Raw genomic sequence first — 60,774 nt, 5'->3', positions numbered from 1 at the left:
GAAGCAAATAAAGAGACAACACAAGAGTTATAAAACTGTGAGGATGTTTAAAGTAATTGGAACAAAACCTATTTAAAGTCAAAATCAAGCACAGCATATCAGCAGTAGTCTGGAGAAATACGTCAGTTTAATGGTGGGATAAAAATGAAATATAAAAGCTAAAATACATGTCGAGGGAATTTCACCTAGTATCAATGTTGTAAGAATCCACGAATCAAACACCACACATACACTCGTACGTAGTTTTTACTTGCAAGGGAAGTCCGCACCTATGAGTAGGTCGCAGCCAACTTTGACGGTACTTCCCTTTCACAGTGTATTTATTCAAAAGCTCAGTTACAAAGTATAGGTGGGGTTACATTTGCATACTATAAGAAAAAACGTCTTGACCGTCACATCTCTTCAGGCAAGTTCCTTGCTTTGGGTACATTTCCTTATACGGCAAGAAACATACTTCAGTTAGACAATGAGACTATTTATGGTTATTGCAAAGCATGATGTGGCACTCAGAGGTGCTAGACTGCACACAAATGTCAGACTGTCACACTCTGCATAAGCAATACATTCAGCACATGATAACTTATATTCAATTCGTCTAACAATACATCACAGCTAAGTCCATTTCCTTTTTTTTTAAAGCTAACAGATGTGCGTTTTTGTACACTGTGATTTAACGTATACCTATAAACTGAGGTACTCATTTCTCTTTGATATTTATTACATATAATTTATGTTATATTCTTTTGTCTTTGTTCACTTCTGAAAAAAAAAAATATAAAACCAAACACTATCCTCCAAAGTGAATCCCATTTAAAGAAACAACAACAGGTTAGTGTGTTTAGGAATTGGATAAAGGGTGTGGTCTAAAAGTTCAAGGATTGCAGTATGTCAAAATAATGACTTCATTTATATAGCCCCTTGCATTCATAAAATAAATTGGCCTTACAAACTAAAATAAAGGGCTTCATAGAATAAAATAAAAGATCCAATTAGACAAATGATATGAATTGTGAATATGGAAGCAGAAAACAAACCATGTAAGCCATCAGCTGATTTTCAGTTAATGTTGAGAGAGCGTGCGTGTAATGTAACAGGACATGGAATTCAGGAACACCCTAAAGGTCAACATCAGAGGGCCTAAGGACTCTTGTTGCGTGAAAAACGAGTATAATGTCCAATATGTGACAAGAAATTATCATGAAAAGTTTTGTACGTGAGGGATCAGATCTTAAAATCAACTGGAAAATAAATTAGCAGTCAGTATCGAGTGAGAGAAACAGCAGTGAATAGTGTCTTTTCCTCATATTTGAACTTGTTTTGATGAAGTTAAATATTTTGGGTAGCTGGTAGCTTTCTCAGCATCAAAAATTTAAAATTACCTTTATTTGGTATAATTTTTCTACCAGGCGAAAAAATGCTCACTGAAATTTGCTTCAAAGTTCAAATGACAGTCCAAAGTCACACAAAGAGCTTTTACTTTTTTAAAAGCACCATTGTTAAATGTGGGTACTATACGCAGACACAATATTTCAAACATCATTATACAGCAATACAATTCAGTAGCACCAACCTAATACAGCAAACAGTAACGGCTGTGGTTCGTGTTACAAATAGCCCAATGAGGAACTACAATAATCGAAAATCACGTCTTCTCAAATTCGTCAACCTCACATGACAAAAGACACCACTTTTAGATGACACAGTGCAGCTTGCACGCCAGACAGCATTTCTGTGTCACTACGGGTTATCCATGCTGTGACAAAGGGAGGAAGTGGGAAAGTGGCTGAGTTCTAAACTACCGTTTTGTCCCATATAGGTTTGATCAAATATTAACATTAACTCTCTGCTGTAGGTGATCTTTCAAACTGATTATTGTGAGAGTTGAAACGATGAAGCAGTGAGGAAAGTCGGTTTGAATAAGTAGTCAAAGTTAATGTGAGGGAAGTCAACTGAATATTTGTTGTTCTATTTAATTAATTGTATGGTAGAGGGGAAAGGTAGAATCCCAATGGCAGAATTTACCTTATTTTGTGGTTAAAGACACAATAAAATACTTGACTAATATCAATTCTAAGGTGATCCCCTCCTACTGGAATCCTGTCACAGTAAGACTCAATGCGCAAGTAAAGGTTACATGTGATTACATACTGAAGTAAAACAAACCAGTGTGTCTTGTTTGTAGTGATGGATAAAGTCCAAGATTGAACGTCTTAAGTTAGAAAAATGCTAAACGTAATGAGATTAGATTACGTATAGAGCTCAAAAAAGGAATAAAAAAAGAACAACACAAAAAGAGGAAGAAGAGGAGGAGAAATGCACATGTATTGGAGCAAATGTAAAGTTATTTATTCCAATGGAATAATATGGATGTAAACTGTTTAAATGACTGAATTACACTGTAAATGATCATCACACACAGCTCAACTATAAACAAACCTAATAATGATTATGACTTAATTTATTGAATTTCCTGTACAGGCTCCGACCAAGGCTGACTGAGCTAATCCTGGGAACTCATCACTACGGTGATATTTTGAAGAGGAAGGAAGAAATTCAAGAAGACAGAGATTGGATGAGGTCATCCTCTCCATAGCCAGCGATTGATCTGACCAATGATAAACCAGCGCTGGTGAATGAGAGGGCCGTGGTATCCTTTCCTTATCACTCTGGTCAAGCCGCCCTCGAGCTGAGCTGGCTACTCATTCCACAAGCCTGGTATTGACTTTATTACCTCAATAACAAAAATGAATATTTAACTGACTTTTCATTTGCACTTTTAGCCACAACTCCAAAGTTAACCGAACACTGGTGATGGCACTCAACGTAAAAAAATAGCATTATTAGTTAATTTGAGTGTGGTCACAAACTTCACAATTATACTGTGATTAGGAAACTATTTTGGTGATAAAAAGTCCACGTGGAAACCTCTTGGTTTTTCATTCTTTAAAATGGACTCTGGAAACACCTGGCAGCGCAGCGGACCCTTTCTGTGGTTTTTTTCGACTCAAGTCAATGTCAAAGTCTTCATCATCCTCATCGTCAAGGTCTCCAAGGTCATCATCATCATCGCTGTCCATGTCCTTCTTCCCTCGTTCACTTCCTTTCTCTGTCTGTTCACCACCTTCTTCTGGCTCTTCCTTGTCCAGATCGGAGTTTATGCTACACAGGAAGAGAAAATCTAAATGAGGCAGTGTCCAATGTTATTCTGTTACTTGTGCTCTTACAAGAGAGAGAGGAATATATAAAATAATGATGTAAAGGCTGAACCAAGTTGTCAATAAGCAGTTGTAATGCATCTCTTGGTCCACCAGGCTGCAGTCTTGCACTAGAATTTACTTTACTATGTGCTTGATGAAGAATAAAAAGATTTAATATATGAACATAAAATGTAATTTAATCTCGCCTCCACATGTAAGGCAAACCAAGCAGCCTTTCTTACAATTGTTTAGTTCATATATAAAGGGAGAGCATTTCATATGAATGGTTTCCTATGAGTCACTGAAGGCAATGCTGGTATAAAAATAGAAGCAAGCAGATGTTTTCAATGACAACAATTAATGTATGGCCAGAAAACAAAATAAAATCATAGACATTAATCATTTGTAGTAGAGATGTTCAAAAACCTATACCAGCCACAGAAATGCCTCATATGCAACTGAAAAAGCTGGGTACACAAATCTAGGCACTGATCCAATACCACCTCTTTAAAGAAGATTTTTTTTTTTTTCCAGTCATGTTCATACCTTTATCTTTGCAAACAACTACTGCTATTTTGCACGCAGTCTCGTATTTATTCTCTTGTTCTTCGCTCAATGTGCAATGCCCTTTACATGCTGCTGTGACATTAATTTCCCAATTTGGTGCTTTTAATCAATAAAGGACATCTACCTATCTATTCTTTTCTGCTCCACAACAGCAATGGTGCTGCACTGCTACCGGCAAGAACCATTTTTAGAACGGCAAAGTGGAAGGGATTTGTGCTGTGTATTGTTGGCCAGTGTAGCAGCAACTTTTGAAAACTGCATTCAAACAACACAATTAATTTGAATTGTCAAGAAAGACAGCCCCAAAGAAAGAAAGAAAACTGCAAAAACGTGTCAAGATCATTGTTCTGGTCTGGACGACCAACCCCTGGCTGCTTTTGATTTGGTGGGATGTCTCAGTTTAATGGAAGATTTGAAACCACGGCACAGTTTGCCAAGTCTTAAAGTTGATGTTGCACTGGTGTTTAACATTATTACTGTGAAAGATACAGACAATGTGTATTTTTCTAAATTGCAGCTGCATTTTAACAGTTTGTATTTAGTTGGATGATTTATTTATCTTTGAAGTTGTTATTGCACTGTTTTAAAATGTTACTTTACTGTTGCAGCTTGCAAGATCTATTATTCTATAAACTGTATTCATGCGTGTCCTTTTTCAGATATGACAAAACTAGATAATAAAAAGAAGTTCTATATAGTTCGTTCTCTGTATGCATTTCTTTTTCTATGGGTTTAACCTGAACTAGGCCACACAACAATGATAGTAATCGCCACTTCCATACCAAGCTAGTAACATACAACTGTTGATTTTTTGTGAAGCAGTTTGTAACTTGTTTAGATAAGTGCTTTACAAATAAAGCTATGATCATTATAATATCCGGAAGGGGAAATGGCATCAGATCATACGTATTTGTACGGGAATACTTACGGAACAACAATGTCCTCCTTCTTCCCACACTTGCAGCAGATCTCAAGCTCAACAGAACAGGGCTTACAGAGGATGTGGTACGCATCCTTCACAGTCTTCTGAAAGCATTTGACACTGAGAGAAGACCACATGAAGAGGGGGTGTCAGTTCAGGATTTGACTTAAGTGATACGGATACTTTTTGATATCATGTGTGCAATGATCCGGTACTCTCACCATTTCCGGGGCTGTGTCAATGACTTGTATTTGTTGTACTTGACTTTCCACTCGAGAACCCCTTTGCAGTGTAGACACAGGCCATCGTGGATCTTTGAGTTTGCCACCTACAACGAAGACATACATACAAACACAATACGGTAACGGTTATGAAGATAAAGCTATAAAAATGACGATCTGAAAAATCTAATTTGACACAAGTCGTGAAAACTCATCGCTTCATCAACAAAGATCTTGATCGCTCACCCACCTTCACTTGAACAGTCGCTCCGTACTTGTTGTTTTTGTAGGCAATTGCGTTCTGATGCTTCTGGGCTCGCGAACGAGACACGTTACCTTTCTGAGAACTCATTTTATTTCCCACTTTTCAGTAGCACATGTTATTTTCAACAAATCCCACAACCTCAACACCATGCCGGAACACACACTGACCCGGAAGTAGTCCGAGTAGGTTCCTCCCCTCTTAAAACGTCGAGGGAGTCGGTCCATGGCCGAAACACGGATCCAGTTTTTCAAAAAAACTAAATAAGTCAAGAAAATTCTGTTTGTTTCGTTGAATTACGTTTAAAGAATCAGACATTCTTTTAATTTGATTTACAAACACTTTGTGAAATGTCAATGACGTCACCTACCAGGACGTTCGGGAGCTCCTCAATCGATGTTGATTGGACGGTGCTTCACAATAGTAACCTTTTATTGGTTCTTCTGTACGTCAATCAACATATGAGTCAACTATAAACTACCACACCTATTTATCATTGGTCAGTTTGTTTCTTGGACCTCTTTCCTATTGGTTCTTGTAGCCGTCGAGTACCGCCCCCTTATCTCCTCAAGCCAGGACAACAAGCAGCAGGGTGATTTCCACAGCCGACCCGGGGATGCTCCTGAGCGGATGTTAACACCTTGACTCTGTGTGGTTCATGTCGTTGCAGACTTGTACGGACTCCAACGTTTTCCCCGAGTCGGCCTCGCTTTCACCCAGGACCGTCTATTGAGGGAGCCGAGCGGAGAACCGACACTTCAGCCCCGGACCGGAGGAGGAGCCGCTACCAGCTAACAGAGACTCCCAGCTGTGGTGGAGTCGAACCTTCAGAGCTCCTGATCAGTAAACACCGGGCGGAGGAACGAGCGATCATCTGGCCGAGGACAGCCGCGTCCAGAGGAGATAAGTCCAGTTGTCCCGGTTCCAGGAGAGCGTCTGTTACCACGGCGGCCGACACTGTCACGTCCGAACCGAAAGGAAAAAAAAAAGCGGCGTCCAGCCTCCATCCAGGTAATGTGGTCATCCGCTCGCTGTTCAGGAGAAACACACACACACACACACACACACACACACACACACACACACACACACACACACACACACACACACACACACCCTTCCTCGATTAGTGTCGCGGGTTAATTGGCCTGTCATTGAAAACCTCGTAGCCTCTGGAAATGAAACATCCACACACCAACCGCAGCCTTGAGTCAGTGTAATCTCCTTATTACTTCACCACCATTTTACAATAAATCGCTGCGGGGCTCAAGCCTCCATGGCCGCAGGATTATGGGCTATTTTGGGGGAATATGGGAAGCAAATGGGGTCCGATGTGTGTTTGGATGTTACACGCTCCTTATCGGTTGTCACAGCACATTGTGCAACATGGTCTCTTAGAAATGCATTCACCCAGAATCATATCAGGTCCAACCAGTTTTTTGATACGAATTGGCACATGGAGTCACGTGTGTGTAAGTTAGGTGAGATGTAGGTTTAGTGTATCTGCAGAGCCTCACTGCTGCTAGTCCAGTGGTCTTGTTCAACTGCACCATGAAGACATGCGTCCATTCAAAACCAAACCCATCACAGGTTGTTGGGGAGGAAATAATGTAAATTAGGAGAGTGATACACAAATATTTTCATACACCATGAATGTGCAGCTATCGGCTCAGGGGGAGTGAGTGAATTTCAGCATGCGAGATGAATCCTGAGGATGAAGGTCACCACACATTCTATGTTAAATCTGAAGCTCCAAGTGGCCAGAGGTCAATGAATGAAAGAGGGAGAAAGGCAGCAGCTGTCTGGGTCCTTCATCGATCATCCACATGACAACAGAAAGAATCAAATAAATATATGGACAAGGCTTCATAGTCTGAGATCTAACTTGAGTTTTTGGTACAAGCCAAACATTGCACACCAGTATTATAAGTAAATTCTGGGAGTCCGATACTGAGTCCGCCATGCTTGACGTAGGTCGTAAATATCACAATGGTCTTTAAAAGTCTTCATTTTAATGAGTTAATCTGCAGAAGCCCTGCAGTAGAAACACTTCCATCTCCTCGTTAAAGAAGCTTTAGGAGGCTAAAATGAAAGAAACCATGAAGGTATATCCTTGAGAAATTGGTGGCTACTAGGGAGAGGGTTTACCTTCCTGTTAGATACCTGCTCCTAACATTAATAATAATAATAAATTGGAATTATATAATCTGAAGGGTTTCAAATGAGCATTTCAATTACGTGCAAACCAATATTCTGGTATTAACCTGATTAAGTCAATCGTCTGAATGGCGCACTGGTATTTTGTGATTACCTAAACCCGAATAAGGTCATACACGGAATAAGCAAAAATGTCAATTAATACATGCAGAGTACTTTGAGCTAAGTCGCATTATGTACACAAGACAAGTATATGTCTGAATAGCATTATAACGTCCTATTGGAGTTTTCATAGCATTTTGCAACGTCATCATCTACCCACTGCTTGATGACAATAACCCTGGATTTGAGTGTAAACTACTGTAGGACATATGTGGACTTGAGTCCTAGTCGGGCATGCTCTGTAATATTTAAACAGGAATTTGAATGGTATATTTTATTAGCAACACCATAATCGAAATAATATCTTATTCAGAATAAGGTCAATGGACTGAATATTGCTCTTCATCATGTAAATGTAGTCACTGATGGTGTCATATCGGTCAAGTCTAGACCCCAGGCTAATCAAGTGTCTATGGCAGGAATTGAAATGAAGTGGACTCAATTAAACTTGACAGGGTGGAGGAAAAAGTGCGTTGTATTGCGGGGATACAGTCGTGTTCACATAGACTACTTGATGTATTTGTAGGGTTGAAATAGCAGGGTGTAATGTCTGTCTTCTAGGACCTTCATCCTCCACACATTATCCTGACCAACCAGTGTCACCAAAACAAGCTCTGCTGATATCTCCAGTGCTGGCTACTGCATTTCAAAAAGCACCTGGGATATCTCAGCGGTAGCCTTAGGTCCAGGTGCTCGATGGAACAACAAGGTCTTTTAAGTCTATACGGTCTGAGTGGTTTTGGAGCCTCGCGGCAGAATGAGTACAAACACTCAATTGGGGTCAAGACTATATTGTCTTATTAGGGCTAACCCTATTTTTTTAAAGACAACAGCAGCCTGGCCTTAGCCCTAAATTCTGTAAACCACTGGGGGTGTTTGTATTCTGAGAAGGAACATAATTCACAAGCTGTATGGCACGAATTTGCTCTTGTGGTGTTTTCCTTGTGATCAGTCTGCAGCGGATCGAGTGACAAATTACAGTTGTCTGAGACAACCCAGATATAGTTGATGAGATTAGATCTGTTTTTCCCATTCTCTGGTCTGGAAGTTAATTTTTTGATTTAATTCAGTTATGAAGTTTGTCTGTTTCTGTTTTAACTGTCCTCTCCCTCTCTTGCCACAGTTTGTTGAGGATGAATCACTTATCCCTCAGTGAGCTATGCTGCCTGTTCTGCTGTCCACCATGCCCCAGTAAGATCGCCTCCAAGCTGGCCTTCCTGCCCCCGGAGCCCACCTACAGCCTCATGTGCGACGAGAGCGGCAGCAAATGGACGCTGCACCTCTCTGAGCGCGCCGACTGGCAGTACTCGGCCCGTGAGAAGGACGCCATCGAGTGTTTCATGACGCGCACCTCGAGAGGGAACCGCATTGCCTGCATGTTTGTCCGCTGCTCTCCCAGCGCCCAGTACACTCTATTATTCTCCCACGGAAACGCAGTGGATTTGGGCCAGATGAGCAGCTTCTACATCGGTCTTGGCTCGCGGATCAACTGCAACGTCTTCTCGTACGACTACTCGGGTTACGGGGCCAGTTCTGGGAAGCCCTCAGAGAAGAACCTGTATGCTGATGTAGACGCCGCCTGGCAGGCCCTCCGGTCAAGGTAAGGAGAGATGATGATGAATTAAGAGGGGATGAGGGTAACCGTGCACGAGGGGAAGAAAAGAGTTATCGATTAGTTGTGGTGAATGCTGATATTAGAGTAACTTAATAGCATACAGAGGCTGTAATTGATTTATAATGGACTGGAGACTTAAGCCTCACAAATGTGGCTACTCTATACCAAACAGCATCTATACTTGAGTAAAATAAATCTTAATGGTGACAAACATAAGGCATCGCATGACTTAAACTTGGTAACTTGTTCCTGAAACACTTTTTGTCTTATTTGTTGAAATCCCAATATTTGTTGAGGTCCTAATAGCCATCATTAAATTGTAGTCAAAAAAATGAATAAAAGAAGCAGGAGGAGGCCCTCAAAGGACAATGATAAACAACCAATCACTAAATTCAGGGCAATTGAAATGATTGGCTGGCGTATCTGTCCGGCACTAACCGAACTTTCTTTCTGTGCGCGCCCCCGCCTGTACTCTCACTGAGCATGCGCATTCTAGCAGTTGACGAGAGGGCCGATTGGAAGGGGTGTATCAGTTGCTTTTCCAGGATTACCAACCCCAGCTCTAATGGGAAAGGGAAGTAGCATATCCCCAAAAAGCAGGCAGAAACATTATAACCTTTAATCCTATAGTTTGGAGGATCATAGTTGTTGTTGTGATTTTTCCTTTGCATTGTGTGAACAGCCAAGAAAGAATCATATCAACAATGAACTTTACAACCTTATCCTGTGATTGTCGACAGCCATGCAGGAGTTTGACGTTTAAATGGGAGCCACTGAAATCAAAACAGATTGAAAGAAAGATCCATGCAAACCAGCCTGAAAAATCCCAGGCACACAAAGACATAATAAGAGGATTTGAAGACTACAGAGTGAGCCAAGTGGAGGGATGATCAGAATTCATAATATCATCGTTGGTGATGTGGAGGAAAGAAAGTTCAGTAGCAGTGACTTGAGGTTTTTGTAGGCGATTTATAAGGCGCTGAATCTGTAGGTGTGAGTGGGTGCTCTCCTGAATGTTTGTGTTCTGCAGTCTATGAACAGACTATCAGTGTACTGATTGTCAGCAGCCGACATTCGACTCCTAATGGCAGTATCTGTATATTCCTTGATCAGTATCTGTGAATTTCTTTAGCTAATGAAACTATTATTCAACACCATATCTTTGTAATATAATGAAATAAAGTACAGGGGGCCTAGAGGAATTAGCTTTTTACATTTACACTACAATTATACATCTTTATTGCATTATTTCTTTATTTTTGAAAAAAAGATTCACAAGAAAAAACAATACGTAAACAAGTGTAATTATTTTCACGATCCTGTTTCCATTTTAAATACATTTTCTCAGCTTCAATCCCTAATGTGAAGGCCTCACAGAAGAGATAAGGTGTTCCTGAATGTAAACAATGTCCATCAGTCCATCCATCTTACCTCACTTCCCACACTTCCTTCCGTCTACACTTAAGACCTGCGACGTCTCTCGTCATCTCCTCCTTTTGTCCTTTTGTAACACCACAGACATAACACTCTGTGTCTTTGGTGCTGGATTGCCAAGAGAGCGTCTGTATTTGGGTTCAGTAGCAGTGTCTGTAATGTCTCACAAACATTCAGTACATAAACGTGTAAAGAGCTGAAACTGTGTAATTGTGTAAACATTTGCTCCAACCAACTTCTCAAATTTTGAATGACAGTAAATGAAAGAAACTTACGTTGTATATTAGCTATCATTGTTAGTTGCAGCCTTACACACACATGCGTTCAAGGCGGATGGTAGTGCCATACAACTGTTTGGATCAGGAACAGGATGTGGAGGAGGAGTGTACAGTGTTAATCAGTGTAAATAAGTGATAATAATGTTGACATCATATTTGCCCGTTTTTGTTTGTCGATGAGGGACAAATAAAAGTTCATCCAGTAGGCCGCTTCTGTATACTTCCTGCTGCAAGACAAACAAATGACTAAGAGACGAGAGGGAGATTGTTTGCTTAGGAAAAATAAAAAGGCCGGAAGAAAACACCCGGAGCAGTGTAAATCCGTCACAAAGAAGAGTAAACCAGGCTTCTAGTGGGGCATGCTCTCCTGTGTCAATGCTGATGTGTGTGTGTGTGTGTGTGTGTGTTCTTTCTCTGCTAAATTAAGTGGTTGGTTCTGTAGGAATTTAAGTGCCGATGAATAATCTTGGGACACCCACCAGCAACTTAAAGTTACTGTTTCTTAGCTACTGACTTGTGCGGTAGATCCCTGTCAGCACTTCTCTTCCACTTGACACTATCAATCCCTCACTGAGTGGCCTTCTGTAAATAAGAACCTTTAAATGAGGAAGCAGGCAAGTTAAACAGGAAACCCTCGATCATAAAGATTCTGCGTGCAGGAAAGTGGCCAGACTCTGACTGTGTATGGGGTATAATCAAATGCAGTAATTTACTGAGACCTTTCTGTCACTGGTACTGCTTCCTTTGAAGAAAAGCTTCACATAGTTTTACCAATGTTTGCTGTTTACTATAATGTGCACCGGACGGCTTGAACAGATTTTTCTATTTTATTCCTCTTGTTATCATGACCAGCACAGAAATTAACTTTGAAATATCATTTAATTTAATTATTGCTGATATGTGTGTGGAGCAGGATGTGGTTAACAATAATTCCCGGCATGAATTAAAACTGTAAGTGACAACTTGCTATGTGAGCTGATATAGATTTGATGACCATTTGCATGGTGTGGCCCCTTGTCCCCGTCTATCCTCAGGAAGACTGCAGGGAAGTAGTAGCTGTAAAAGGCTGTTTCTGTAAATCAGCTGACTTATAAAAAAAAAGAAACCTGCTGAGAAGGTATTAACAGTAAATCAGACACTGTATCATGTGGCTGTTGGTTAATCAGGAAAGAAACCTCTTCAAAGTCGGATAAGAGGCTTACAGGAATGAGGAAATAACTAGATATTCAAGAAGCTGGTCCCATGGTTGGCAGTCACACAGCACTGCAGGACCCGGTTGCCTCTAGCTCTTCCAGTCCAAGACGAGTTGACATCAGTTTCATGTCTGGGTGCTTGCTGTTCTTTCACAGCTATGCTTTGGCGTGCGTTCTCCATGTTGTATTAAGCTGTCTATGAGCACAGATTCCGAGTCATTAATAAATCGTTAGATAGCTCTCTTATGGGCCAGAGTTCAGGAGCAACTCATGAGAAAATGATGTGATTCAAAGCTATTGAGCCTTTGTTTCTTCTTCTTACCAAAGTCAGTTTCTCTGTGACAGTGGATGAAGTTTGTCGAGTTTCCTTTCTGGATACTGTATGCCACAGAGAGAAATTATGCAGGACATTGCTTTGTTTACCACCAACCTAAACATAAAGTATCTGAAAAGACCCAGATTATCATATTTGTGATGTCATCTGTGCAGGACGTTCTACTCTTTTCACTTAAATTGAAACATGGAATATTACAATGAGACCATATGTTAGTCCCTAAACCTATTCTGCTTGTCTTCAATCACCACCAACAACAACAACTTAATGACAGTGTCTCACTGTCTGTGTGTTTTCCTGTTTAGTGACGCTGTGCTTTGGGCTTCAAACCCTCCACATTCTATCACCTCAACAAGCACTTCAGGTTCACAATAATCCGATGCTTCAACTTGTTTTATCTTGCGCAAAGACTGATGAAAGTTTGAAAGGATGTTTCACAAGACCTCAGGGCTACTTAAGAGTTAATATCTACAATCAAAATGGGGTCGGGGAACGGGCATGGTATATTTTTGGACTGGCATAGGCTACTTCTCCACTTTTACCTGTACATGAATTGTAAACTTAAAAAGCCCTAAAACAAACAAGTACATTATTGTATATTATCATACATTTTGTGACTTTTTGACTCGGCTGTCAGTGTCTGTTTTGAGAGCTGTGCCATTCTCATAATTGACTGCCTGTCTGATAAAGAGGGTACAAACCAGCCTTTTGACCCAACCAAACGTAATTCAAATAGAATTGTGTTTATCACATCAAAAGGCATCTCTGCCTCGCATTAGTCTGCTGCCCACAGCCCTCGTACATCCCTCGTGTTAGACCAGCCTGAAGAAGAGGGCGGCTCTCGCTCTCTGCTTGTCGATCTGTGTCTGGGTCTTTTCTTTCTCGGATCATTTGGCACTTTTAACACAACCGATCCTGACTTCCTCTGCTTCTCTTTTTGTGTCACTCAATCTTTTTCCCTGTTTTTGACTTCAGCTGTCGGCCAGTTCAGCTTCTCCTGAGTGTTGACACATTTATGTAGGCTTCTTTCTCTGCACTCCAGTCATATGACATAACAACCACGGCCCACCCGTCACTATAACAATCTTACCACACAATTGCTCACACCAACACACACACACACTCTCCTCCTGCGTTCTTTTCTTAAGCCAAGGATGAGGCACTCCCTTCACCTGAGCATGAGGGAACGGGTCAGGTGATTCAGCTCTATGAGTCAGCGGGTTTACACATACATACACACATACACACACACACACACACACACACACACACACAGCCTCTGTTATCATGCAAAGTATTAATATTAGAAAGGAATGAAAAAGGAACACTTAATGGACTTTAGAGTGATCAAGCTGGTGAAAGCAGTTAGCCCACTTCCTTTGTTTTGTGTTTGGGTGTGTGTGTGTGTTCTCCACTACAAAAAGGCACCGTTTCATCTTCATTGCCCTCGGAGGTGTTGGCGAGCCAGCAGTCAATCCTGCTCCCCTAATATTGAGCTGTAGCCTAGCAACCAATTTTCAAATGAGCTTTCAGACTGAGGTCTTCTGTGGCCGACAAACGGGAAAAACCGGTCCCTTCCTGGGGGGGAATCTGATTGATTCAAACAAATCGCCATATGTCAAACTCTCATAGCAACACACAATGTAGTTAGGTGTTTACTTCTGCTTGAAACGCGGAGACTATTGGCCTGACGAAGGGTGTCGACAAAGGCCAATGTGCCTGTTATGTCAGATGGTTGGAGTCCTGTCACCCTCCTGTCTTGTACATATTGTCCTCATCTGAATATTTATTTCAGTTTTATCTCAAATCTGTGTGATCATTGAGCCATAAATGGAGATTAAATATTGTGTAAGTGTTTTGTTATCTGAAAGGGCGAGTATTCAATGAATTTGAAGATGCACTATAGCGTTGGTGGAGGATCCCCCCGCTGTAGTACAGATGGTACTCTGATCTGTGAAGCATGCTTGTACATATGTTCAGGATGTCCTAAAATATCTATTAGTCATAGTGAGGGCTATGGAATGAGAATAATTTTGTCTTCAGGGAGCAAGAGGTGGGCAGCCAAGAGGGAGCGGGAGACGGAACATGGGGACGAGGGAGGATGTGATGCATAATAGATTGGATTTGTGTCAGGAGTTTAAATTGATGAAGGTCTGGGGGAGGGGTGTAACCATGGTGCATGGCTGGCTATGGCTAGTAGAGATCCATTCAGGCTGAAAGGCAATGGAGCAAATTGTAGACCAGTGATAGCCGTTTCAGGCGGTGGGGGTGTGTGTGTCTTGTGTGGAGCTGGGTCGCTCAGAGCCCGTCATAGTGTCTTTATAAGAGCGGTGATTGTCCTCCTCTGTGCACAGCCTTTCCTGAATGTGTGAGAAAAAGCCACAGAATTCATCCAACAGTACAGAGTAAGCAGGGTGGGATAGTGTCGAGGAAGCTTGTTGCAAGTGGAAGATCACAGGTTCAAGCCTTTTTCATTGTTATTTGTGGCCTCTAGTAAAACGCTCCTCCATGCATTTCCATAGACCAGATTTAAATGGTGGCCTCGGAACTCAAATGCTGATGAACAGAATACTGTCTCCTTCCCAGCAAAGAAGTTAACCAAAAAGTTGAGGCTAGCTTGAGCTAGTTTGAGATATAAAATATGTTGTTTAACTCTACTATCCACTGAGGGATCTCTGAAATTAAAAGTTGGTCAGACTCCATGTTTATATGACTTCTGAACCTGGATCACAGCAGTACATCATATTGTTCAAATTAACATTTGAGCTGTGACTTCAGAGGAAAGGGCTCTGCCTGAATATGGTGGCCTTGCCAAGTTAGGTTCTCTGACGTTCTTGCTGCGTTTCCCATCTAATATCAATAGACCCGATGACTAAGCTGTCAAATAGCTTTCAGTTTACCCTCTCTTCATTGACATTGGTGATATAACTTAACAGTGTTGTGACATCCTTGTTTCTGCGTCCTAAGATTGGCCAGCCCTTTGTGGTCTGATATGTTGACGAACATTGAGCAGATAAGCATAAAAAAGGAGATAGACGCTAACAACACGTGGTTATAAAGGGTAAGAGCAGATAAAGGTCTAGGTGATACATCTGGAAGATTACAGTAAACAACCAACGCAGTGGTTGTGATGACAACATTGAATCGACGGTCAAATGCTGCCCTTTATAAGTGATGAGTAAGTGAATAAGGAAAATGGCCCTCGTGTACCTAGCAGGTTAATATCCAGGAGTCATCTCAGTTTGCTCGACATCCTCAGTTATTTACAAAACCAGTTATCTTTTCTGTTGGCTTCCGGCGAACCTCTTCCAAATTCTACTTTCAGTGATTACGCTTTCTGTTTCAGGTGATTGTGGCTCATACTCCGAAACCCTTGAGGCCTTTTTAGGGTCCTGAGAAAAAAGCTTTCACACAAACCAGACTAGACAAAGGTGGAGTCTACGGTAGAAAAGCATACTGCCATTGACATGCAAAGCGGGGAAGTTGTTTGAGACAGATTTGGTTCCCGGACAGGCCGGCTCAGAAAAGGGCTGTGTTTTTTTTTTTTTGTATGGGTTCAAACTGAAGAAGACTGCTACTGCCCTTCATCTCCTTTAGACTATGTTGCACCATTAAGGTGGGCAATACATTTTGAACATGATTCATACAACAGCCATCCTAGAGATTTAAAGTTGCTGTTAACAGCCTGCAGTCACTTTCCCATGCCGTGCCAGTGTTAACACCCTTATTTATACTCGGTTAAGGCCAGCTGACCCACCAACGGTAGACAGATCCTATATTCCTGCTGTCTACAATCAAGACTGTGTGTGTGTGTGTTCATTTTCATGTTGTGTCTGAAGTGGATGTGGCTGCACTCAAGTTACGTATACTGACCTTTTATAGCAATAGCACTTCAATACGGCAGATTCTTCCAGATCCTTGCGAAGGTTGTGTTGTGCACGTGCCCTCCTAAAGTTAATAATCTATTTCAGCGGTGTAGAGTGATGTCAGACTCTGGGGCTCATGCATTGCTCATCACTGTGTATCATAGGTGTGTAATGTCAGTGTCCTATTTTTTAATAATAGACTTGAGCAGCAATTTTGTCAGACTGGTTGTAGCTGTTTACTACGCGGTGGCACAGACAGTGATGCAGTGTGCTCAGACCCGGGCTTCTGGTCGTCAGCTGACTTGCTCACTTGCTAGACTGCGTCACATTCTCCATAATCGGTTGTGGAATGTCGTCTCCTCCATTTTTCTCCCCCCTCTCTCTCTGGGTTTTTGGTTCTCGCTCAGCCTCAGTTCAGTATCAGTATCAGCCTCTTTTTTTTTTTGCTCCCTCTCAGCTCGTTTTTCTCTAATTCTCCCTCCGCCCTCCTGAATCACAAGACCTCAGCAGCGGTTGTCTGTGCTGGGAAAAGCAGCAGAAAGCCTGGACTCTATCACTGATCTCTGTGTGTGTGTTCTTGTTTTGGGAGGCCCTATAATCGCTGAGTAATCGCTACGGCATGACATTTCAGCCGATAATAAGTATGAGTAACTGCACACAGGTGCATGTTTGCTTATGGAGCATCACGTGGCACAATTCCAAGACTGATAGAGAGTGTGACTGAATATAGTTCCTGTGTGATGGGTTTAAATCAGACTTTACTTGGAGAACGAGTTTCCATTTCCTAGGATAAGTCTTTAAAAAAAAAACAAACAAAAAACAAATGATTGTAATATGAAATACAGAATATGCCTCTCGATTTTGCCCGCCGTGTTTTTTTTAAATGAGCAAAAGACAGCATTAGACACCTGCCAGCCTGGCACTACACTAAATTTACCTCTGGTTACTGGTTGTGTACACATGGTGGCGGATTTTCTGATATTCTTTGTCCTCCTCGCAGGTATGGCATCCGTCCAGAGAGTGTCATCGTGTACGGCCAGAGCATTGGCACCGTGCCCTCAGTGGACCTGGCATCTCGCTATGAGAGCGCCGCAGTCGTCCTCCACTCCCCACTCACTTCAGGCATGAGAGTGGCCTTCCCCGACACCAAGAAGACCTACTGCTTCGACGCCTTCCCAAAGTGAGTGCAAACCACACATCGACTGAAAGTCACACAACGCACAGATAATTTAAATGGTGTAGGCATGCATTTCAAATGACAACTCTGCATTATGAAATCAGGGAAAACACAAATATATTTAGATGTGTTCATATTCTGTGTTCATAAGTCTGTGTAAAGCTTAAATGTTTCTGCACAACAGTGCCAAGCCAGATTTGAATGATTAGAGAAATTGAAAGGTAATGTTTTAAAATTATCAAAACAATAAGATTTATTCTCTATTGTGAAATACCGGGGGTCATGCCCACTAAAACCAAGGACAAGTTGGTCCTGGTGAGTTTGTTTGGTCCACAAACTGGTTCATGTTACAGCTCTGACACAAGCCCAAAAGCACACGCATATGTTAGTATTCATTTTAATCCCCCTAAGAAGGAGACTTTCTCAGTCGTTTTCCTTCACATACAAATCTAAATTTGTAAACACACAAGACAGCCATTTGTTGGCGGATGTGAACTGCACTTACCGTATTGACCCTGGAATAACATGATTAAGACGGAGGAGGGAGATTTAGTTTGGCCCCTTTCAACAGCAATACTACATAAACCATAAATCCCATTTGTCTCCACTCTATAAACAAATATATTATAGTATCAGGGCAGGGGTTCCGCTAAGAATGTCTCCAAGTCATGAAGTCTGATCCGTGTGATGTCAAACTGTACAATTTCATTCTAAAAACTTCCCATGTCTTTAGAAATAGCTTTCTAGCATATGTAGTGTGTTAAGACAGAAATCTCTTTACACTGACTCAAAGGACTCACAGCCCTTCAACTTATTTTCAATCGCTCCCTCTAGTGGACAGTCAGCAAACCAGCTCTGCTCTATTTCTATGTAAAATGTTCAACATCTAAACAGTGTTTATCTTAAGAACAGCTCAAATGAGTCCCCGTCTTTTTTGTTTCTCACCATGTCTGTATTTTTATGAATCTCGACCTAACTCCCTGTTCCCTTTCTATTCTCAATTCAAAGCATCGACAAGATTTCCAAGGTAACGTCACCGGTGCTGGTGATCCATGGCACAGAGGACGAGGTCATCGACTTCTCCCACGGCCTGGCGCTGTATGAACGCTGCCAGCGCCCCGTGGAGCCGCTCTGGGTAGAGGGGGCCGGACACAACGACGTGGAGCTCTACGGACAGTACCTGGAGAGACTCAAACAGTTTGTCGCCCACGAGCTTGTCAACTTGTAGAGGACCTGAAGATGAGGGCGGAGAGGGAAGAAGAGAAAAGCGAAGAAAGCTGGTAGCTTCTAGGAAAGGTCGGATGATGGACAAGGAGTAGAAGCAGTAGAACTTTTTATCCCCGTGAAGTAACGCAGGTAGAAGTGTTGATCGGCTTTGTAGTTCTGACCTCCTGATGGTTGACTTCTCTTGTCATGCCCCTCTCCCCCTCGGAGCTCCAGGGGTCCCGGGCTCAGGACCTGTCCGTATCGTCCATTCCACATGCTGCAGCTGTGAACTTACAACTACACATAATTTAGCTATTTTCTTCGTTGTTGTTTTTGCTTCTTTTTTTTTTGTATCATGTTTAAAGTTGCACATCATTATAATGCGTGAATGAAAGAGGAAGCAGTCATGTGCACAGACAACATACCATGTGTATATGCAATATTGTAGTGTGTGTGTGTTGGGGGGGGGGGTTGTGTGTGAGAGTATGTTTGTGTCTCTCACATTCTTGCTGCCTTTTCGAGGAGGACGTGATCCACAGTTGTTGCTGGAGACTTCTGGTCGGCTTCTGAGGCTGTTGACGCTCAGAGAAATGGCCTTGATTCAAACTGGACTGGACCAGAACCATACATGTCACCTGTCCGACTTTGAGGTCGGGTCCTAAACAGTGCAGTCACCATGTTTTGTTTTTTTTTAATTACTATTTGTTATATATTTTTTTATATTATACAAGATATTTGCACGTCACAGCTGTCACTGAAGAACTGTACCCGACAAACTGACGTATCGCCCCGCTGTGCCAGTCTTGCCAAAGGTTAAGTGTGATATATTCCAGAGGCTTAGCTTAGGTTCTGAAAATCCGGTTTAGAAACATCTCCAAAGCTCCGCTAGCTGTCATTCAGCTAGCCGTCTTCAGTCTGTGCCTCTGTCTTCAGTCCCAGAATGGTACAATGTCGCAAAGCTCAGTGAGCAGGTCTGTCGCCAGTTAAGAGGCTGTAAGTCATTGACCAATAAAGAGTGGGATATTTCCTCACGTTGTGTTTTGAAACATTTCCACAGTTCCCTACTTCTGAGTTTACCTTGATGTTTTGTTGCAGTAAGATCAGTGTCATTACGATAGAGTGGTAAACTCCCATGCCTCCAGCAAAATGAAATCACAGACCTTGATACAGTATCTATTAAGAATCCCAGTGTTGACAGTGTTATTTCTATCAAGTTAAATAATGTATGTAGTTGTTATTCTAGATCTTGTTTATGTACCTGAATCAGATCTTGTGTCTTTATATTATTAAAACATTTAACCACTCTGACAGCAGCTACCGGCCTGTGCCCTGCTCCAGAACTTCCACCACTAATGCCAATCAGGACTGAACGTGGTCAACGAAGCCGGTGTTGGTTTATTTTCAGTTCAGGAACTTGTTTAAAGATGAAAGTGTTGTATTTTAAGTTATTGAGAAGCTTTTACAGCACTACATTTGAGGTGAAAATTAAAGGACGCTCAACCCGGGTGCTGTGAGAGTAAGCGGCTCAAAATGTAAGGCCGTCATCATGGAGAGTGTTTTTTTTTTTTTCTGTCTCCATGGTATTTCTGGAACCATTGTCTGTTGATTTGCTGTTGGATTCTGTGAGGCAAAACAAAGCGTCCGCCAGCTGACGCCTCCATTAGGCCACTGAACAGGTAAATGTCACGCTGCATGCCACAAAAGGCTCCTTTGACACACTCACTTAAAAACTGTATGGATCATTTTTCTCATGAATATTTTTCATACTTTGTGGAATAAAACATTGTCAAATGCTGTTTAATGACAATTAAACAACAAGCCAATTGGTGCTACTGTAAACCTTCAGGTCTATTCACTTGCAGAATGAGAGGAAACCATGACAGCTTGTCAGATTGACGAAAGATCAGTATCGGTAACTCATGTGTCACACAATGATGAAATATGAAAACCACTGTTTCACAGCTCATTAGTCTTATAAACAGGGTTGTGCTTTCTTTTCACTTTGTAAATGATTTGTTTTTGTACTGGACATGCCATTAACATTTTTTTCCATCATCTCTCAACTGTATTTCTTATTTCTCTAACGACTATTAAAGACATGGGTAGGCCATCATTTCTGGCTTTTCTGGTGACCTATGAACTGGTCGCCCCGACCAATCTCAACCTTGATTTGATTAGATTAATTTTGTACAGCGTATTTCAATACAGAAGGAACTTATATGTAATAACAATATTAATATAGTAATTCTAACATGGATAGAGAAAATAAAATATTTGAGAAGCAACCCAGTTTGTGAGTGAACTTTTGATGTCGGGGGGAAATATTTGCGCCTCTTCGTTTTACATGTGTTTATAGATGGAGAGGGATCTTTTTGTGTAAAAGCTTGATCTTGCATGTTATTAAGATAATACAAATCCAGTTTAGTAGTGGAGTCTTCCTCCAGATGTGATGGGAACCTGCTCTTATTGTGATGGGGCAGAGCTCACAGGACAACAGAGAGCTGCTGTTATGACTGAGGTGTGACTTGGCTCCATCCCAACAAAGCAGGTTGATATTTATGTTCATCCCAGCCTAAACTCCCTCCTTCGGAATGATAGTCATAAAGCAACTCTTTCACATCTGGTCTTCTGATAAAACCAGATTTTAATGTCAAGTTTATGAATAGAGCCGGTGAGTGTAGTTTCACCATTTTCCCTCGCGTGATTTTGACTTAAAATGTGAGAAGGCACATGTCACACATCAGCACAAACAAATATTGTGGTTTTACTGTAGAACACATCTTCACTTTGATAATAGATCAATGTTCTACACAATGCATTTATGTGGCCCTGGAGAACAGAGTGGCACTTTGAATTAAAAGGTTATTATTTATTTTTATAAGCAGACTTGACAAAAACGCCTAAAGTGTTAACCTGACACAAGAGGTCATCACAGCGGACGTTGTTTGGATAATTCTTAAGTAAAGAAATTTAAACTTTATCTGAGATTTGAGATCAATGTTCAGATTTCCCCTGACCTGATATCTGGTCTAGTTTGCTCTGTCTGAGGTCATTTCTCCATCATACCAGCAGGCGGCGTTGTGTTGCAGGTTTAAGCCCCTCCCCTCAGTCCACGCTGCTCCAGTGCTCCTGGTGAGCCATTCATGACTCCTCGGAAATATATCTTTCGTCAGAATTTTAAGAGAAGGACCTGTCCCAAAGATGAGAAATGAAAAGGCCACATGATAACTCACATGAATTGGTTGATTTATCTAGTTTTTCATTCAGCTGCAGAATCACAGACAACGTGTTCTGACATCAGCAGGACCAGTATCTGCTCCTTTGTGCGAGGAGGGACATGAGCGGCGCTGTCAGAGCCCAACAAAATGACCTCCAGAAAGCTACTGGTGTGCATGTTTCTGACCAACCTGTCAGGAACAGACTCCATGAGCGTGACATGAGGCCCTGACATCCTCTAGTGGGACCTCTGCTCACAGCCCAGCAACGAGCAGCTCGATTGGCATTCATGACAGAACATTATAGTGAACACCAGAAGTAGCAGGTTCGCCACTGGTGTCTCCGTCTCTTCACAGATGAAATCAGGTGCACACTGAGCAGATGTGACAGAAAGAGTCTGGAGAATCTGTGGTGAAAGTTGTGTTGCTGTAACATCATCCAGCATGACCCGTTTGCTGGTGGGTCAGTGATGGTCTGGGGAGACATATCCTTGGAGGGTCACACCGACCTCCATGTCACAGCCAATGGTTCCATGACTGCTGATAGATACCGGAATGAAATCCTCAGACCGATTGTCAGACCTTAGGCTGGTGCACTGAGCCCTGGGTTCCTCCTGGTGCAGGAAAATGTGGCCTCATGTAGCCAGAGTGTGTAGAAAGTTCCTGGATGACAAAGGCATTGATGCCATTGACTGGCTCACACGTTCTCCTGACCTAATTCCAATTGAGCACCTATAGGAAGTTATCAGTGCATCCGACACCACAAAGTACCACTGCAGACTGTCCAGGAGCTCACTGAAGCCCTGATGCCGGTCTGGGAGCAGATCCCCCAGGACACCATCCACTGACTCATCAGGAACATGCCCAGATGTTGTCAGAAGTGCACAGCAACACACAGGGGCCATACACACTACTAAACAGCCTTAAGAGTTGTGATGAAAATCACACAAGTAGGATCAGACTGTAATTACAAATTTTCACTTTGGTTTTTTGTGATTTTGAATCCAGCCCACAATGGGTTAATGGTTTTTTTTGTTTCCCTTTACCTTTCTTGCTATTTCATTCTCAATTCATTTCACACTGTTACTTCAGTAAATATTTCCTTTAGGTGTTCCCTTAAATTCTTTGAGCCATGTATATATTAACAGTATTATATATGATATCATATATATCATGATGATTATTGTGAGGTTGTCTACTTCAATTGATAATTAGAAAAAACATCAAGAAGAAAACGGCCAATTGCACTAAACTATTAATCTATAATTAGATCAGTTAACAATACATATTAAAAAAAAATGTACTATTAAAATGCTTACTGAAAAATTGACAGGATAAATAATAAATAATAATAATACATTTTATTTGTAAGGCACTCAGGATATGTATCTGAACAGTTAATGTGTAATGCAATATTACTTATTTTCTACAAAACAATAATTTATATACTTGTGGTCTGTGGTGAAATCTTATGACGAAAATGAATTTGATTATAATAACTAATAATTATAAACTATAACTGATACCATGTTATAAAGATATAATTATGATTTTTACAGGTCGATATCATCTCTACACGCTGTCACGGGAGGTTGTGTCTTTGTTTTCATCGCCGCTTCTCCGACAGCCTGTGAACGCAGCGTCACTTCCTCCCCGACAAGCCGCGCCTGCTGCTGAGTGAGGGACGGAGCCACGGACCGGGGGTCGAGCGACGGCAGCCCATCAGCGACGAGCAGGAAAAACACCATGTGGAGAAAAGGTGGAGAGAAGGTGGAGATATAAAGGGACACGGAGGGAGAGAGGGAGGGAGAGAGAGCGGTAGAGAGAGAGAGAGAGAGAGAGAGAGAGAAGCTTTCATCCGTCTCACCGACACCGGCTTCTGGTTTCGAACAGTTCGGCGCAGAGCGAATGGACAGAGCCCGAGAGAAGCAGGAGCAGGACAGTGTCACCAACCACGGTACTGAGTGACTGAGTGTGTGTGTGTGTGTCTGTCTCTGTGTGTGTGTGTGTCTGTTTGTATGTGTTTGTCTGTCTATCTGTGTGTGTGTGTGTCTGTCTGTCTCTGTGTGAGTGAGGTGTTAGCTTCTTTTTGGGTGCTGCCAGTACGCGGGTTTAAAAAGTGACAGTTAGCACCTTTTGCTGTTTGCTAGCTAATGTGCAGAGCTTGTATGTTTATATTCACAACAAATAACTTAACTGACAAAGTGGAGAAAAACAAAACTAACACTTAACACGTTGAAAGTGTGTTTAAATGTTAATAACTTAGAGTGATGCCTAAATGATGCTGTAGGTTATCTTCTAACTTCCTCTACTAATGGGAAAATACTATAAAGCTGCTCTGGAATGAGTCAAAACAATAATAATAATAATGAAATCCTCCCATTTAACAACGTGGATGCACCCATTTGAGTCAGCTGGGGCTGTGGAAGAAGTGGTAATATCATATTAATAAACGTTATTTATAACTTTTATATACAGTGACGAGGTGCTTTGCTAGAGGAAACAGTTTAAAAAGCACAGCTGTAGAGCACAGATACAGATTTTCTGTATAAAATAAAGATAAAATAAAACACTATAACATGATAAAAATGAAAGAACACCTATAAAGATGTGTTCGATTTAAAAGAGGATGAGGCGGTTGTCAGATGGATCTCCTCTGGGAGACTGTTCCATAGAGAGGGAGACAGAAACGGCTCCTCTCTCGTCCTCCTTGTAGTAGTAGTAGTAGCATTACTGGTGTTTATGATTGTAGATTTAATGTAGGAAACGCATGGCTTACTGTCTGTTACTCTGCCACTGTAAATGTCCAAAGTAAATGATGAGTTTACCACGGAGGAATGTCTAATGGTCTGTCCCGCGTTGACTCCTGCGTTTCCCCCACACATCTGTTTGATATTCAGTAGCTTTCAAATCAGGAAAATATGAGAGGGAGCGAGAGAGGGAGGGAGGGAGTGAATGAGTCTGTGGTCCGTGAGGAGCAGCGCAGCCCTGTGATCAGTGGCACTTCCCCGACGCCTGAATAGCCCCAAGGTGAGTAAGCTCACAACTCTCAGGGCTCTGACAGGTCGCTAACAGAGGGGGGAACCGGGGGCAGCTCGGCCCTTTCTTTTTCATGGTGAGGAATGTGAATAAAAGCGTAGCCTGAGATAGGGCTGTAAAAAGCTGATGCCTGAGGGGGACATCCCATCACTGGGCTGCCACAGAGTCCAGTGTCCAATGCAGGGCACCGACTGGGAGAACATGGACATCCAGGACACCAGCGTGCCTCGTTATTGGGGGGAGTTTAGGTTTAGATTAAGATTTAATAGCCACTAAGACTTTGTCCAGAAGAGACGGTGTAATGGTATAATTGAGGTTGAAGTGGGTGGAACAGCTGCTGTTAGGCCGAGCTCATACATAAGTGACAGAGCCCTTCTCCTGAGGTCATCGCTTGTATATTGCTTTGTTTATGAGCTGAAGAGGTTTGTTGTACTCCGGGCTGAAAGGATGACTAATTGGCTTTGCAAGACAATGGTTGTGTGTGCATGTTTGCATTTGTGTTTGTGTGTGTGTGGACTCTTTTTTATTGTTGTCTCTTTACGATCTTTTCCAGTATAAAGACTAGAGGCCGGTCCTAATTAGGCTAAATGTCATTTTTGAGGCCCTGGTTAAAGTTAGGGATAAGATGTCAATTGTGGTTAAGTTATGGTTAGGGTTAGGCATGGATTGTCCAGTGTCCACAATGAATGGAAGTGAATGCTTTTTCATTAAAAGGATGCCTGTGCAAACTTGCCTGTGTGTGCATGTGTTGTCCAGGGGACCTAACTCTGTTCACACAGTCACATAGTCGGGACTTGTCGTCTGTATGGGGACAAAAACCAACTCTCCACAATGTATGTTAGTTTGTGTGTGTGAATGAGAGAGAAAGAGGAGCACCCCTGGATATGTCCCCTGTGTCTTTGGTTTGACCGAGCCAGGCTTGTAAAGATGTTGCTGTCTTGCCCTTCTAACCACCTCTTTAAAAGCAGACTCGGCCATTCTTGGACTTATGTGGCCCTGCTGTGAAATTTTGAACTTGCTGGCGTTTTGTTTATGAAGTCCTATAGGAGCATGTGGTGAAGAGTTTGTGTTGAGGAAAAGTGCCATTGTAGACCTTCTTTCTGCCGTGTCATTTCCTCTACCCCTGTGTGTTTGTGTGTGTAGGTTGGTTTCCGACTGACCTTTCCGTATGTGTCTGTGTGTGTGTGTGTGTGTGTGTGTGTGTGTATTCAGTTCATTTTGTTGCAAACCTCTGGAGTTAGTGTGAAATAAAGACTCAAGTCGGGGCGCTCTCCTCCTTCCCTATAGTGTAATTGGTGCCATCTGTTTTGGCTGTGTTAACATAGTGTGAGGAATGTTATGATTCTTTATTCACAGCCTCCTTCATTTGAGTGGACAAGCGCAGCCAGTGTCACTATATTTAAGCCAAATCGGCCGGGGGGGGATAGGCTGACTGGTTCGGAGAAATAGATTTACTGTCTTTTAAAGACCCCCCTCACAGGATCATCACCTGGAGGTCCATATGAATGAGATGATTGGTGGCTTATTGACTGTTACCCCAGAATCGGCTGTCTTCTTTCCTCACCTCCCACTGGTTTTTACTCTCGTTTGTGTTTTTATAGTGTCTATTTCCTCCTCTTTGACCTGTTTCTATCAAAACTCTTTTTCCATTCACTCCTTTCTTTCATCCCTAATCCCTTTGCTAGTTAATCAACATATTCCTCGTGGTACAGTCTTTACAAAAAACCACAAACATGTGTGCAAGTCAAATAATGTTTTGGCCACAAACTTAGCAGACAAACATAAGTCCAATGACTCCCATCAGAAAGTTAGCCCAGATTCCAGAATTGGATGTGATAGACAGAGGGAGATGCATCTAAGAGAATTAGAAAGTCAGATGCATTTTGACTGTGGTTCCTAACATCCTTAATGACCCCATTGTTATGGTCCTTGTTGCGAATGTTTAGTTTGCCTTCTGAAAGTGTGCCATTTTCTCATCTCAGGTAGCAGACACGTGTACAATGCCGACGAGTGATGGCCCCAGTCACTTCCCTGTCTTCGTGGCTCCGCCCCACGGCCACCACCCGAGGTCCCCAGGCTATGTCCCCGGGCGAGTGGCCCCGGTCCGCTCGCCTCCACCTGCCAAGGCTCCGCCACCTCCTCCGCTAAAACTTCACGGCCCGCCGCCGCAGCGACCAGCCCCTTTTAACCTGTCAGAGGAGAGCCAGAGCAGAGAGCGCGCTCAGAACCTACAGCAAAGAAAGAACACGCTGATCTGCTTCGGAGTGTCGATGGGTGCATTGCTCCTCACGATTATCCTTGTCCTTAGTCTCACCAGTGGAGATGTGTTAGATGGTCAGTATTGATTCAAATGTGTCTGATTTATATGTTTACATACTTCCCAAATTGTTCCCTGCTGGATGAACCATTGCTGTATAGTTTTTGATCCCTGTGTCTAATTGCTTATGTTTCCAGAGAACTGTCCAGACCACAATCCATCCCTTAGTAGCTGGAACCCAGGTCATCAACCAGATAAGGCTGTAGTTGTCTTAAGGGGACATTTGTTTCGATTGGATTCTTCCGCTACCTTCTTTTCACTAACTATTCAGTCAGGAGGTAAGCACACCAAGGTCAATGATTCATTTAGTAATAATGTTGATGGCTTTACATGTATTATTTATTATAAGTGACATTGTTCTGTAGAATAAGTTCAGTTCGTAGACTTTTGGGTGTAACACTGTCCTCCTCTGACCTCCCACAGGTCAGGTAGTTTTTGCAGACAATCCCGATGGCTCCAAAAACATAACCTTGAGAACACACCACATCCTCATAGAAGAAGGTGGAGCCCTTCACATCGGCGCACCCAAATGTCGCTACCGTTCTCATGCAGCCATCGCCCTTGTGGGTCGTTCCGACAACAAGGCTGTTCCCGAGGTCACTGGCCTGGGGCGGAAGTTCATAGGCGTCCAGAGAGGTGGCACTCTGGAGCTGCACGGCGCCGAAACGGTTTCCTGGTCTCTGCTGACGAGAAGCATCCCAGCTACTGGGCTGGCCACAGGTGGTCATGTCTTCCAAAAGAACTTCTACCGAGGCATCAACCTGCGTGTGGTGGATCAGGACACAGCCGACGTGTTGGTGGCTGAACGCTACGACACGCATGACTCCCGTAACGATAGTCGCCAACTGACGCAGCTGCTTCGGTCCTTACCCACGGGCCGTATTGTCTCACTGGCTGTAGGCGACTCAGCCGCTAAAAGTCTTCTAGATGAAACCAAGAAGGTCATTGAAGAGAAGCTTGGCAGCAGCTTTGTTTATGATCTCAAATACAGGTAAATATTACCAATTCAGTGTTTTAAAGAATCATTGATATTTTGGTTTCAATTCAACTACAAATTAAAACACAAGGGATTGTTTTTTGTTGTGTTGTGAAAATGTCTGTTGAATAGGTGCTTGTGAGTTATTGGCTCAGCTGTATGGCAGTGTGCCAGCTCTTGGAGAGTTTGTAGTGTGTTGTCTCTTAAACTCTTTCTGAGTGTTTTGTTTCTTCTTGGTCTCCTGGGACAGATAAAGAAGGTTAATGTGTTTATGTTCAACACCTAAAGTAAGGCGTCTCCCCCTTGAAGCCTCAATACTGGGACTGAGGATACCATCAATTTGTTCCATGTCCATCCTCTCTGGAAAATAGTCCTACTTTCATGTATCTTTATCTCATTTGGGATCTCTCCTTGAATCACCCCTTGTTTTTCCTCTTTCCTTTTCCTGTGTTTTTGCTCAATTGCACTCTGCCAGGAAACGAAGCACGTAGCGGATGCTGGGGTTATGGTCAGGATTTGCGCAAAAGGTAGTGATACAGGGTTTTTTTTGTCAAGCTGGCTTATTCCCTCCAAAGAACAGATTCTGGAAGGTTTGTGTTCCTGTTCTCATGAGCTAATGCTCTCTTTGAGCTCATGATGTAAGAGAACTGGATTTTAGCTTTACATATCATTAGATCTTCTCTCATTGTCACTCAAATGTATGCATGAGTACATTTCTTTGAATGGAAAGTTTAAGTGCAACATTTCACTCTGAGTTATTTGTAACTTGGTGTGGTTTAGTCATTGGTTGGCTGAAAAGCCAACTGCTACGCCAGATTCTCCAGTGTCACATTTCGCCTCTGGGGGTGGGTGCCAATGCAACACAGAGGTCTTCATGCAAATCCCCACTAACCTAAATGGATCGGACAATAAAACCTGTGCTTGTGAGTGTGTGCTCTAGTGAGTTACTGTCTGCTAATCCTTTCACCATTTATTGGTGTGGAGATCTTTTATCTCAGCTTTCTGTGGTTTTTCCTATGATAGGAGGAAACACATAAAACACATTTATGAGACAGCATGCCGCTCAGTGTCTTAATAAAGTCACACTTTGTTAGTATGAGTGATGTTAGACTGGAAAAGGTGGGTAATACAAGCATATAATCTACAGGATTAAGTATAATGATCAGTTCATTATATGTAATGGAGTGTTTTGGAAAAATAGCTGGAAATGTTGCTGGAACCTACTTGGGAACTCATTTAAGTTACTTGTATTATTTGATGTGCTGTAATTTCAGAGTGCACTATAAACCCCTCGTGATTTCAAACTTAAAATGTAATACAAAATAATCAGCTACAACTCTGCCAAGTGCCAACAATCCCTTCATGAAACCACATTTAAATTAAATTTGGGTCTGCACCAAATTGTAGACACTTGTAATATCAGTCCCTTAAACATGTATGATTTGTTTTCATCAAGTACCATGAATTATTCTCGGAGAAATCTACGATAGTGTCTAAATTACCATATGACCCTGCAGAAGGGCACTGAGAAAGCACATCCACCAAGTCTGATTGGCCAGTTATCACCACATGGCATTAACATATATTGAGATCATATCATCCGAATCATTATTCAATCAACACCAAATCTCGTCTTTTCATAGAAATGATCACTCTAAATTTTTGTTTCATTAAGATCTCTACATTATTTCATCTCTCCATTATTTTTCACTATCTCTCAATGTTAAAGAATCCCCACCCTTCCACTTAGTTTAAGAAAACCGAACTCACAGACAAACTACAATAAACACGTAACCTCCTTGGTGGAGGTAAAACAAACTCGGTTTACTATAGGTTGGTCTTAGTGGCGTCAACTGTCCTTCCTGGCACAGATCCAGTAATGTGTTGCCTCGTGCCTGTTGACCCCTCTGTCGCCTCTCAGAAGAGCGCTCAGACGCACATGAACACCCGCTCATGTGCGTCTGTAGTGAATTCACCTCTGGCCTCCGCACATTCCCTATATCCGGTCAAACAATGAGATTGTTAAAACAAATTGAAAAGTGAAACACCCACCCTCTCTTATTTTCTCTAACTGTTGGATTCATCTTCTGATTCACACATAAGGTGCGCAGACTGTTTAATAGCAGCCTACAGGCAGAAAAGGGGCCTTCCTTGATATTTTTCCCCAACAGGAAAAGCCACACACTGGGGCTGAAATGAAAGAGCAGAGTGGATCTCCAGATGGATCTTGATTGTGAATCAGTGGGGTGCACAGTGACACGGCACAGGGGCTCTTTCATCTACAAAGACATGTGTTTTGGTTGTGGTTATGCCAGTGGGAGCAATTATTACGCACTGAGACAGATATTAGCACAGAGGCATGTTGGACCTAAGAGAATCACTGACTGATGCTAAAACCCAGGGAGATTTAGTGTGTAAACACTGGGAATATGAAGTCCCTAAGTCCCTCTGGAACACATATTTAATTATTTGTGATTATTCCAAAGATCATTCTCCAAGGAATAGATGGAGCATTTACTACTTTTACTAAAGTGTTCAAATGTGCCAGGAGCTGTGGGCTCCACTGTGGAAAGTATAGTACCTGAGCTAGAAATGTAAATGTAAAGGTGAGTTTAGGAAATTGCCCCTGATACTGTTTACTGTATTTAGAGTGGTTCAAGCTGTGTCTATTGCAGACCAGACCTCTTCTACTGAATACTCTCCTGTAGTCCTTCAAAATGTACAGCTGAATATCCAGGATTCCATAAGTGTAAAAATAGGCTTTTGTGTGGTGAAATTGTGGTAGAAGGTCATGTTGGTCAGGGTCAACATGTTTGTGCTGACATAGAGTGAAAAGGTCAGGTCACAGTTTAGAACAATGGTGTTAAAATATTATTGAAACCATGAATAGCAAGGACATTTTATGCTTGTTTGGACTCAACCAGCTGATGCTGGACAACAACAAAAAAGAAAGAAGTCATTCTTAAGAAGCTAAGGGCATGACATTTGAAACAATTGAAGGCTGCACACCGTCTGGTTTTAAGTCAAACGCCCTTAAACACACCCAGTCCCACTCGCCCTCCACACCCTCGATTTCCTCCGCTCGACTGTTGTTCATGCTTATTCAATCATTGTAATCTCATTTAGAATGATTCTTTTTACATTCCTGCTTTATAAGATAGTGGCAAGTGGAGTGAGAAGGGAGGACCTGGGGAGGATTAGATTGAATCTTTGGACTTGGTAGTAGGTACAACCAGTATCCCTCCCGGCCACACGCACACCCTTCCTGTAATCATTTCTTCTCATATTAATAATCCTCCTGCTTCTCAGATATGCTTTAGTTTTATCCCTCTCACTGTCTTTTTATATTACAGGACATTCGCACTAATATTCAGCTTCCTGCTCCTCTTTCCCCTACTGTGCTACTTCAGGCTCATTACAGGCATTAGCTTTCCTACAGGGTAGCACACAGTAGCTTCTTTAATCCGGTTTTTCAGATATCTTGTTGAAATGTCTGCTTGTAATGATCTGTTGTCTCATTGTAAGACATTTGTGTCTGTGTGTGTGTGTGTGTGCGTGTGCGTGTGCGCGTGCGTGCGTGCGTGCGTGCGTGTGTGAGAGGGATGAACACAGACAATCTAACACAAAGAAGCGTTATAACTCAGCTCAGGTCACACCCTTTATCCTACTAACTGTTGCATCTGTAAGATATTATGTAAACCCTGAAACTCTAAAATCCTGCTACACTGATTTGGGTGCTAGCTCACAGCATGCATTGCATCTCAGGGTTTCACATGTTTGTTAAGGTTTCCTGTTGCAAGTAAAGTACCCGTAGATTGCAAAATTAATTTCTCATCGATAGCATTGACAATTGGGCTGCGTAATATAATGAACTACTCTGTGAGCCTGCAAAAGGATTAAAACACTGGTACTTGTGTTTGTGTGCTACAAATGTGAAGATGACAATAGATGACAAAGTGAGTAATGAAGAGCGACTGACCAATATGGATTTTTTGGTGGTGATGCCGATTACAATATTAAGGACTGAAAAAAAATTCTCAAACAGATACTATGTATTGGCTGATATATATATATATATATAATTGTAAAATATTTAATAACAAATATATAGAACTTGAATTCAGAACAAGACCTTGAATATTAATTTCCTCATCCAAAGAAAGTGTGTGGAAAACTACAGCCCAGATCTTGGTTATTTGATGCAATGGATGTGTGAAACATCCATATCAAATACTTTATGTCTGACAATGACTTGATCTCTTCTCTCTCCCACTTCTCTCCTCATCCCTCCGGTCTCTTCAGACAGGCGTGGGCCCTGGTCTCTGTGGTCGATGGCGGCAACACGTCATGTTCAGAGGACGTTAGGGAACATGAAAACCATGACACGGGAGGCAGAGCTCTTGCAACACGCAACTTCACCACGGTGGACGGAGTGGGCTTCTCGGTAACCGCCTACAGCGAATGGAAGAATGGTGAGCAACAGCTTAAGATTTTCTACATAAGTCTATTTTTTTTTTTTGTGTATACAGCTATTACAAATGAGGAAATTACATTACTTTGAGTTCGATCTCCAGTCTTCCCCATTTGCATGTCGAAGTGTCCTTGGGCAAGATACTGAACCCCGAATTGCCTATCATAGCACAAAAAAGAAGCACTCTGTGAATATGTGTCTGTGAATGGGTGAATGGCAAACTGTACTGTAAAGTACTTTATAAATACAAACCATTTAATATCCGTTCTTCATTTTGCCATGGACCTTTGTGTGAAGCACATTGTAACCTTGTTTAGAAGAGTGCTATACAAATGAAGTTATAATTATTATTTATATTAGTGTTTGTGCTCTCTATCATTTTGTGCAGCTGGTCTGTGTTTGACTTAATTTGTCCAAATAACCGGAGTCGGTATTGTGTAAGCTGTCCAGCTGAACATGTCAGGATTCTCTTTCTTTGAAAGTGTAAAGGGTTTAGAGACAGGCTCAAAAGCAAGGTTTACTCTAGGCCAAGTGGTTTACAGATCAATCCTCGCAACATGAAAGACATTCTTGTGTTTGTGTGACTGTCAGTATTTTTATGACCGTACTGTTATGACAAATACAAGGTCTTAAGGCAGAGGAGAAGCACACCCTTAGGTGTTATTTATTAATTGCATGCCCACACCTTGTTAAGGACATTTTGAAAGTGACACATTATTATTGTGAAAGGTAGTAAAATGTGATATTATACAAATATTGAATTGAGTCTCTTTTTCAAGTGGTTTTGAGCTATTCAGAAACCAGATACTAATTTACACTTCAGTGGAAATAAATTCTTCATTGAGATATGATAGATATAGATGGAGAAATGGTATTTTCCAACACTTTTTATGATGTTCAGTTATTTTCTGTATTTTTTTGAAGTCCTCTGTAGGATCTTTTGTGGCTACTAGTGAAAAGAACAACGCCAAAAATCTAAACTGTACATGTTGATAATCATGGCTCACCTCAATTTCATATCAAGGGCATTAAAAACATTAATTAAAAAACGATCAAAGCATCAGATTCTGTTCTGTGTCGTGCTTCTCTGTGGGCGTCATGCTTTTTTTAAATCAAGTGCTCTGCTGTGTCCCTGCAGGTTTTGCCATTTCGGGCTTTCAGGTGGATGCTGTGGACCAGGTGGTGCTCAACCTGCAGGATGAAGTTAAGCCGACCTGGAAACCTGGGAATCAAATTGTTGTTGCCAGTACAGATTACTCCATGCACCAAGCTGAAGAGTTTACCCTGCTGCCCTGTCCTCACTGCACCAAGAGACAGGTCAGGATACAAGGTGAGAGAGATCAGCATCGCTTTCTGGACTGCAAACAGAAATTGACTGGTTGTTTGTCCTGTGTTGGTCCACTCTGCTATCTTGTGTGTGTGTTTGTGGGGTGTGGATGTGTGGATGTGTGGGTGGCTTGAAATCTGAGTCGGCTATACTGCAAGGGTCCATTTTGAGCTACACAGTTCCTGGTAAAATGAGAGAAGTACAGAAGAGAAAAGGAAGGTAGAGCTTTGAAAAGTGCATTGCAAACTTATTATAAAGTTAGTGAACACGTTCATGACTAATACTTTGTCAAGAGTAGAATTGAGCAAATACAAGGCTTGCAATTGTAGTTTTTCTAATTCTGGAGAGATGCCCTGTCCTGTTCTTCTGTTTGGTTATGGTTTGAAAACATGTCCAGCTAAAATTACTGATAGAACGGATTTGGTTTCATCGCCTCTGCTCTACATCCCAGAGTTTAGCAATAATTATCTAGAAAGTGGTTACACATTATAGTTTAGTTTGTCTCGACAAACTTCTGAATCGAAAAGACTTCAACACTCGGAACTTTTTAGACACCGTGTCCATGCATTGATTTATTTATTGCAGCTCGCCACATATTGGTTTTTTTGTTCATGTAAAATTGGTAAAATATCATTCTAGAGTTTTGTGCTGCACAACTCAAGCACATGAACACACAATGGACCTGACTGTCAGACTGGCCCCAGGAGCTCCAGGAGAAATCCTGCCACATCGGAGGGAACCATCAATAAACCAATAGCAGTTTTACTGTCTCTTTACTCTCTGTGTGCCTGCCATTCGAGCTGAGCATGAGATGATGCTGCTTTCATGTCCGTTACCGTTCTGGTTGGAATAATATGAAATTTGAAATGAAACACTGACTGAACCAGGTCAGGATGGTGAGGGTAAAATCTTTTTTCATGTGATTTGTTCTGAAACAATGGAGCTGTACACTGTTCAGTTGAGTTGTTTATTTTTCATAGAGCACTTGGCAACAAAATTATTTGCAGTGATTTAAGAAAGCACCCCCCCTCGTCAGCTACCGCCACTAATAGAATCTATTTCTGTGGGGGAAAACAGAATCCTCCTCCTTATGCTGCTGCTCTCATTTTATTCTCAATATGTGACTTGTTTGACCATCTCTTTATCACACACGTTTCCTGATCTCATTCCGTTGTCAACAATTGCCTACTCCCTTCCTGAAGAGAAGGGTGTATTGGTTTTGTGTGTGCTTGCGCGCCTCGTTTTGAGTTCGCTGTTGTGAGGAAGGGCTGACCAGCTGGAGAACAGCTGAAAGTTAACATTGGCATCTGCACTCCTCTGGGCACGGGTTCTTTCCACATTTTCGAAAAGTTGATTATTCTCTGTTTCACATGTATTAGACTACTATTGTTTTTAGGCATCTGGAGGGCGTGGGTAGATGGCTGTTTGGATGTGTGCTGCATGGGAAACTTCCTGTGGTTGGCAGTTGGTGGTTTTTAATGGTGACCTTTTTTATTACATGAGATGCGACTACCTGTTTGTTTTAACATAACATTTTTGGATTTGGTGTTCATGGAAAGGTTAATGTTTCATTTAGATGTGAAGCTTTGCCATTTTATTTAGTAAAAAGTTTCCTTCAGTTTTTTTGGGGGCGTGGGGGGGGGGGGTTGGAATGAAGTGATTGACATTTGTATAATTACTTTTTCCAGGTTTTGTCAAATTGTGTGCAAGACTTTTCCTTTAGCATGTGACTGAGAACCAACCTGTCTACTCTGTGCTGCTCAGGGAAGCCGCAGTATAACCACGTGGGAGAGATCATCGATGGAGTGGACATGCGCGCCGAAGTTGCTCTGCTCTCCAGAAACATTCTCATTTATGGAGAAATGGAAAACTCCTGCTATGGAGACAACCTGTGTCAGTTCTACAACCACGACACCTACGGAGGCCACATCAAGGTGAGTTTTATTTGTGTTTGTGTTTTTTAATTTAAAAACACCGGCTGTTGTTTAAACTGTGTATTTGCTGATGTTAGTGTCTGCATGACTTTCATTAAGGGTCACTGTGGCATATAACGATGCCACCGGGGTCTCACAACAACAGCCAGAGACAAACAATTCAGGCTTTAAAGTTTTATTCTGCGACCAGGGGAGAACACTTAACTACAGACATAAATTCAGCCATTTCTGCTGGCGTGTCAGCTTTGGTTTCTTGGTCTCTCTCATGTGCATCTCCTCTATTAGCTTCACTCATGTGTGTCTCCCCCAGTCCCCTCTCCCTGGCTCACCTGGAGGGGCTCACTGAGCCTCCTCCACGGTCAACATGTCTGCAGTAACATGCTTGACGGTTTCCATACTGCAGAGCCCCAGTGTGCATACATTCTATATTTATATGCTGTCCTAAATGAGAGGGGTTGTTCATGTTCCCAGTTCATTTCGTTCTGTAAGGTCCAACAATTTCTCCGACTGCCATTCCCTCTGTTTTTCTCATTTCTCCTGCGACATGTGAAGCTGTTATTTTTCTGGCCGCTGCTCCTTCTGTAAAAGATGTGCAGCCTATAAATCGGAACATAACCTGATGAAAAGAGGACGGATCACGGTTGAGCAAAGCAATAACTGGAGCATCTTATCCTCCTGGACTTCTGTTGCTCTCTATGTAGGCAAATGAGTTCATTTCAATTTACTTAATGATGGTATGACTCCTTTAACATTTGTGGCAAATAGACAATAACATTCCTTTGGCTTGATGTAACTTGTCCCCCTCGGGCAAAACAAAATAAACACTTTTTTTTTATTCATTCCACCACAACTGTCTCCAACGAAAACACTTAAACTCATATTACACAATCTGCCTCTGAAACATTGACTTTACCAACCCCCCCCCCCGAACAGACCTCAATAAGAGCACCATCTCTCTCACACACACACACACACACACACACACACACACACACACACAGAACTCACAGCAAATTGTCCTCAATCTATTGGTCACAATGCTCCCACCTGGACACAGATATAAAGCCTTTCGTAGTCTTGTCTTATGTTGTGTAATGTATTGTAAGTATATTTCTTAGAACTCTCTTTGCATGGGTGTCTCATAGCAGCAATCATTTAAGAGGAACAGAGGGGGAGCTTGGCATTGTGTTTTCTGGGTAACTGAGTATTTTTGTGTGTGTGTGGTTGAGTTACAGTTAGCTGGAGGGATTGGCCAATACCTCCTTAACAGGAACCAGACAGTGTGGATTTTGCCATACCGACAGAAAGGCCTCCTAGAGAGCATTGTATAGCATATTCACAGAATATTTGATTATTTGTTGATGTTAGTGTTTGACCAAATTTGCTCGTCAGTGCATTTGTGTTATGCATGTGTCCACCTCGACGTAGATGTTAATTTATGCTTCTCCCTTGCATCTTGTATTTGTAAAGAGGAGCATCTGTGGTTCTGGACAAGTTTGACTCACTTGAGCAGGGTGCCAGCAAAGCTATAGCTCATATCCCAGTGGGATCATTGACTGAAGATCTAAACTTTTAACTGGACCAGTGTGACCAGACCCTTTGCTTACCTTTGTAGCAGAATGTTACCTTTTGTTACCTTCCACAATATCAGTTTAAGTGACTTTCTCTCTGTGGAATAACTCATTGTTCTTGCACCATCCGTTTTCAAGTTTTTAAATCCTCCACTCTATCCTTTATTTGCTCTCTCTGTCCAATGCCATCAGATCTTTGGTAACTTCTCGTCAGTGCATCTGTCCTATGTGGAGTTGAAGAATATGGGTCAACAGGCAGAGAGGGACCACTACCCCCTCCACTTCCACATGTGCGGGGACGTTGACCAGAGGGGAGGTTACTGGGAGCCCACCTATGTTGAAGGACTCTCCATACACCACTCATTCTCCCGCTGTCTCACCATCCATGCCACCAATGGGTTGCTGGTAAGTCAAGTGTGCGTCTGTGATGAGTTAAGTGTATGATGTATGAGATACTAGGGAAACAACACAAATTTAGACCCACAGCTCTTACTAATGAGTACCATGTGATGCTGACTGTTGAGTTCTCATCAATTACATCTTCCATTACTGGATCACTGTAATCACTTGTTTCCTCCATCTCTTCTCTTTAAGCTCTGTCTTAAAACCCTCCTGTCCCATAATTTTCTCCATTATAGAACCTGTCGTTCATTCTCTTTATATATATGTTTTTGTTCTTGTTTCATAAGTAAAATCAAATGTGTTATATTATTGTGTTTTTTGTGTGTTTATGTGTGTGATGTTTGGGGTAATACTGTGAGGAAAAAACAAATCTAAACTTTCAAACAACATTCAATAATATTTTACAAGAAAATAAACTATGAATTCTCCAAGATAAATCTGTTTGAGTTTTGAAGAATCTGAACAGAATATGTGCTCTTCACTTCACAACCAAAAAGATTTTAGTACGGGCTAATATAAGGATTGAGATTAATAAGGGCTTGTTGCAAAAAAAAGACCCAAACTGGAAATGCGTAAGAGGCTATTGTTTTTCAATTTTCGCCACAGTTTTATGAGGTCTTCTCATATAATCAGGCATGATGGGAAATCTGTTCCCTTGTTGTACGTCAAAAGTCCAAGGTTTTGGATGGCATCGTTGGACTCAGTTTTTTCCTGGTTCCTCTCTGGCACAATGTCCATGTGGATTTTCTTTTGTTGTGTGTCTTCTTCAGCACCTCTCTTGATACCATCATTCTCTTCATAGCTTCAGGTGGATTTAAGAAAAAAAAGGTCTCAGTAGGAAATTCTTTCAGGAATTTTGGTATTTAAGGAGGCTGGCATCAAGCGACCGGAATGTACTTTATTTTCCTGTGGGTTGCTTGGGAATCCAGGATGGACTAATAAATGTTGTCCTTGCCGTCTTGTTTACCAGGATTTTCTGGATATTTCCATAAGGTGCAAACTTGCCACTACTTGAAAAAGGAAAGAGAGCTCTGAATTGGATTTAAAACCAACTTTCATTCTCTCCAGCTGAGAACTCTCCTCTGAAAATCCTCCTCTGCTCTAAATTGTTTCTCTTGTGTCTTGTTTCCTTCTCTCTTTAACCCAGGTGAAGGACACTGTAGGTTATGACACGTTGGGTCACTGTTTTTTCCTCGAAGATGGGATCGAGCAGCGCAACACTTTCTTCCACAACCTTGGCCTGCTGACTCGACCTGGGACTCAGCTGCCCACTGACCGCAATGACACCCTGTGCACCAGCATCAAGGACAAAGTCTACAAGGGCTACACTCCCTCGCCCAGCACAGAGTGCAAGTAAGATATCAATATAATGACATACTATAGCTCTAGGAGTTCAGCTCAGACAGAGTTTCTGCACAATTATCAAGGCTGTTGCAGTCTAATGATTTGCTCAGCAAGCACTGCAAGTCAAGAACCAAGGATACAAACGCATGACTCCTCAATTTATAAACACCAGTGCAGTGCCCATTCTAAACCTGCCTCTTTGGAATGGTCTGTTTTCTTGGCCTTTGTTGATGCTCCATAGCCACTTCAAACTTATTCCTTGTCATTGGTGAGTCCTCCTGAAACAATTCTACAACATACTCTCACTTTTATTGATTGCATGCTAGATGTTGTGAACAGAGCTTTTTATAAACAGTCTGTGGTTCAAAGTGAAGTTAAAAGACCTTGCGTTCATCCTACCTGATTTATCTGCATTGGAGCCGTTGTGCATCCATTAACAACTGGAATTTGTTTTGTCACACCGAGTCAACGTTTGTCCTAAAACGAAAACTGATTAATCTTTATAACTTTTCATATGTGTGGTTTACATATAAGAATGACTACATTTTGTCATACTTTGCATGTCAGTCATTTCAGAGGTCGGTTAAGCGAGCGACACAACCTGCAAGGCGCTGGCTGCTTGTTTATTCAAAGTTTATTGATATTGAATGTGACGCACCACATCTGACACAGCTCATCCTTGGACCTTTAACAAAACACATGCCAAGTTTGATGTTGATAAGATGAACAGTTCTCAAGTTGTACCTTCCACACAATGACAGAGAAACAATTCTGGAATTAGTAAATAGATATATTTTATAGCTATTATTGGTGTTTACCTTTTACCTTATGAATACATAAGGTAAATGTCTTTAAAAACTAAACAACAGGAGCAAAATAGCACAAACGATTCGTGCAACTTGTGAATGTGTCCTTGTCATTTTTGACGTTGGTGTCAGTGTGGGAAACTTGGTGAGATGTAGCAGACATACTTTGAGGGAATGCAGCAGGTCGGTGTCCTTGAAAGAGATACTGTCATTAGCAAAAATGTGTGAGAGAGACATTGGCAGGATGTTTTTTTTATCCTTGCACTAACAACTTTCCCTCTCAACGGGATGTTTTTATGTCGCTGGAAGAACAGGAAAGTTCCTCAGTGAGGGAAACGGCAAAGTCTGTTTCCAGAGGTTTAATTGTGAGTCTTGGCAGGACTCGCCCCATCCAGGCTTTAGGTTGGAGAGGTGGATTGTCAGGGGAATTGTTTTAAGATCCCTCTGATCTATCTTCTTCTCATAAGTCAGTCCCAGACATGTCATGGTACTGCTCTTTTCATCTCCCTTCTACTTCTGTTTCCTTGTCCTCATCTGTGTGTGGCGGGGGTGTTTTCCAGGGCAGTCTCCACATTCTGGATCACCAACCCAAACAACAACCTCATCAGCAATGCAGCTGCTGGCTCTCAGGTAATAAGATCAGGGTTATGTAGGCAAACTGCTTCAAAGCAAGATTTTAGAAATTATTAAGAAAAATATGAATGACCAACACAGAGTCATTTAGTGAAATACAGCAGGACCTGTTGTGCTGTGGCTTTGCTGTTGCTGAACTCCGCATAATAATAATTAAAGATTTATATTTCATAAAGAAGTGATCCATCAATAAAACAGGAATTAACATGCTTTAGTGTTTTATGAAGGGTGCAATAAACTAGTGAGACTCCTAATATATGAAGATAGAAGATGAAGATCCCTCACTCATCTCTTTTTCATTTGGGCACAAGCAATGTGGAAGTTCCCATGGGAGGGGTATGCAGTACACTGCTTTCTGGTAGGGGGTATTCATGTGATATTTAGATTGACTGTCTATGTCTGATGAACCATAAACTTTAATGAGCCATTGGGCTCATACGAACTCCACCTGGCAGGGTTCCTACGGTCATGAAAAACCTGGAAAAGCCATGGAATTGTCAAATGTTTATATCCAGGCCTGGAAAAGTGCTTGAAAAAATGTAAATCCCAAAAGTTTTGGAGAAGTCATGGATATTTTTTATATTCATATTTTCATTTTGTTCAGTTAAGCTGAGTTTTAAATAATCCATAAGCTTTTAAAAGAAATATGCTCTAAATATAAGCAGGCATACAATCTCATACCAATTGAAAAGTTGGTTGGGGGAGCGGGCGGGAGAATGCACTATGACAGGGAAGTTTAGATTTAACCATATTAAAACGAAAAGTACATGCCATGGGTCAGACAGAGGCCTCAAACAAGCTATTGTCTCATGCTTTGGAATTCTCATTGTTAGCTTAAATACTAAATTTTGTCACTTTTTCATGTATACAGCGAGATTTCACAAAATGTTTGGTCATTGAAATTTGGTGCAAAGTCATGGAAAAGTCATGGAAATCCATTGGTCAAAATGTGTATGAACTCTGACCTGGTTTATTGTTGCTGTGGGACCTGACGAATATGAGAACAAAATGATATCCAGCCCTGTTCTACTTATTACCCCATAGCCCAGTATTGTTTTCACCTATGCGTGTGTGTCTCTCTGTTTTTGTGTGTACCCACAAAAATACCTCTATAACTCACGTGCAGATTTTAATGAAACTTGGTGGGGATATTTGAAGGGTATGCTCATAATATTAGCCTTTGGAGTTGATTGGTCAAGCGTCAAAGTTCAAGAGTGTAATGGCCTGAAACACATATTTTTCTAAGATATCTTTGCTAATAAAAGGAATAGAGAGAGAATCTAAAACTAACATTGATCAGAAAACAACATTATGCCTACTTTATGCTTAATGCGTTTCACTGTTTTTGTATTTCACTCACATCCTCCTATGGAAGAAGTGTTTCTAAGCCCAGATAATGAAATTCCTGTTGTCATCCCGCAAATGTGATTTGTCCTGTCTATCACCTCATTCCTCTTCTCTTCCTTCCCGTTTCAGGATGCTGGCATATGGTTCGTGTTCCACAGCTCTTCCACTGGAGACTCTCATGGGCTGGTACGAGAGACCAAGGCGGAGCTCACGCCCCTTGGGATATTTTACAACAACCGTGTTCACTCCAACTTCAAGGTATCATCTGTCTTGCATATTTTCAAGCCATATTCTTGTATTCATCCATTTACGTTCAAATCAGTGTTTTATATATACAGTGTTTATAACTGGTGAAAGAAGGATTGCACATAATTCTCTGCTTAATTACTCAGTTCAAGCTAAAAATTACACACAAACACACACACACACACACACACACACACACACACACACACACACACACACACACACACACACACACACACAAGCACTCACATGCACACACAAGCACATGCTCTATAATAGTGCTCTGTTGTGTAAGGAGTGAAGTCAGGCAGGTGAACTGTAACTTCTTTGTCCAGGCAGTGACCACAGCAGCCTCTCTTATAGTTGAAGGGGCCCTGAGGTTTAAGACTATACCTGACTTATACCACAAGGCCAACTCAGAGCACGGCTTTCCATATACATAGCAAATAAACACACATTACATTTGTTACTCCATTTATTTTATAGTAATTTTTTTTAAACACACAAAACTTATGTAATCATACATGTAAGTTGATGTTTATACATTATTCAAAGGAATTATATTTCCCCATTTTACTGCTTTCTACACTGACCTGTACAGCATTTTAATTAAAATACATTTATTGCAGCCCCAGGTCCCACACTATCAAATATACTATATTATATATTTCATAGTATTTAAATCCAGCAGAAACAGGTGGTCAATCTTAGATGTGCAACCAATGTCGAAAATGTTATTTACTGTCATCAAACCTTCTCCTTGTAGGCTGGTCTGTTCATTGATAAAGGAGTGAAGACCTCCAAAGCTAGTGCTGCTGACCCCCGGGAATACCTATGCCTGGATAACAGTGCCAGGTATGTGTGTAACAGCATTTTACAGGGAAGTGTACAATATGTCATTTACAGAAGTAGTATATACTGCATATGTTTTTGCACTAAGCCTATAACTGTGCACCGTTATATGGTCTCTGCTTGGTGATGATCCTCATAGTTTTACAGTTCCTATATGTTAATGTTAAGGTTTTTGTGGTTAACTAACGTATTTGTTTAAGGCCACAGTTTACGATTGTTTATAAATGAAGTAATTTATAGCTTTTTTCTGTATATCTAGTAGATTATGGTCATTGACTGGGATAGATACAGTAGATGGCCTTTTACTCTGTTTCTGCATTTTGGTAGGAGCTCTACCAAAATGTGTTGACAGAGAAAATAAGGCTTCACAGATAGAGTTTCCACTCTGCAGACCTCAACTAGATGGAAAAATCTTACGTGTCCACAGAGACTGCTGGCCACGCTCTGCATGTGCGTGTGTGTGTGTGTGTGTGTGTGCGTGCGCGTGTGTGTGTGTGTGTGCAGAGGTATGAGGAGGAGGATTTTAAATGTTAAAATGTGAACTCAGGATAATCTTGCGTAAGTGAGAGACAGAGAGTAACCTTTGTGTTTGGTCATTGTAAGAACTTGTAGGATGAGGGTATAGATATTATTATTTTCCAGGGAATAGTTCCTTCTGATTTAAAATGATATCATGTTATAATTTGAATCACTTATAGTAAGACAATATATCCCATTAGATTCATTTATTTTAGTATGTGCTGTACTTTCAGCCATTTCTGCATTTCCAAGCAAAGCAGCATGGGCTCTCATGTTTTCGAGACGATCGGCTGGTGCTGTCTGATGACGAACAATCCTGCACCAGCTTTCCCACTGATTTAGAGTTTACTTGTGCATGTGTGCATAGGTGTCTGGTGCACATGCAGAGACTCATGCAGTTTAGATGAGGAGAGTGAAACCCCAGTTGATTTTCTGTACCTATAATTTACACTCAGACGTCAATACGCCTCACACACAGTTTTTTTGCTCGATGCTACAATTTACCAATGGTCAAATTGAGTCCATGACAAAGAACCAACGGCCATATCTCCCTAATATTTGTGCTTGTTCATGGTGTCCCGAGCATAAATACTGGTGTTTAAGCTGAGCAATATTTTCTACATAGTGGCACCATTAGGCTGGAAGTAGAGGATGATCACTATTTTGGTTATTCTCCATAATTCCTTGTACACAAGATGTTTCCTTCTCTAATGGGAAGTTGACCATAGAACCTTTCTAAGCACTTTCATGCTGCCAAAGGGAAACCCTCTTTTGTATTTAATGATGCAGTTAACTCCTCTACAGTGTAGTTCACATTTTGGGATGCAATGAAGCTTGTAGTCGCTACATTACAACACTGAGATTTTATACTTAATTTATGTGGTGTATTTATATATTATGTCTGTGCAGATTCATAATATGATTATGTTATGACTATCTGCTCCATTAGTCCCGATGTGTGAGTTGTGCATTGACCTACATGAGGATCACACATCCAGAATATTTAGAGGGAACAAATAGGTTTGACATTGTGGTAATGGTGAAAACCTCACTCTGAGCAAATGAGTGTAGTCATAGGAACGTGATAAGGTTAATGGATAAAATACCCTGTGTGTTTACCTGTGTGTAATACTTTCAGATTCAGACCACACCAGAATGCTGATCCGAGCCGTCCTCGGGTGGCGGCCGTCATCGACACTCTGATCTCCTTCAAGAATAACGACTTGGGAGCGTGGATACGTGGTGGGGACATCCTCATCCAGAACTCTGGGTGAGACGAGTCAGAGGCAATGATGTGACTAATGGGTTGTCTTTAAGAAATCTGAGGATGTTTCTGTTGATAAACAGCGGATGGTGTCTAAAGCATAAAGACAATAAAACGTAGATACTTAGAATTTGCGTTGAAAGCTTAATAGTTGATTTATTCCAACCACAAACTCCCCTGTGAAGACCCTTTCCTTACTTTTACCTTTTCGTCCCACATTTATGTTCAACTGTACCGTCGATTTAAATGTGTTTTTCAAAGTGGTAACAAAGAACTTCAATTTGTAATGAAGAAGCAGATTGGTTATCAGTTGGTTTTCTTCTATTTGAAAGGTTCCTCGATTACTTGTTGTGTTATTTATATTCATGCTCTGAATGTTGGATCAATATCAAACTATTCTTAACACAACTTTCCTTTTTTCTGCTTCTAGTTTTGCAGACAATGGTGTGGGGTTATCCTTTGCCAGGTCTGTACTTAACTAAATCACTCTTGTAATGGTTTTATTCAGCTCTATCTGCTTTTCTCCGTACTGTGAGAGAAACTTGGCACAAAAAAGCAAACATTTGTGATTGATAGATACTGACGAGGAGCAGATGCTTTGAATATCTTTCTTGCGTAACACAAAGACATGTATTTTATTTCTTCTACTTTTATTCCTGAAAAGCTGACAGCATTACATATACATATATTTATGTTTTAATTACCATATACTGTACTGTACATTCATCTCCTGTCCAGTGATGGCAGCTACCCTAAGGACGAAGGCTCAAGCCAAGAGGTGATGCAGTCCCTGTTTGTGGGTGAAAGCCAAAACAGAGGGACCAATGGAGGACAAAATAAATACTGGGGACCTGGAGGGGCTGATGCACAGATGAGGACGCTGCCTAGAAACAGGTGAGGGGGGGGGGGGCAAGGATGGATACGTTAATGAAGGAAGGAAAGATATACTGTGGGTGAGGAGTTGAGGGGAAAGTCCAACACAAACTGGGCTTCCGCGGAAATTGCAGGGGACGGTGTCGGAGTAGTAACCTAAGAAAAATATGCTGAGAAAAACAAACAAGGAGGAGAGAGCCAGCGGGGAAATCGGATAGTTGGACAGATGGAGGGATGGGGCTGCTGCAGCTTTTCGCAGGAGGAGGACTCGTGAAAGGAAGTTCTGTTTGGACTAACTTCCCTCCAGCGATATTTTAGGCAGCTTATGAAAACTGTGGTGGCAACACTTAGGAGATTCTGTAGATAGGGATTACTCACTGTGGCACCTGATGTCTTTACGGCAAGGGGAGTCGTTTCATGGTCTTCTGACACATATAAACGGCTGTCACAATTTAACTCCTGTTTTTGGTAATATTTCTATCATTTTTAATTGTTGATCATGTTTGGGAAGATACATGAGGATCTCACTCCGTACTCTCCCACTAGCAAGTAATCCAGACAAATGTTGTGTAAGATGCAAAGTGTCAGTCTCACCTTACACTGACAACTGGATTTCCCTTAAGAGGAAGTTTAATTAGTCTCTCTGCTGTTATGCCATGAAAGGCCATGTCAGCCCCAGTGGACAGTCTTGAAGAGAGCAGAGTTTTAAGCTTCACATTCCCTCAGGGTCTCTGTTTTTATGTCTATCTTTGTCTCTTTTTACAGAGGTCGTTCTATATAAAAATAGAGAAACATATACTAGAGTTTGCCACATAGCTTCTGCTTTTAGTTTCTAGAACTACTGCTTATATCTATATGTGACCACTGTCACGACCAAGTACAACTTTACAACCAGTTTACAGGCTTCCTCACCGCACTGTGACATCTGGCTCAGCCGCGTTGGTCTATCGTCATCGTAGTCACTGCCTGAGCTGCTGACATACTTTATTTATCTTTGCCAGAAACTAGATAGTTCAGGTGAAATTGACGGTTTCCTTCTTTTAAGGAGTTTCATAAAAAAATATCTTAAGACTGCTAAGTCTTATAAATTAGTTTTTGAGTGACATAAATTCTCTTTACAGCCACCCCATTATTGAAATACATCAAATTTAGCAGTTGAGCCCTAGTGCTTAAGTTGTGGTTTAACATGAAGCTAAAAATACTCATGTTAACATCAACAGGAAAAACAAAGTCACGCAGGAAACAGTTTAAAAAAAATAAATGATAATTACATATACAGCCCAGGCTGAAGAGTGCTTATGTGATTATCATTTCAGAGCATAATGTGTATTGATTTACGTAACTTCCATTTAAAAAAATTATGTTTGTGCAACACAATGTTCACTTTGGTAAAAGGTATAATTTCTAGCTTTTATTGTCTTGTTACTGCATTCTTTATTGTACTGGTGCAGCTTGGTGATGCAAGGGTTTTTAGTGTACATGTTCTCCCTGTGCATGCTGGGGTTTTCTGCAGGTACATCTGGTTTCCTCCCTCAGTCCACAGACATGCAGCCGATCTAGGTGGGAATGTGAATGTGGGTGTGTCCAGGTGTACCCTGCCTCACGCCAAATGTCCAGTGGGATTGGCTCCATATCCCCCATATACAGAATATATGAATGGATTGTGCATACATCTGTATTTTTTATAATATATGTTGAAACACTATTTACATACTTTGATGGTAATGTCTACATTAATGTTAACGTGGTTGTAATTTGGGAGGAAATCCATGCAAATGTAAAATTGACTAAATGCCCCCATTAACCAAGAATTAGGGAGCATATCATGTCTGAGGAAGTTTGATTCCTCATCAGCTCCAGGCTGAATCATGTTACAGAGTTTTTTTTGACTGGTACCTGTGCAAAGTCCATGACATTGTTTTTCAACCACTTGTACATTGATTTAAACTGTCTTGCCTCATCGTGGAATGTTAACTCTCCTTCTTAACCGCAGGACGTTTCCGATCCGAGGTTTCCAGATCTACGATGGTCCGGTGCGACTCACTCAGAGCACGTTCCGTGGATTCATCCCCACACCAGAGCGTTACACCAGCGCAGTGGGATTCAACCTGAAGAACACGTGGCAGCTCAACCCACGAAACAACTTGTCCCAGCTCCGCTTCCACTCCACTGTGAGTGAACATGCAGTTTTGATAAGATCAGAAGCACCTCATACCGTGTCCAGTGTGTAGCACATATGGATAGTGTATGTGTCCTGGGGTTTTATACTTATATACTGTGTCATATTTATTGTTCTCATTGTAATCTGCTTATAATATCGATTGGTTATAATGAGTAAGTATAATAAGCACCTCACGTTTTTAACCATATGATGGTTTTCCTTCCTACCTTCTCTCTGTAGTAGAGCTACAAACAGCCTCTCTCTCTCTCTCCTTTCTCTCTCTCTCTCTCTCTCTCTCTCTCTCTCTCTCTCTCTCTCTCTCTCTCTCTCTCTCTCTCCCCCCATGTGTTGCTTCTTACTTTCCCGTGTTTTTCTGTTGTTCTCTGCAGTTGCGATCATTCTTTAAATTGACAGATTTTCTATTTATCTTAGTCTCCTCTCAATGTGTCCATCTTCCTTTTGCTCGTATTTGTTCTTCACCGTTATACCCATCCCCTCATGTTGATTTGTTAAGGTCACAGCCATGTACGCGGTAGTTATTTGAAAAATAATTGCGAAAGAAGATAGTGACCGTGAAGAAGACCATTGCAAATCACTGATGCCCTCTTGTGGTGATATTAGTCAATGCGCTGCCTTTACTAAATAGCCCTTAAAATCTTTATAGATCTGTAGCTCATCAAATCTAATCTCTTTATCCTTGATGTCATGCGGTATTCATCCTAACCACACATCAAACACAGATGTGTGAGGGGTTTAGTCTTTTCTAATTAGGATCCACTAAAAAAAGAGTCATCAGAGTGCAATTTCCTGTCCTTTTGCAGTGCAAAGTTCACTCTGTGTGGCAACTTTAAATGAATAATTTTAGCAGGTATTCACAACATTCTTTGCCACTGATGTCCTCAGGTGGGTCTGCAGACGTTCTTTGGTCGCCCCGGACAGTGGTTTGAAGAAAACGATCTGGACGGAGACAAAAACTCCATCTTTCACGACGTGGACGGCTCGGTCACAGGCTACAGGGACACATATGTCGGCAGAGCTGACAACTACCTGATCCAACATCCTGACTGTGTGCACATGTCCCAGTGGAGTGGAGTGATCTGCAGCGGCCGTTACTCTCAGGTAGAACACGTCCAAATCTAAACCTCAATTCTCCTCCAATGTAAAATGTATGCTCCTCCCCCTGACCTTGCACTCTACAACTCCAATGTCTTCTTCAGGTGTACATCCAGACACAGGGAGCCCCAAGTCTTAGTTTATCCATCAGCAGAGATGAATATCCTGATGCTCCTCTGGTACTAAGGGGGACTAACAGCCAGGGGGCGCCATCTCAACAGTACCAGCCTATCCTGATGATGAGCAAGAGCTACACAATGCATTGGAGTGGACCTGCGCCTAAGGAGGTCGTCCTCTCTCTCATCAACTTCAATAAGTAAGTAGTAGATAAGTGTGTGTATGTGTGTGTGTGTGTGTTTGTGTAAAGAGATTTTTCTGAGGTGAAAAATCTCTTTAACAAACCAAAGAATGACATTTTTCTGATTCTAAATGGTCTTGGTGGAAACCTGTTAATGTCGCCATCTTTCTCTTTCTGTCACTTAGAGATGACTGGGTGCTGGTGGGACTCTGTTACCCGTCAGAAACCATGTTTCAGATCATGGCCGACACCAACGATAGGCAAAGCAACACCTTTGATGACCTCACAGACTACGGCACAGTGTCATCCCTTGTAGAGCTGGAGAAGAAACTGAATGAAAGGAAGTACTTCTTTGACCAACCAGCTGGGTAAGACCACTCCTGTCACTTTCCTTCTTTTGTTTTTCCTCTGTTAGCCAGTCAGATTTATCTTGAGTTATTTATTTTTTGAAGCACTTTGTAGCCTTGATTAGATAAGTGCTATACAAATGAAGTTATCATCTTTATTATTATTATTAAACTCTTTCTGTTTGTTTTAGCTTGTTGTGGCTCTACCTTCGGGCTCGCCATGGGCGTGACGGTCACAGCTACTGTTCAGTGAAAGGCTGTGAACGAGTGAAGGTCATGGCCACCACATCCTCCAAACAGACCTGTAACTGTACAGCTAAGGCCTACCCTAAGTACTCCAGGAGTCCCTCAGCTGTGGTGCCTATGCCGGCTCTGAACACGCAGCGCTGCAAAGGCTGTGGGGCCAAACAGGTTTGTAATGATATTGTGAAGATAACCCCGCTGCTTTAAACACAAACCACCAGTGCTGACCAACGTGTTTCTGTCTCAGCTTGTGTTTTCCAGCGAGCCATGGACTTCCTACCTCCAGACACAGATCAAGTCTCTCAGCAGCAAAGAGCAGCAGCAGAGAGGAGATAACAGCTCCTTTATCACTGTGAGCATTCTCACATTATCTCGATCTGTGTATTTCCTCATCTATATGACGAGAGCCCCTTCAACTGGTTGTTTCCTGTCACCTGGCAGGTAAATGAGGAGACCATGTCCTTCTCTCAGACGGGGTATTTCCTGGTCACAGTGGACGCCTGCTCTGGAAAAGTCACCAAGAAAACCTCATTTTCCAAAATGGACGCTAAGATGGAACAGTACCTTAAAAGTGGAATAGCAAAGAGGTATATAAAAAATATAATAATGATCATAACAACAACAATAATCTGTCTATAGAGCACTTAGTACAAGGTGCTGCACCACAAGAAGCTATGGTTAAAATACAGGGGGAAGTACATAAATAAAAATAGTATAAATAATAATAATAAATTAATTTTCTACAGACAAATAGATAGAGAGAAATGGCCGCCTGTTCTCATTGCATATGTGCTTAGAAACTAGTTTTTTATCTGCATTTCGTTTGATTTCTTTTGCACACCAGGTCGATAGTGCTCATGGCAACACGAGGTCAGCCAGGGGACTTGGTGGCTGTTGCTCCGTACCTGGTTTCCTTTGGTTTGGCCAAAGCTGCCAGTCTGCACAGTAAAGGTGAGTGACGTACTGACCTACTAGTTTCCCTTTCTTTGTCTCTCTTGACACTGGATTTAGGGGAAAAGTCTCTTTCTCTAACACTCACACTCTTAATGCTGCCTCTCACCACAGAGAGCCTGGCACTGTGGGGGTTCCAGGGTGGTGCTCCGCCCCCTCCATGGGTTTCCCTACGAACCGGGCAGGGGGACGACTTCCTGGGGCTGCAGGAGCGTTACTTACCGCTGGGCTCGGAGGCGTACGGCTGCACGCCGCCCGCAGCTCGATCCCGCAAAGACTTGGAGCTACTCAAGAAAGCCACGGGACAGCAATGACAAATGTGAACTGTACAACGTACCTACCCGATACACTCTTGCACACAGACACACAAACACACACAACCAGCTGATGAATGTGAACTGCTGAACCTTTAATTTATTAACAATAACAAAGATGTGACCGACTTCAAGGGGGAGAAGGTTATTTTATTATGAACAGGCGGAGTGTTTTTGTAATTTAGTTTGTGTGTGTATGTGTGTGTGTAAGTGTGCCTTTGGGGCCGCTGAGTCAATGCACTTTCCCTTTTAAAGACACAACTTGCCTTATCAGTCAAAGTGATCTGATGGAGCTCAGCAGTGCTGAAACTCAGCTGTTTAACTCGGACGATAGAAAAAAGCCCTAATCCCGTAACCTCTTACACCTCCCTACCAACCTTTTTGTTTACCACAAAGTAAATTAAAACATAATGAATCGTATTGAGTCTGAAAAATGCATTAGATACACACAGGCCTGTAGGAAATTATGAAAATATACAACATCGTCCCTGTGACGAGTGTGTTCGATTGGACCTGAAAAGATGGATTAGATGTGCTCTGGTCAAAACGAAATTATAAAAATAATTGAACAGCACCATAAAGCCAAACATTAACATATAGTGTCATAAAACAGCCATTGGTTTATGTGTATTTTGGAATATTTGATGCAACACACATTTTTAATAAGGGATCATAAATTAAAGCCATATTAATACTGTATTCAAATAGTCCCTAGTAGTTTTCAGTGACATTTATTTTGCCATCTTGCCTTCCTAGCATGTGATAACAGTGAAGGTCATTAATCTCTTTCCACCAATCCTCACACACATCGTTAAGCTTCTGAGTTGATGTAACAACTGAATCTTTTAACTGGAAAACCTCCTCTGATCATCGGGCAGCTCGACAACTGAACACTTTAAGCACCTTTTCATGGATCCTTACTGGACTTATTTTGTTTTAAATCTCATATCTTTGTATGTATCTCTTCGCAGTCAGTCCGTGGTGATGAGCACATGCGCAGCACAAACAGACATATTATCTTGTTACTTTTCCTTCTTTTTTTGTTTTCTTAACCAGAATTGAATGTTTTTTCAACTGCCTCATGTGCATTATCGCCAAAACTGTGTTTGATACATTGAAGGGGGCTTTTTTTGAAGATATAGCACCCTGGCTGTGCAGTAGTGAGCAGCAAAATACAAACACATTCTATCTGTGAGGTTTCAGGCTTTCTTTTGAGATTTACAGTTTAATATAATCTGTTATAGGGGGTTTGGATGTGAGCAGGGCTCCCCCACTGAGCAGTGATAAGTACCAATCTGTGACTGTATGCATCTGTGTGCGTGTCCATGTGTGTTTGTGTCTATGACTGTATGTGTACATGACTTACCATGTGCCAGAGAGCAATTGCCTTGTTGCCTTTTAACCACTCTACTGTCAAAAAGAGCGAGAGAATGAGAGAAAGATGTTTCCATCCTTTGTTTTTGTTCAATTGATGCTTTAAGGATGCACAACCAGAGCGTTATTAATGGGGGGTTAAGTTAGAAATGAGCTTTGTAAATACAGCGTTTAATGTCTTGTTAATGTGTAACTGTACAAACTGTACATGTAATGGAAAACTGGTTGTCAATAATGTATAATGTGTTTACTTTTGTTTTTGTATTTTGTTGATAGATAAGTCATCTGGAGGGATTTTAGTGAAGTCATTCAACATGGAAACTCTGCCTTTTTTTTATGAAGTTGCCAATTAAATAAACATTTATGCCTTTGTGATAAAATAACATGGTATGACTTGAGAGTAACAGCCTCTCGTAGGATCCACATGCATCAATATTCATTGTTGTCCTTCAGATATACACAGCCTCACCACTTGGGGGCAGCATAGTATTCTTAGCGAGCCGTTAGCCATCATTCTGGAATTCTTATCTTGGCACAAATCTTTTTCTTCTAATTCAAATTATCATCATCGATAAGACAAGGTCTTAGTATAGGAACAAAACCGCCCTCAACCTGTAGCAACAAACATCTGTTGTTGATTTCAACAGAGGGGAGGGGCCAGAGGGTTCTCGTCGAGTCATAATGAGCCTCCCGAGATCCCAGTTTACTTCCATCAAACATGTTAAACTGGTAGATGTTGAAGAACACTATAGCAAGATGGAGTGCAGAAAGAAAATGATGAAAATCTTTTAACCCCCGTTAACCTTTTAGTTTTGTATTCTTTCTTCTCTTGCTGAGGGTTAGAACAGAGGATGTTTAAGCCCTATGAGACAAATTATGATTTGTGAATATGAGCTATACAAATATAATTTGATTGATTATCCACCAGATACAACTTGATCCAAGATTCTAGAGTATTGATTGTCATTTTGCAGAAAGCAAAAGACGATGAAACAATTAAGCGATGGCACTACCTGAGCTAAACTAGGAAAAATATAGAGAACACAACAAATATGCAAATGTGATATATATAAAAAGGATAGAATTATAAAGGAATGAAAAGAAAGACATGCATACATAAAGATGAGGTATTATTCACTGTGACATTCAGTGTGCTAAGTCAGCAGCAAACAGATGGATACAGATATGGGTTGAGATATATTCAAGGACTTGCCTCATTAAATCAGACAAATATCTACTGTCATGCCCCTGCTCTCCATCACCAAGTGAGACTGATCATTCCTGTGTGTGTTCATGTGTGTGCGATGCCCCATGACAAGGAGAGGACATATAAACCGTCACCTGCCTAAGGAAATATGGTGCAATCCTAACACACCAGAGCGAGGCGTATGGCTCAGAGAGTGAATTAATTGTCCATAAAATGGTCTCTGACCATGAAGCCCGGGCGCTCTCCTCACGTCGTCCTGGAAATGAGCGAGGACAGATTGGTCCGACACACTCGCAGGCGAGATGATGCACATGAGGACGGCGGCCCACCTCAGGCATCCTCAATAAAGAAAGACAAATGTAAGAAATGAATAAATAAGGCCCAGTGGTGAGATAACACTGCATGGTTTGTTTGTTTCTCACTGGTGGTCCATGCAGGTCTGAGGTTGGAAGGGACACATGAAAGATTTCACATTTACAGGCAGTGGGAACATTTCTACCAGATTTCCCATTAAGGTGTCGATTGGGTGGTTTTTTTTTTTTTTTTGTGTTATATTTTTTGAATCCTTTGATGATTGTGTTTCTATGGTGCATGGATGGATTCAGCGCTCCTTACAGCTGAGTTTCAATTATGTAATACTCAGGCTTTTGAACTGTGCAAATACAATTAGAGAAATGCCAAAGCTAAAAATATGACACAGTGGAGACTCGGGTTAGTGTGTGTGTATGTGTGTGTGTGTGTGTGTGTGTGTAGAAGTGTGTGGAAGCGTGTGGTTGTGTGTGTGTGTGTGTGTGTGCTTGCATGCTGGAGTGTGGGCAGTAGCCTTTAGCGTTGTACTGTATATTGTTTTCGTGATAAAGGTAAAGCTATGGCAACATGAATCCACATTATGACACATCACGGTATCTTCTTACCTTCTTCTAAAGGTTAAATGAGAAAGAGGAGAGAAAAAAGAAAAAGGTGAACAGGAGAAAGAAAATCTGTGAGGACAGAAAAAAGGGTTTAAACATCATTATAACAGAGAACTCAGTCAATGGCAAATGACCTGGACCTATAAACTCTGCTCTGCCTTTGAAAACAAATGTGTGAGAATATATATGAGAAACATGCAGTGTTTGTTCTTAATCATTTCATACATTATCAATATGTGACTTAAAATAATACATACATCCACATTCTGAACTTATACCTATTGTTGTACCACCTTGGACCCCAGTCTTTATGGGAATAACTGTTTTTACTTTGCATTTGTCTAACCCACTTGGTAAACACAAACATTTCTTAGCAGACCTCTGAAGTTATACAATAGTGAATAATTCAGACATAAATTTGAATTATTCAGACGTCCGGCACACAAGCAGTGCAAAGTGACAGTATATTGTAGAGCTGTTCGAGGAGGACTCACTAATGACAATGAACAATTCTGAAGTGGCTCCGGATCATTAACACAGGACAGGAGAACAGAACCAGGCAGATTCCGAACGGACACATCTGATTTGATTTTGTATATTTTCAGAGCAACGTCCACCTGTAGCAACATGACCGCCGACATGAGAAGAATGGCTGCTTGAAGATGAAGTGGTGTGAGTATGTTTGCATTGAAATGCAATAAAGTGTGTGCAGAGTAGGGAATTCTCCCCCCCTCCCCCCCCCCAGCAGTTTTATAGCCCTTTACTTTACACTTTGCTATATTCCATTTTTTTTTATCTCACCATTCAATCGGCTGAGCGGCTCCAGCTGATTCCCCGCTGGTGCTCAGTGATGGTGGTCCTGAATAATTAACCAATCCTGACAGCCGGGTAGGGGTCCGTTTCCATGGCAACCCCCTCTCCCTGTGTCCTCGCTGCCCTGAGGAGCAATATAAATCTCCTGTCTACTTAATGTCACGGTGACAGCGGCGAAGACACACAGGTGGAGGTCGGCGATGGGAGCTTTTGATTGCGCGGCCCGGGCCCCGGTTTCCTCTCTGCTCGGTGGCATCGAGCGGGGGAAAGGTGTGATGGACGACCTGTGGCCGCATGAGGAGGAAGGTTCATTCACCGCCCTGCGACCATTAGGGTGGGAGCGGAGGAGCTACGTGAGCTGCTGTGGGGCACAATCATACAGTACACAGCTGCTGGAGGAAGACAACACACACTTTGGAACGCTTCATCGTGTGTGGCAATGCAGGCCGCGTGGAGAGTGACCACGGCAGCTTGAACAGCCACCGATGAGTCAGTGCGGGGGTGGGTGGGATCGCTTCAGGGTCACAGGGGGAATAGGGCAATGCTGTCCGTATCTTAGCTAACGGTATGTCCACACATCTGCGGTTCTGAGTGGCGATACACACACACACACACACACACACACACACACAGGCAAACACACAGCATCCCCCGATCTCCCCTTTTGCACTCAACACTACTCAGACATAGTCAATTACCCTTCAGCATCAAATGGGCCATCAGTTCCCGAGCCCATTAGACCAGAGAGTTAACCTTCTCTACCTGCAGATGAAGACTTATGGCTGCGACATTAGAAGCCTTGTCCCAGTCTGAGTTATTTTCGAGACAATATGCTGTGTACTTTCCACGCAGCGTGACGTCCGCTAATCGGGGCCCAGAAATGCAATAAAGAACGGATTATGATGCAGTTTTTTTCTCTTTATTGTCAAAAGTGCTTGTTCTGTATTTTATTCTTTCAATCAATTTAATATGTTGCTACGTGTTGTGTTCGGGGACCTGGAGCTGCTGCGGGATGTTTAAATGCTCAAACTCAGCGTGAGATGTTCTCAAAGCCAAACTTCCATGGAGTGCACTGGGTTTTTAACATGACCTAGATTATAGCTCCTGTTGAGGCTCAAATGTGTTCATTTAACCAGGACCTACAGATTTGTGTCGTGGCTGAGGACTTTTTCGAGCTCACATTCATAGGTTCTTAACAAGATCCGCTCCCATGAGGCCACTGAAATGTTCGTTTATAAATGAGGTCGTTAACTGAGTTAATGGTAATCACAATGATGATGAATTACTGATGACTTCAATTTGCCAACTTCAATCTCCGGCTAAACTGATTTTCACTGCGAAACCAATTGCCTGTTGAGAGAATTCAAGTTGAGACATGAAGTGTGGTTAGGAGTCGGAGGTAATCGCAGCTCCCTGGAGACACGGCACCGGATTTCTCTCTGATGCGTCTGACCCAACATCGTGGGCCCGCTGCTCTGCTGAGAGCTCCACTGCTCCAGGCTGTCGAGGATTCATCTGATCCTGTAACCGAGCTAAAACCAACTTTGGTGAAAACCCCCCGAGAGGCCCCGGCTCAAACAGAGAGATCACTGGGTAAATCCTCTGCGATGCTCGCTCAGTAATAAGCCCTGTTAGGCACAAGGCAACCTGAGTACACAGAGTTACTCACCAGAAACCTGTAGCATGTACCGTTTCAGCTGGCCGGCTCACTGTGACACAACCACGTGCGCTCTTGTGATTTCTACGTCGTGAAGAAAGAGCTGTGCCATCAGCTGGACCTAAAAGACACACTACATTTTCTGATTATGTATAGATTTTGTGTGTCCTTACATGAAATGAGGAGAAAATGATCATATGTTTGAGTTGATAGATCATCATCTTTTATGGTTTCATCACATATGAAGCCATAAACCATAGAAACACCTATTGAAACCACATTGAGATAGAAAGACTGTGTGATTTTTGTGTGTTGAGTTTTTATCACTGCCCTCTACTTCTCTGTACTTTGAGTTCATGCTTTACTTTTTGTTTCAATGAGGCAGTCAAACATGAGTGTGAAAATGGCCTTATGTCCAATTGTCGACTAAAATAAAACACTCAATCCTTTTGTTTCACAACTTCAGCTCACGATGGTGAACACGCTTTTACTCTCCTCTCTATTCACTCAGTTTGTGAGTCCTCATCATCATCCGCCTCCCTTTTCTCCAATTCTTGTCTCTTTGTTTGTGCCCTTACATCATTAGTAAAGACGCATCTGCTGAGGAGAACCACCCACTCACAGTCAGGTAATTGATTACTAATTGCTACACTATTAACGCAAACGCACTGTCTGAGATGCTACGCCTCTTTTAATCACTTTATCTTGTTCACACATTCCTTCCTTAGACTTTCTTTCCCCCGATGTGTAGCTTTATATAGGAGCGTCGATGTGACCTTTCATTTATAAGTTTAAAAGAGAGAAGGCAATTACAGCAACGTGCACAGTATGTACCGGCTGCTTGGAGGTAGTTCCAAGCTTCTATTATTTATTCTATGATATGGTTAAGGATGCAGTGTGTCAAATGGTCTGGTACGGAGTGGTCGCAACTTTTGAAATACCAATGTGTGTGTGTTTTTGTGTGTGTGTGTGTGTGTGTGTGCAACAGGTGTGCAAGGCTGCCTGATGGAGTGGTGTGGAAATGAATGAGGCTTTGATAGGTACCGGTTTGTACCTGATTTGACAGGCTGCGGCCGCACGAGCCATGTTAGGATCTCCCTGATAACACGGTGCAGACGGGCCGTGACTTGAGAAGGGACAGAAAGAAGGACGGCGGAGGATGGAGAAGCAAATCACTGCCAAGAGGAAAATTTAAACAAAGTGGGGTAGAAGAAGGGGAAAGCTTTTGAGTGGGGAAATAACTGATTTGTGTGGATCGATACCAGCCCCATGTTATATCATGCTCATGTTTCCAGACAACAGAGCGGCAGATCGGGGCCCTAAAATGTCCAGCGGCTTGACGGGGGCCCCTCACTGAACTCCCACAAGACGACTCCTCCCCTCTGTTGCTGTGGCATCTGAGTGATCTCTTCATTAATTCATAGCCTGGTGCTGAGCTAAATTAGCACTCGTTAGCCCCCCGCTGTTTACTTTTCATTATTTGCTATCATTAACCCTACTCCCTTCAAACTGTGCATGTGTGTGTGCGTGTGTTTGTGTGGAGGGGGGGGGGGGGTGAAGATTTGGGGTGGGCATCATGACTGCCTCACCTAGCAACCTGGCCTGGAGAGCTGCTCAAAGGGTCAGGATCAGTGGTGGTGAGACGCACACTGAGTCTCCCGCCCTGCAGCCCCTCAGAGTCACTGTGACTCAGGTGCTCTGGTGGATGACGCTCCACCTGCCAGATGCTCTTCAGGCCCCCACACGCAGCAGCGGCCAGATCGGCAGGAACAGGTCCTCCTCGCGACAGCCCCGGGTTTTCATCCTCCGCCTCGACCGAAGCACAAGGCCCTTGCTCGGAATGATCAGCCAATGAGGAAGAGCGGAGGAGACGCGCCGCAGCGTTAGAAGATACAGGACGTCTTCATCCCGTTTCTTCACGCCTGACAGATGACAAAACGACAAACTCTTCTTCTTCATCTTCTTCCTCTTTTTGACTCGTTGGCTTCAAACACAGACGAGGTTTGTCATAACAAGCGTTTTAAACAAGTCAGCAAACCGATTTAGAGATCGAGCAAGGGTTTAACGAGGACTTTAATACCTGTATGGTGGGTTTGGCTGGTTCTGGTGTTGAGGCCGTCATGAGATGATTGCAGAATATCTGGATCCTCCTAATTAGGGTCGTGGTTTCTCCTGGACCTATAAACAGGTTTCATTAGAGAGTCTCTCTCTCTCTCTCTCTCACACACACACACACACACACACACACACTGGCCGCGTCATGCCGTGTCCTCCAACACGCCTCCACTAACAGAGAGACTTCTTGCCCACCTGTGGCTTCTGACTCCTGGAGCCAGCCATCTTCTCTCAGCCTCCACTCCTCTCCTCAATCATCTGGCTTTGGTTTTTCTGTCCCAGTCTGTGTGTGTGAAATCACCCAGGTTTAAGCCTTTCTGTCTTTTGAAGGAAACAAGGACATTTGCTCAGGAGAAGATTCAGAAGTTCAAGACTCCAAGTGAAGTAAGGGAGGGAGGAAGAGCGATTCCCAGAGGAGCCGCCAGGACTTTCAAGACTGGTAAGACATCGGCCATTTTGAATTTGAAAGCTGTGCAATAAAAAGGCCAATCGTTGAGGATGATTTTACACGTAGACACAAAGTTTGATTAAATCATGTTTTGGAGGGAAATGTACAATGTAATTAAAAAAAAGAAGGAGTAACTTCACTGTTATGTGGGATTTCTCCGTGTGCTGAACTTTTACCGGGTGGTGACGGAAATTGTATGATGGAAGCTGCAGATACAGATCAATGCTGAGAAGTTGTCGGCTGCTGGTACTCTGAATAAATCATAGTCGTCTCCCTGTATCCCCCCATGTCTTTCTTGCTTCGCTCCTCCATCTGTTGGCCATTGGACACTGAAGCGAACATATGCTCTCTATGTATAAATCATCCGCAGTGGGTTGCTCTGTGTTAGTCTGATAAAACATGGATTTGGCACCTTCACAGCAATCCTCCTGAGGGATTCTCCGTCCCCTTATCAGAGGGGCCGCGTTTAGTTTTTACTTAAATCTATAAATTTGCTTATTTTTGAGCGATTGAAATTAGAATAATGCATCCACCTGTCCTATACGTTTTCTAGTTCACGCCTTTAAAAGATACAGCTGAAACACAAGAGGATTTTTGCTCACTCTGACTGAAGCCGAGTCTTATGATGTTATTTCATTTAAATGAAGAGTTTTATTTCCATGATGCAAAAGTAGCAGAACACCTGATCACGGAGAATCATCATTACAGAGAGAATACACATGTGTGCGTGTTTTAACATGATCTGGCATATTAGTGACTTGCCTCCAAGTTGGTCCGCGGCTGTTGTTCAGCCACGGATGATCTGTCCCTCATTAGTGTGTGTGCGACGGAAAGCCAGCATTAGTGAGTCGCTGAATCACACATGCACACACACACACACACACACACACACACACACACACACACACACACACACACACACACACACAATTAGGAATACATCATTTCATGAGCATATTGAGGATTGAATGGCTCTGCTAGTTTTCATTTACACTGTTGTCAAACAGCCTGTGGCATGTGTAGGAGTTTCTGCAGCAGCATGGACAGTTTTGGTGACACTTCTCCACCCGACGCTTCTCACTCCTTGGTCATGAC

The 60,774-nt window shown here is 42.1% G+C and overlaps 3 protein-coding genes across 3 annotated transcripts; 2 read left to right on the top strand and 1 right to left on the bottom strand.

The window, feature by feature from the left end:
• Window positions 1–2,322: 2,322 nt before the first annotated feature.
• c3h9orf85 (chromosome 3 C9orf85 homolog) lies at window positions 2,323–5,364 on the bottom strand. Its single transcript, XM_062382224.1, has 4 exons — window positions 5,158–5,364; window positions 4,908–5,014; window positions 4,693–4,806; window positions 2,323–3,159 (listed from the first exon to the last, which is right to left on the bottom strand). Exons 1-4 carry the CDS (start codon window positions 5,257–5,259, stop codon window positions 2,937–2,939), a joined length of 546 nt encoding a protein of 181 aa, XP_062238208.1. The 5' UTR covers window positions 5,260–5,364; the 3' UTR covers window positions 2,323–2,936.
• A 371-nt stretch (window positions 5,365–5,735) lies between these two features.
• On the top strand, window positions 5,736–20,876 carry abhd17b (abhydrolase domain containing 17B, depalmitoylase). The gene is made up of 4 exons (XM_062382223.1): window positions 5,736–6,180; window positions 8,612–9,088; window positions 17,209–17,388; window positions 18,394–20,876. The coding sequence occupies exons 2-4, from the start codon at window positions 8,622–8,624 to the stop codon at window positions 18,611–18,613; spliced, it is 867 nt and encodes a 288-aa protein (XP_062238207.1). The 5' UTR covers window positions 5,736–6,180; window positions 8,612–8,621; the 3' UTR covers window positions 18,614–20,876.
• A 2,499-nt stretch (window positions 20,877–23,375) lies between these two features.
• cemip2 (cell migration inducing hyaluronidase 2) lies at window positions 23,376–52,911 on the top strand. The gene is made up of 24 exons (XM_062382222.1): window positions 23,376–23,763; window positions 26,828–27,179; window positions 27,300–27,440; window positions 27,586–28,153; window positions 32,441–32,610; window positions 33,748–33,939; window positions 35,701–35,870; window positions 37,634–37,846; window positions 38,991–39,196; window positions 40,554–40,623; window positions 42,103–42,231; window positions 42,986–43,074; window positions 44,729–44,860; window positions 45,285–45,320; window positions 45,593–45,748; window positions 47,721–47,898; window positions 48,792–49,007; window positions 49,106–49,317; window positions 49,485–49,667; window positions 49,838–50,057; window positions 50,137–50,241; window positions 50,331–50,476; window positions 50,734–50,840; window positions 50,955–52,911. The coding sequence occupies exons 2-24, from the start codon at window positions 26,846–26,848 to the stop codon at window positions 51,152–51,154; spliced, it is 4,173 nt and encodes a 1,390-aa protein (XP_062238206.1). The 5' UTR covers window positions 23,376–23,763; window positions 26,828–26,845; the 3' UTR covers window positions 51,155–52,911.
• The last annotated feature ends 7,863 nt before the right edge of the window (window positions 52,912–60,774 follow it).

This window comes from Platichthys flesus, chromosome 3, assembly GCF_949316205.1.
Source record: "Platichthys flesus chromosome 3, fPlaFle2.1, whole genome shotgun sequence".
NCBI lineage: Eukaryota > Metazoa > Chordata > Actinopteri > Pleuronectiformes > Pleuronectidae > Platichthys > Platichthys flesus.
This window is presented reverse-complemented; position numbering and strand designations above follow the sequence as displayed.

Bases quoted from the DNA above. Each gene is read 5' to 3' on its own strand.
- c3h9orf85 (XM_062382224.1), bottom strand. From the start codon at position 5,259: ATGAGTTCTCAGAAAGGTAACGTGTCTCGTTCGCGAGCCCAGAAGCAT. The intron at 4,807-4,907 runs GTGAGAGTACCG...GTCTTCTCTCAG, and splicing joins TTGACACAGCCCCGGAAATG to TGTCAAATGCTTTCAGAAGA. The intron at 3,160-4,692 runs GTAAGTATTCCC...CTTCCTGTGTAG, and splicing joins AAGGAGGACATTGTTGTTCC to CATAAACTCCGATCTGGACA.
- abhd17b (XM_062382223.1), top strand. From the start codon at position 8,622: ATGAATCACTTATCCCTCAGTGAGCTATGCTGCCTGTTCTGCTGTCCA. The intron at 9,089-17,208 runs GTAAGGAGAGAT...TCCTCCTCGCAG, and splicing joins TGGCAGGCCCTCCGGTCAAG to GTATGGCATCCGTCCAGAGA. The intron at 17,389-18,393 runs GTGAGTGCAAAC...CTCAATTCAAAG, and splicing joins TGCTTCGACGCCTTCCCAAA to CATCGACAAGATTTCCAAGG.
- cemip2 (XM_062382222.1), top strand. From the start codon at position 26,846: ATGCCGACGAGTGATGGCCCCAGTCACTTCCCTGTCTTCGTGGCTCCG. The intron at 28,154-32,440 runs GTAAATATTACC...CGGTCTCTTCAG, and splicing joins GTTTATGATCTCAAATACAG to ACAGGCGTGGGCCCTGGTCT. The intron at 35,871-37,633 runs GTGAGTTTTATT...CAATGCCATCAG, and splicing joins CCTACGGAGGCCACATCAAG to ATCTTTGGTAACTTCTCGTC.